The sequence below is a fragment of the Rutidosis leptorrhynchoides genome, chromosome 7 (assembly GCF_046630445.1).
Source record: "Rutidosis leptorrhynchoides isolate AG116_Rl617_1_P2 chromosome 7, CSIRO_AGI_Rlap_v1, whole genome shotgun sequence".
NCBI lineage: Eukaryota > Viridiplantae > Streptophyta > Magnoliopsida > Asterales > Asteraceae > Rutidosis > Rutidosis leptorrhynchoides.
Window position 1 is genome coordinate 338,359,107 of NC_092339.1, and position 72,089 is coordinate 338,431,195.

Genomic DNA, 72,089 nt, shown 5'->3' on the forward strand with positions numbered 1-72,089 from the left:
GCATTTAGACTTATGTTAATTAAAGTTTAATTCATGGTTAAATGGTATATAGATCTAAGTTCAAAAAATAATCATACAAATCTAAGTTAAATTTCAAAAATATAAGTTTGTATATAATCTAGGTATATAGCTCGTTCGACACAATAAGCTCGTTCACCTCGAATAATAAAACGAGTTTCCAAACAATTTAAGTCGAATTCTAGTTTTTAAAGCTCGATTCGATTAATTTTTAATCGATCCGATTCAAGTAGGAAGAGTTGTAACACCTCAAACTTTAAAAGGTATTTAATGAATTATGAATATGAATTGTATTATAAGTGTCTTAACTTACTAGATGTAATGTTATGAAAAGGACTTGGGTTGCAAAGAAATAGGACTCTGTGTGTAAGGAAATTGATGGGCAGGGTAGAATGTGTAAACGTGGCTAAATATAAAAATACCCAAATCAATTTTTTTACCTCCGTTGGTCCTTAAGTTATATACGAAATTGCAATTTGAATTCCTCAAGTTTTTAATTGAATTTTCGAGTCCTTTTAATTGCATAATTTGGCAATCCTAGTCCCTCCGTCTACCTGCCGTCTAAATTGGTTGTTAACCCTTAACATGTGACATGCATGTGAGGGTAAAATCGTCTTTTTACTCTTTTCTTCGACTTTTTTGCTCTGTTGGTCCTTCATTTATACATAAAATTGCAATCCGAGTCCCTCACGTTTTTAGTTCGACTTTTTATCCCTTTCTTTCATATACTTCATCTTCTTCCTTTACAATTAATTCATGAATCCATATATCATTCACATAATTATATTTAGCATCCAAATATCCCTCACTTCAGATGATCAAATCTAAGCAATTGCATCAATTTAAATTTTAAATAAATGCTAAAACAAAAACGCATTTGTTGAAACAGAAAAAAAAAATTAATCATAGTCGAGAAATTGGATCAGAAACCCATTTGTTCACTTCGATGATCAGATCCGGTGAGTGGTTGTGGCTGTTGAACCACCGCCGTCGTTGATGCGCCAGTAGCACCACCACCACCATCAATTGATGAATGGTATTCCTTTTAACAAACCTCCTTATCTTTAATTCATACTCGTCTAGTCATCATTATCATTTAAACCTCTTGTGTAAACCAAATCAAAAAACAAACTCAAACAATAATTATCAACCTTGAACGATGTAATCAAATCATAAATAAAATCATGAAAGCTTGAGATCGAACCAAAATAACAGATCAGCAAAATCCACTCTTTTGCACCAAGTTAACCCCAATTTGGTCCAGTAATGGGTCGTTCCAATTTTGATTTCATCTTGTTTTTAAATTTATATATATAAAGTAGATAAATAAAATTAAAAAAATATGGAGTATATTAAATTAAAGAAAAGTAAATATAATTATATTATAAGAATTTTTATAGTAAATATAATTATAATTATATTATAAAATTATAAATTAAAAATAAATAAATTAAAAGAATTTGTTGCGCCATTAGTCCCTCGTATTATGACTTAAGGGATCACCGTAGCTAAGCATTTTAAAAACGAGGGACCAACAGATCAAAAAAGAGGCAGAAATAAAATAATAAGACGAAAATGTTTATCACGTGTTAATTATGTGACGGCACTTAACGGCTAATTTAGACGGTAGACGGAGGGACGCAGATTGCCAAATTATGCAATTAAAAGGACTCGAAAATCTAATTAAAAACTTGAGGAGACTCTGATTGTAATTTCGTGTAAAACTTAAGGACCAACGGAGCAAAAAGGTCCAAATGTTTTTCTCATTTCCATCCCCAAATGCAGAAAATTAGATAAAGAAGCTTGTGTGTGCGAGAGTTGGTGATTTGGAGAGAAAGATGAAGAAGTCTTGAATCTTTCACATGCAATTATATGTAGGTGCGTAATCACCATTATTAATACTTGTTAGTACCGTTGGAACCCTAAATTATGTTGGGTTTTAATGAGTTTTACAAATATGTGGAATATTATAGTACAAGTCCAAAGCCCGACAATTTGGCCCATATGCAAGTTTGACTTGGTCTTGCATATTAGGGCATATACATACTCAAGTTGCAGCCACTTTGTTCAATAAGAGAGATCAGAGAGATCAAGAAAAAGTGTGAGATATTCCATTCCCGGTTTTGAAAACAGCAGGTCATAACAGAGACGATCCCCGGAGATCTAACCGTTGGATCTTCATCAAATTTGGGCTGTGTCTTCCTGACATCAGTGCCAAGGTTTTCAACCATTGAATTCTCCTAAAGAGGCCTGTAGCTCGTGTTCTTGCTGCTGGAACAGAGGGCAGTTTATTGGGTGAATCATTCATCTTTTGTCTTTAATTTCTTCATATACTTGTTGATTATTGTTGTTCAAGAGTATGATGATGTTGTATACCTCTATTTGATCTAGAAAAGGATTATTGTATTGCTCTCCTTGTTGATGATAGTGGAATTTAAGTGGCTTACGAGTCCCGTGGTTTTTACTCTCGATTTTGAGGGGTTTTCCACGTAAAAGTCTCGTGTGTATTGTGTGTGCTTTGTTATTTCGTATTTGCTGATTTGGGACAGAATTGGGGCTGATTTGTGGTGATTGTGGTATACCTTATTTGTTAGTTTCCTCACGGGTTCATACGGGTCGGGAAATGCTTGTCAAACGGGTTTGTTTCCGCTTTGTAGTTTGCCCGTTGTGACCATTTTCCCATCAAATTGGTATCTAGAGCTAGGTTATTTGATTTGACTTGTGTGAAAGATGGAAGCTAATACAAGTAAGATGATTAGTTTAAATGGTTCAAATTATCATGTTTGGAAAGGCAAGATGGAGGATCTTCTTTATGTAAAAGATTATTATTTGCCTGTTTTTACTGAGGATAAACCTGAGGAAAAATCTGATGCTCAATGGAAAATTTTGCATAGACAAGTATGTGGGTATATTCGGCAGTGGGTTGATGATAATGTAGTGAACCATATTACTAGGGAGACTGATGCTAAAGCCTTATGGAAAAAGCTTGAGCAGTTATATGAACGAAAGACTGGGAATAACAAGTTGTTCTTAATTAAGCAGATGATGGCTTTGAAGTACCATGATGGGACTCCTATTACAGATCACCTAAATGCATATCAGGGTATTATAAATCAGCTTGCAGGTATGGGTATCAAGTTTGAGGATGAGATTCAGGGTCTCTGGTTACTTGGTACATTACCGGACTCTTGGGAGACTTTTAGGACATCTTTGTCCAACTCTACACTGAATGGTACTATTACTATGGAATTGGCTAAGGGTAGTATTTTGAATGAAGAGATGAGAAGAAAGTCACAAGGTTCCTCTTCACAGTCAGATATCTTGGTCACAGAAATGCGGGGGAGAAGTCATAGTAGAGGTCAGGGTAAAAGAGGCAATCATCGTAGCAGCTCACGCAAAGGCAAATTTGCTAATGTTGAGTGTTATAATTGTCATGAAAAGGGGCACACAAAGTGGTATTGTCCAAAGTTGAAGAATGAGAAGAAAAAGGCATATGACAAGAATAAACAAAAGAAAAGTGATGGTGGTGATGATGATAAGGTTGAAGTTAACGCTATCACAGATGAGTTCTTTGTTTGTATTGATTATGATATGATCAATCTTACTCATGATGACACGAGTTGGATTGTTGATAGTGGTGCTACATGTCATGTTGCAATTTGTAGAGATCACTTCTCATCTTACACTCCAGGTGACTATGGATTTGCTAGGATGGGTAATACCGGGTTATCAAAGATCGTTGGTATTGGAGATGTTTGTTTGAAATTTGACACGGGAATGGAGTTAGTTTTGCATAATGTAAAACATGTTCCGGATATGAGACTTAATGTTATTTCAACAAGCATTCTTGATGATGATGGTTATTATAACGGTTTTGGTAATGGTATTTGGAAACTAACACTTGGTTCTATGATAGTGGGAAGAGGCAAGAAAGACTCAAGATTATACATCACGCGTCCGAAGATCATCCAGAACATTGTTAACGCAGTGGACAATGTTGATTCTACTGAGTTGTGGCATAAAAGACTTGGCCACATGAGTGAAAAGGGGATGTCTATCTTGTTTAAGAAGAATGTGTTGTCGGGTGTTAGTGATATTAATTTGAGTAAGTGTTCTCACTGTTTGGCAGGGAAACAGACCAGAGTTGAGTTTAAGAGTCATTCTCCTTTTCGAATGGAGAACATACTTGATCTAGTTTATTCGGATGTTTGTGGTCCTATGAAGACTAGGACACTTGGTGGATGTTCCTACTTTGTTACATTCATCGATGATCATTCCAGGAAGGTGTGGGTTTATACCTTAAAGTCAAAGGATCAAGTATTTGAAAAGTTTAAGGAATTTCATACACTAGTTGAAAGGCAAACGGGGAAGAAACTCAAGTGTATTCGGACTGATAATGGCGGTGAATACATTGGCAGATTTGATGCTTATTGTAAGGAGAATGGTATTCGACATCAAAAGACTCCACCAAAGACACCTCAGTTGAATGGCTTAGCAGAGAGGATGAACAAAACTTTGGTTGAGAGAGTTAGATGTTTGCTTTCACATGCAGGGTTGTCCGATTCCTTTTGGGGTGAGGCTTTAAATACGGCAGTTCATATTATTAATCTAACCCCTTGTGTTCCTTTGCATTTTGATGTTCCTAACAGGGTTTGGAGCGGCAAAGATGTTTCTTACCGTCATTTACGAGTTTTTGGATGTAAAGCTTTTGTTCATGTTCCCAAAGATGAGAGGTCAAAGCTTGATATGAAGACTAAGCCATGTGTATTCCTCGGCTATGGTGAAGATGATTTTGGGTACAGGTTATATGATCCAGTTCAGAAGAAACTTGTACGAAGTCGAGATGTTGTTTTTACAGAAGATCAGATGTTAAAAGATGTTGAGAAGACAGATTCAGTTCCTCAACCTAGTAATGATCTTGTTGATTTGGATCCAGTTACTCCACAACATGTTGGAGATGATGTTCAGAATGATGAACATGGTACTGATGTTGGTGATGCTCCGGAGCAGGTAGAGATTCCAGTACCAGATGTGCCCCCATTTGTCCCACTTAGGCGGTCTACCCGAGACCGTCATCCTTCTGTTAGATATTCTGCTGATGAGTATGTATTAGTTACTGATGGGGGAGAGCCAGAATGTTATTTAGAAGCAATGAAAGATGAGCATAAGAAAGAGTGGGGTGAAGCTATGCAAGATGAGATGAATTCTTTGCATGAGAACAATACTTATGAGCTGGTGAAGTTACCTAAAGGCAAGAGAGCTTTGAGAAACAAATGGGTATTCAAAGTGAAGACTGATGAGCTTACTTCACAACCAAGGTACAAAGCTAGGTTAGTTGTTAAAGGATTTAGCCAGAAAAGAGGTATTGATTTTGATGAGATTTTCTCTCCGGTCGTGAAGATGGGATCTATTCGAGTGGTTCTTGGGTTAGCTGCTAGTCTTGATCTTGAGGTTGAACAGATGGATGTCAATACTGCTTTTCTTCACGGTGATTTGGATAAGGAAATCTACATGATGCAACCTGAAGGTTTTCGGGTTAAAGGTAAAGAAAATTATGTTTGTAGACTTCAGAAAAGTCTATATAGGTTGAAGCAAGCACCGAGACAGTGGTATAAGAAGTTTGAGTCGGTTATAGGAAAGCAAGGCTACCGAAAGACAACTTCAGATCATTGTGTTTTCTTTCAGAGATTTGGTGATGATGATTTCATTATATTGTTGTTATACGTTGATGATATGTTGATTGTTGGTAAAAATATGAAAAGAATTGCGCAGTTGAAGCGAGAATTGAGCAAGTCTTTTGCTATGAAAGACTTAGGACCAGCAAAACAGATTCTTGGCATTCGGATTTCTAGAGATAGAGGTGCTAAGACGTTACATATATCACAAGAGCAATACATTGAAAAGGTGCTAAGTAGATTCAATATGAAGAATGCTAAAGTGGTTAGTTCCCCTCTTACAAACAACTTTAAGCTAACAGAAAGAGATTGTCCTACTTCAAAGGAGGATGTTGAGGAGATGGATAAAGTTCCATATGCTTCAGCGGTTGGTAGCTTGATGTATGCTATGGTGTGTACTAGGCCTGATATAGCTCATGCGGTAGGTGTTGTTAGTCGGTTTATGTCAAATTCGGGTAAGAAGCATTGGGAAGCAGTTAAATGGATCATGAGATACTTACGAGGTACTTCAAAGTTGGGTATCACATTTGGAAATGGAGAACCGATGCTTGTTGGTTATACAGACTCAGATATGGCAGGAAACAAAGATAACATGAAATCCACTTCTGGATATTTGATGACTTTCGCAGGGGGAGCAGTTTCATGGCAATCAAGATTGCAAAAGTGTGTTGCCTTATCTACGACCGAGGCTGAGTATATGGCCGCAACAGAAGCGTGCAAAGAACTTTTGTGGATGAAAAGATTTTTACAAGACCTTGGGTTTAAGCAATCAAGATATGCGGTTCTTTGTGACAATGAGAGTGCGATTCACTTGGCTAGAAACTCTATGTTTCATAAGCGGACAAAACATATTGATGTGCGGTATCATTGGATTAGAGAATGTCTTGAAGATGGGTTGTTTGAACTTGATAAAGTTCATACTGATGATAATGGTTCCGATATGCTCACGAAGGCTTTGGCGAGTGAGAAGCTCAAGATATGTTGCTCGATCGCCGGGATGGCGATCCTTCCTCATAATTGAAAAGGGGGAGATTTGTTGGGTTTTAATGAGTTTTACAAATATGAGGAATATTATAGTACAAGCCCAAAGCCCAAAAATTTGGCCCATATGCAAGTTTGACTTGGTCTTGCATATTAGGGCATATACATACTCAAGTTGCAGCCACTTTGTTCAATAAGAGAGATCAAGAAAAAGTGTGAGATATTCCATTCCCGGTTTTGAAAACAGCAGGTCATAACAGAGACGATCCCCGGAGATCTAACCGTTGGATCTTCATCAAATTTGGGCTGTGTCTTCCTGACATCAGTGCCAAGGTTTTCAACCGTTCAATTCGCCTAAAGAGGCCTGTAGCTTGTGTTCTCGCTGCTGGAACAGAGGGCAGTTTATTGGGTGAATCATTCATCTTTTGTCTTTAATTTCTTCATATACTTGTTGATTATTGTTGTTCAAGAGTATGATGATGTTGTATACCTCTATTTGATCTAGAGAAGGATTATTGTATTGCTCTCCTTGTTGATGATAGTGGAATTTAAGTGGCTTACGAGTCCCGTGATTTTTACTCTCGATTTTGAGGGGTTTTCCAAGTAAAAGTCTCGTGTGTATTGTGTGTGCTTTGTTATTTCGTATTTGCTGATTTGGGACAGAATTGGGGCTGATTTGTGGTGATTGTGGTATACCTTATTTGTTAGTTTCCTCACGGGTTCATACGGGTCGGGAAATACTTGTCAAACGGGTTTGTTTACGCTTTGTAGTTTGCCCGTTGTGACCATTTTCCCATCAAATTATTCACCTTCCATCTTAAATTGAAGATTTTGGAGGTTTTATAAACCCTAGAAGTATGAACTCGTATACTTTTAAATTCGAAATTTGTTGTTTTGATTCTTGTTTATAAATGGGATTAAAGTTGGTAGATGCTTAAAACTCCAAATCTCTTACTTGTGGGCTTGAATTTCTCAAAGGAAAGGGAGCTTACAAGCACTTTGAATGGGTTAGCTAGATGTTGAGTTTTGGCTAATAAAGTAGAGTAAAATGAACCTAAATTCATCTTTTATGATGATTTTTACACAAGGAAAGTTAAGTAAATTATTCGATTACTAATAAAAATCGTAATATTAACTAAACAATAAGAATTTAGAAGAATTTCTAATAATTGGTGAAAATTGTTGGTTCTTATCATTTTGTGACTAGCCAAAAATTGTTATGTGTGTCAAAAGGAATAAATCTGATGTAGGGAGATGATCTTGAAGGATCATGTGTTGTTGTGATGAGCCAAGAAATGTATATGTAATGAATGTATGTTTACATAGGTTAGCTATTGATTGGAAATTTGGCTTGTAGCTTTTGTGTGCTCGGAATCGACTGTTGCTTGGAATTGAGGTGAGTTCAAACTTGTACGATTATATATGTATGTGTATGCTTATGTGATTTATGTTGGCATATTTACCTCTGGGGATTTCCCTTGTGAGTTATGCTTTGCATCTTCGCCCGTAGGGGGTGGCCATGTGATTTCTGTTTGGCGTCTTCGTCTGTAGGGCTGGCCTTATGATTGATGTTTGGTTCTTCGCCCGTAGGGCTGGCCATTGGTTGATGATTTGTTGATGTAGATGATATGCTTATATGTATGTATATGTATTGTACTTGATGTTCTCACTAGGGAATCGCGTATCCGTTGTTGTTAAATATTGTATATTTTCAAATATGGATAAGGGTAAAGGTACTATGGATGACTAGTTGGCATGTTGTTTAAAGACTAAACTAGCAAGAGTAGGAGCTTTTGTGGAATTTAGGGTTCCCGATGAATCATGCTATGATACCATGATGTTTTAGGTCGAGTCAAATAGTGTTGTTTTAAATAATCGTATGTTGAATTGTTGTTTGTTAAACACTAAGTTTCTAATTTGGTTTAAAGGAATTGGTATTTTGTTTGGAAACAAGATGTATGTAACATCGTGTTTAATGAACTTGGTTTCGGGTAAGAACTGACCCGTGTGTGTCGTTTGAGTATAAAAGTAGACCAGAAATAGTTCCTAGCGTGTTTCTGGCCGTACCTAGGATGTACTCGCAGGGTAAAATACTTGAATTGGACCGTACCTAGGATGTACTCACAGGGTAAAATACTTAAAGTTGGGCAGAATGAGGTCCAAAAAAATCTACCTACCGACACGGTTTTAAAAAACGGTCGAGGCGTACGCCTCGAGGCGCGCCTCAATACAATTTTGGAATATATAGTTTTGGAACGTACACCTCAATTCTTGAAAAAAACGTACGCCTCAGATGGTGAGGCGGTTCGATTTTTGGCTGAGGCGGTTCGATTGATGAGGCGTGCGCCTCATGTTTCAAGAAGAAAAGATGAAGAAAGAAGGGAAGAAGGCTGGAGAAGATGAAGAAGCACGTTGATTTTAGGGTTATCATTGTAGGTAATTATCAAGTTGAAGATGAGAAGATGAAGAAGCACGTTGATTTTAGATCTGATCTGGATCTGGAAGATATCAAGTTGATTTATTTATTTATATTTTAATTTTTTTATATATTATCAAATGACAATAACAGTCCCTGGACTTTTACTAAACTTAAATAACAAAAACAAACTTGATGATCACTCTTGAACCTTTAATAAAATGACAATAACAGTCCCTGTTCGCCTCGAACGTACGCCTCGGTTCGCCTAGAGGCGTACGCCTCGCCTCACCTCACAAAGGGAAATCGCCTCGAGGCGTGTTTCCGTTTTTTTAAACCTTGCCCGCCGGGTAAGATGTGTACCCACCGGGTGATTTTTGGGCAGAATGAAGTCAAAAAGGATCTACCTGACGGGTAAGTTGTGTACCTATCGGGTAAAGTTTTTTTTATTTTTAGTTTATTTTAATTTAAATAAGGTTGTTTCATGCGTCCCATTTTATGGGTTGGCAAAAGCGTCAGAACCCTTGTTTTTTCAGTCGGCTGAAAGTGTTGCGGGGGTGCTAAGCTTAGATGCAAGATCTCCCCTAACCTTTCCGTTTTGTTAGTTGATAGTATCCCGCTGTTGGATTCCAAGGTCTCGTATTAGCAAACATGGTCTGTTCGGATATGTGTTGTCTTGGTACTGATTTTGGATAGCTACAACAACATTCGAAGAGTGCTCGATCACAGGAGTTCACTTTGGTATCTCCCTTTTCGGATCTTGTGTCTTTTCATAGATTCGTTTGGCTGGAAATAATTAGCATTTCGGTGACATATGTTTCAAAAGAAAGTGCCTCGGAAGTTGGCGAGGTGTTGGCGGTGGCAAAGTCGTCAACAACCCTAGGTAGTGTAGGCTCTCTCTTCGATTTATTAAATCATCAAATGCGAAACACATTCATGATTCAGTTGAAGATTTGAAGTTGACATGGAGGATTCGATTTGCTCGATTTGCAATGTTTGGGTTTCTGAGGTTACCGATCTAAATTGTTTGAATCAGGTTCTTTTTGAGGCCTTCGGCCGTTAACTTTTGGTTTCCACTAATCTTTTTGTGATGTTTGGTGGCCCAGTGGAAGCGATTATCGGTTAATTTGCCTCTTTTGTTCATGTGTTTGTTAATTTGCCTATTTGTTTGTTTGGTTTGTATTTTGTTCCTGTGGGTTGGTTTTAGAGTTGTTTGTTTTATGTTTTGCTCGGTTTACATTTGTATCCTTATTGTTTATGGGGTCAGTTTTTGGTTTTATTCCTTTGACCGATTAGGCAAAGCTCGGTTTACTTAGCTTTACTGTTATCGAGCAAGACTTGATGTCAAGTTGTATTGTTGTTGGTATTTTCCACGACCTAATACCTAACGATTAAATAATTGTTGTAAATGTGACTTTATTTAAGGATTTTTCTAACATAAATATAATGTGTACCTCATAACTTGTTGTAAATTTAGTGTAATTTTGGGTTTTAATCTACACTTGTAAATGGGTTTGGAGGTACGGAGTGTACACCCATTAAGTGATAGATTACCCGAAACCAAAAGTGGTTTTCCATTATTTACTATCATGACTTGGTCTACCTGAAATTTGACTAAGTGTTTTCAGTACTAAGTTTTCTTAGTAAGCTGAAATTTGGCTAAGTGTTTTGTGCTGGTTGTTCTGCATTGCTGGTCCTTGTGCTGGTTGTTCTGCATTGCTGGTCCTTGTGCTGGTTGTTCTGCATTGCTGGTCCCTGTGCTGGTTGTTCTGCGCAGCTGGTCCCTGTGCTGGTTGTTTTGCGCAGCTGGTCCCTGTGCTGGTTGTTCTGCGCAGCTGGTCCCTGTGCTGGTTGTTCTGCGCAGCTGGTCCTGTTTGCTGGTTCCTCTGCGCTGCTGGTCCTGTATACTGACTTTTGCGCTGCTGGTCCTGTATGCTGACTTTTGCGCTGCTGGTCCTGTTTGCTGATTTTTGCGCTGCTGGTCCTTTTGCAGTGCTGGTTCTTAAGAGACAGCAGTAAGAAAACACTTAACACAATTTTGAGTGATTACGGAAGAATTATTCTTGCACCCACTTTTGCTTTAGTGGTTGAAGGAATAATACTTGTTTATTATAAAGTGATCACTCATTCTTTGATAGTTGTAAAATATAATATTTGTTTATTGTAAAAGTAACAACTTTTACTTTAATGATGGAAGTGATAATATTTGTTTATAGAAATATTCTTCCTGTAACCACTTTTGAATATTATAGAAGATACTTTTATTAATCAATCGGCCAATTGATTTTAATAAAAGACTCTTTCATGATTAAGGGTGTATATAAATATATTAACCAATATGCAAGAGAAAAATACACAAGTTACGAACACCAAAATATTCTTCTGCAAAAGGAATTCTTGTTTCTGCCAAAACAAGAATTTAATCTCTGTCTTATCCCAAAGTGATATTCGTGTAACCCAGGCTATAAGGGACGAATAATTACTTTCGGAAAGTGATACCACGATTCAGTGATTTATCCGGCTATCGATTATTTTACCCTACACGAAAAAATTTAATAAAACCTCCAACAATCGAAAGTAATTACTCGTTATAATCGATGGCGGCTACGATGAAACACATGACGGCGAATTTCTCCAAACTTGATAAGTTTGAGGGAATTGATTTTAGGAGATGGCAAAAGAAGATGCACTTCTTTCTGAGCAGCATGAGTGTGGTGTACGTACTCAGCACACCAATTCCTGAAGATCATGGTGATGATGCCACTATTGAACAAATTCGGAAAAGGTGCAAGTGGGAAAATGACGACTACATCGCTAGAGGTTTAATCCTCAATGGTATGGCTGATTCCCTTTTTGATATTTACCTAAATGTTGAATCTTCTAAAGAACTATGGGACTGTTTAGAAACCAAGTATATGTCTGAGGATGCTTCTAGTAAAAAGTTCCTTGTGAGTAATTTTAATAATTACAAGATGGTCGATTCTAGACCGGTCTTGGAACAATACAATGAGCTCATTCGTATACTTGGTCAATTCACACAACATAAGATGAACATGGATGAGTCTATTCAAGTCTCAAGCATAATTGATAAACTACCTCCATCTTGGAAAGAATTTAAACATTCTTTGAAACATAAGAAGGAGGAGTTAACTCTTGTTGAGTTGGGTAGTCATCTGCGTATTGAGGAATCCCTCAGGTTGCAGGATAATGACAAGCCAAAGAGCAACGAAGTTGCTGGTACGTCTGTTGTCAATATGGTGGAACATAAAAAGTTCACTAGTAATAATGACAAAAAGGGCAAACGTAAACATCAAGGTTATAACAAGGCTAATCCGAACAAGAAGTCTAAATTGACTTGTTGGAAGTGTGGTAAAACTGGACACATGAAAAAGGATTGCAAGGTTATTTTTGGTAATAATAATGCCAAAGGATCTAGCACAAGCGGTTCGAGAAATGGTTTAAACAACCACAACTCGAAAGGTCAGAATATATTTAATAATTCAAACGAGAATTATTATGTTTCATATATATCTGAGGCTTATTTTGTGCAGGATGATGATGTCGCGTGGTGGGTTGACTCGGGAGCCACCACCCATGTATGCAAGGATAGATTTTGGTTCAAGACTTACGAGTCCGTGACTGATGGATCAATTCTTCATATGGGAAATGAGTCAACAGCCTCTGTTCATGGACGTGGAAGTGTGGATTTGTGTTTTAGTTCTGGAAAAACTATTTGTTTGTTTGATGTTTTGCATGTACCACAAATAAGAAAAAATTTGGTTTCCAGTAGTGTGTTAAATTGTTGTGGTTATAAACAAGTGATTGAATCTGATAAGTTTGTTTTGTCAAAACATGGTATGTTTGTTGGTTTTGGTTATTTATGCAATAGAATGTTTAGACTTAACATTAATCACTTGAATGTTAATTTTGCTTTTATATCTACTTCTAGTATAAATAATTCTACACTTTGGCATGCTAGACTAGGACATATACACTTTAAAAGAATGCAAGATATGTCTAAAGATGGATTAATACCGGCTTTTGACATGAACAATGAAAAGTGTAAAACGTGTATGTTAACAAAGATCACTAAGAAACCATTTCAAAATGTACATCGTGATACTGAAATTTTGGAATTAATACATAGTGATTTATGTGATTTGCATGCTACTCCTACTTTAGGGAACAAGAAATATTTTGTGACTTTTATTGATGATGCTTCTAGATTTTGCTATGTTTATTTGTTACATACTAAGGATGAAGCATTAGATAAATTTAAAATATTTAAAACTGAAGTAGAATTACAACAAAAGGCTTTGATTAAAAGACTTAGAACAGATAGGGGAGGTGAATACATTGACCAATCGTATTTCCAATCCGTTGGTATTATCCATGAGACCACAGCTCCTTATACTCCACAACAAAATGGTATATCTGAAAGGAAGAATAGGGTCCTTAAGGAAATGGTTAATTCCATGTTATCCTATTCGGGTTTAAGTGAAGGATTTTGGGGGGAAGCTATGTTAACAGCTTGTTATTTGCTTAATAGAGTTCCTAACAAAAGAAACAAGATTACACCTTATGAACTTTGGAATAAAAGGAAACCTAACTTGAATTATCTTTGGGTATGGGGCTGTAGGGCGGTTGTAAGACTACCTGATCCCAAGAAGAAAAGTTTAGGTGAAAGAGGTATAGATTGCATATTTGTTGGATATGTTGAACATTCCAAGGCATATAGGTTCTATGTAATAGAGCCTAATGAGTTTGTCTCAATCAATTCTGTGATTGATTCAAGGGATGCAATCTTTGATGAAAATCGATTTTCATCTATACCTAGACCAAAGGATATGATTCCAAGTAACAATGGAATCAATAAGGATTGTAATGATGAAGTCTCTGAAAAGACTGTTGATCAGTCACTTGAGCTTCGAAAAAGCAAAAGAAAAAGGAAACCTAAATCATTTGGACCAGATTTTCAACTATACTTAGTTGAAGGTTCTATGGATGATGTTTCTACCCAATATTCGTATTGTTTCAATGTTGATGATGATCCTAAAACATATGATGAAGCAATGAGGTCTCAGGATGTTGCATTTTGAAAAGAGGCAATTAATGATGAGATAGATTCTATCATGGGCAATAACACTTGGGTGTTAGCTGATCTACCTCCTGGTTGCAAACCTTTGGGTTGTAAATGGATTTTCAAAAAGAAGATGAAGGTGGATGGAACTATTGAAAAGTTCAAGGCAAGGTTAGTCATTCAAGGCTTTAGACAAAAGTCTGGAATTGACTATTTTGATACTTATGCTCCCGTGGCACGTATCACTACCATTAGACTGCTGATTGCTTTGGCTACGATTCACAATCTAGTTATTCACCAGATGGATGTGAAGACAGCATTCTTGAATGATGAATTGGATGAGGAGGTTTATATGAACCAACCTCAGGGCTTTGTCATGCCAGGAAATGAAGGCAAGGTGTGCAAACTTGTGAAATCCTTATATGGTTTGAAACAAGCACCTAAGCAATGGCATCAAAAGTTTGATGAAGTGATTTTATCTAGTGGTTTTAAATTAAACCAAGCAGATAAATGTGTATATAGTAAATTTGATGATTCTAGTAAAGGAGTTATAATTTGTCTATATGTTGATGACATGTTAATCTTTGGGACTGACCAAAGTCAGGTTGATTTAACAAAAGAATTTTTGTCATCAAAATTCTCCATGAAAGATATGGGGGAGGCTGACGTTATCCTTGGCATTAGGATCAAACGTGAAAGCAAAGGAATTTCGATTTGTCAATCTCATTATATTGAGAAGGTGTTGAAAAAGTTCAATTGCTTTGAATGTAATCCTGTGAGTACCCCTGTTGATCCAAGTGAGAAGCTTATGCCTAATCAAGGTGAAGCTGTATCACAACTTGAGTATTCTCAGGTGATTGGCTGTTTGATGTACGCCATGACTTGTACAAGGCCGGATATTGCTTTTGCTGTGGGAAAACTGAGTAGATATACTAGTAATCCTAGTACTCATCACTGGCAAGCAATTAGGCGGGTACTGAAGTACTTGAAGAAAACTATGGACTATAGTTTATCTTATAATGGGTTTCCTTCGGTAATAGAAGGATATTCTGATGCGAGTTGGATAACCAATATTGAAGATCATTCTTCAACGAGTGGTTAGGTGTTCTTGCTTGGGGGAGGTGCTATTTCATGGGCTTCTAAGAAGCAGACATGTATTACCAACTCAACGATGGAATCTGAGTTTGTTGCTTTAGCTGCTGCTGGTAAAGAAGCAGAATGGCTTAGAAACTTGATCCATGAGATACCATTATGGCCTAAACCTATAGCACCCATGTCTATCCATTGTGATAGTGCTGCGACATTGGCAAAGGCTTATAGCCAGATGTACAATGGAAAGTCTAGACACTTAGGTGTCAGACATAGCATGATTCGTGAACTCATCATGAATGGGGTGATTTCTATAGTGTTCGTGAGGTCACAACAGAATTTAGCTGATCACTTGATGAAGGGATTGGCAAGAGACTTGGTGAACAAGTCTGCTGTGGGGATGGGTTTAAAGTCCACATAAATTTCTAATTATAAGATACCCAATTCCCTTCTGATGAAAATTAGAAGTTGAATTCAATGTGGAAGACTTATACTTAGAAATTTGGAGTACAAAATTTTGTATCATCCCAAGGTAAGGTATGTACTCGGACATGTTGAAGGTGAGGATGAAGTTTAGCTTCTTAATGGTTTATTTGAAAAAGTGCAATAGCAGGTGCATGACTGAAATGAACTACCTATGTGAATGTGAAGTTTTGCCGCTTCAACAAAGCTTGGACTTTTGCTTTAGATACATTCATGAATGGATATGGACACATGGCTTGTAAAGTGTCAGGATAGCTTTAGAGTATTTGAAAACTTATGTGTATGTTATTTTCAGTTATTCAAATGGGTTGAAGGGTTCAATTCTTAGAACACCCCGATTCTCGAATATTTGGAATGTGTAATGTACTAAGGTGAAAATTCAATCTTCAAGATATTTTCATTTATGCATGAGTTTTGTTTTAATTTGTTTAATTCTCATGAAACGAATTGCACTAAATTGGGGAGGATTGTTGTAAATTTAGTGTAATTTTGGGTTTTAATCTACACTTGTAAATGGGTTTGGAGGTACGGAGTGTACACCCATTAAGTGATAGATTACCCGAACCCAAAAGTGGTTTTCCATTATTTACTATCATGACTTGGTCTACCTGAAATTTGACTAAGTGTTTTCAGTACTAAGTTTTCTTAGTAAGCTGAAATTTGGCTAAGTGTTTTGTGCTGGTTGTTCTGCATTGCTGGTCCTTGTGCTGGTTGTTCTGCATTGCTGGTCCTTGTGCTGGTTGTTCTGCATTGCTGGTCCCTGTGCTGGTTGTTCTGCGCAGCTGGTCCCTGTGCTGGTTGTTTTGCGCAGCTGGTCCCTGTGCTGGTTGTTCTGCGCAGCTGGTCCCTGTGCTGGTTGTTCTGCGCAGCTGGTCCTGTTTGCTGGTTCCTCTGTGCTGCTGGTCCTGTATGCTGACTTTTGCGCTGCTGGTCCTGTATGCTGACTTTTGCGCTGCTGGTCCTGTTTGCTGATTTTTGCGCTGCTGGTCCTTTTGCAGTGCTGGTTCTTAAGAGACAGCAGTAAGAAAACACTTAACACAATTTTGAGTGATTACGGAAGAATTATTCTTGCACCCACTTTTGCTTTAGTGGTTGAAGGAATAATACTTGTTTATTATAAAGTGATCACTCATGCTTTGATAGTTGTAAAATATAATATTTGTTTATTGTAAAAGTAACAACTTTTACTTTAATGATGGAAGTGATAATATTTGTTTATAGAAATATTCTTCCTGTAACCACTTTTGAATATTATAGAAGATACTTTTATTAATCAACCGGCCAATTGATTTTAATAAAAGACTCTTTCATGATTAAGGGTGTATATAAATATATTAACCAATATGCATGAGAAAAATACACAAGTTACGAACACCAAAATATTCTTCTGCAAAAGGAATTCTTGTTTCTGCCAAAACAAGAATTTAATCTCTGTCTTATCCCAAAGTGATATTCGTGTAACCCAGGCTATAAGGGTCGAATAATTACTTTCGAAAAGTGATACCACGATTCAGTGATTTATCCGGCTATCGATTATTTTACCATACACGAAAGAATTTAATAAAACCTCCAATATAACTGACATTTTCAAATCATTATACAAATACTATGTACAATATTTCTTATGCAGATTTGACTACAACCTAAATTGCTATCATTAGAAGGGATCCTTTACATACATACGTTTACCAATTACAGTATTAAGTTGGGCCAAATCAAAGAAAAGATTACTCTGAGCTATAATAATAATATATAATATATATATTAATATTAATTTATTAATATTAATATTAATAAAATAATAAAGTAAAATTAAATAGTCAAATTGGGCCAATATATCGAACTACGATTATACACTTTCCATTTGTATAGCCCTGTTTTCCGATTCTTGCGGACGAAACGACTCCAGATCTCACTATTAAAGGAAGTCATTAAATTCATAATTTCAACCCTAATCTCACATTAACACTTAAAATTATGATGACGCCAAAGGAATAGAGACAATAGAAGGGCTGCAGTCGGCAGAGTTACGGTACAAACTCCATTTTATTTTGAAGGTAATAGTCATCCTAACCTCAATATTTATATTAATCTGTTATCTGTTATTATTAGGCTTTACTAATTATCTCGAGGAATCATCAATATCATCGAATCAGTAAGTTGCGGGTCTTCAAATGTGTGGTTTGTTGGTGAATTTGGACCTAAATTTTTGTACTAATAAACAATATATATTAGGTTTATTTTTTTTTAAATAATTTGATTCGAAAATAAGAAAATAAAGGAAGAAAAAGTTCAATATATAAGAAGTCATGGATGATTATGATTTTACACTTTGGGTCCTTTGGAATTATTTTTTTTTTTTTTTTTTTTTTTTTCAGAGAACAGCAGAGGGTCCTTGGATTATAAATTTAGTCCTTTGGCCCCGCAATGAAAAGAAAAGTTTAGATTGTTTTTATACTTATGAGTTTAATGGGATTTTTTAAAAGCTGTTACAATAGTCGTACTCAATGTATTCCCTATTCATCAAGAGTTGTGTTTTTTCTTGAATAAAAAAGGAATAAAGATAAACTCTAAAATCACAAGATGATCATAATTAAATTACACGATTTAATTGATTGTAGTATTTTAGACAAATTAAGCACAAATGTTAAGTTATTAATACTAATTAAGTACTGTATTTACGAGTTAATTGATTTTGGTGATTATATGGCAATACAGTACTAATTAATTTTTAATTAAATTTAGAAAAAGAACAAAGATATATAAACTAAAATAATAAGATGATCATAATTAAATTACAAGATTTGATTGATTATACAATATTAATAATTTATAATAAATACAGATTTAATCATAAGTTACAGTATTATTATGTACTGTATTATGATTTATTCGATTAAACATTATTTATGATGTAAATAACTTACACCGCATGAACTAATGAAAATGATGTACACAGGAAGTTTTCAGAATTTGTCATTGTTTAAAACTAGTTTGTTCATTCTTTAGCCTAAGTAATGTTGTGCATTTGTTTTAATTCCTATTAAGTATCTCATGATTCTTGGTTTATGCTATTAACTTGCAGCTTAAATAGTGAGAATGAATGCGGAAGTCGATAGACTAAGCAGTTTGCCAGATGATCTCGTTAACAAAATTCTCTCTTTTAGCGATACCAAAGATGCTATCAGAACTAGTGTTTTGTCATCTAGATGGAAGAATACTTGGAAGTCAATCCCGCATCTTGATTTCTCACTTGACCATCTTAATCATTTACCCAAATTCTATGAGTCTGTTAATCATGTTATGTCTTCCCGCAATAGTGAAATAGAATTGGAGTCCATTAAACTTTGTTTTAGGGACGAAGCTAGTCAAGAGTTTGTCAAAAAGATTATGAACTATGCGTTTTCGCACAATGTTTCAAAGATGACTATTAGTTATCGGTACAGGGATATTGAATTCCCTATTTCTCTTTTTATTTCTCAGTCTCTCAAAGATCTCACTTTGATTGGATTAAGTTATCATTACACTAAGATCACGTCAACTTGGGACCTACCAGCTTTAACAACGTTGTGTCTCGATGGTGTCAAGTTCAAATTCGGTGATAATTATAATGAGTTATGTGGTCTTTTTTCTAAGTGCCCAAACTTAAAAAATCTCACCTTAACTAAGTGTGAGATATGTCATGGATGCGGTCCTTTCATTACCATCTCCCATCCTCAACTTTCTACTCTCAATGTAATAAATGGATATCAGTCTTATGCTATTAATGTGGTTGCACCTCACCTTAAGTTTCTCACCGTTGTAAATTGTCAAGGGGGTTTGATTTCTGCACCTGAATTATCCTCATTGACGTATGAAATGCAAGGTCATTTTACGTTTTCCACAGATGGGTTGTTTTCTTTGGAGAAAGTAGACTTTTATATTTGTTATCCAGATAAAGAAGATGCTCCTAAAATCATAGACATGCTTCAACAGTTCCGCAACGTCAAATATCTTACACTTGGATTGGAAATTGTAGAGGTATTAATTAGTTCTTTAATGTTTATACATTTATTTTTTATTAGCACTCTATTTATTTTAAACACACTTCATATTCATATATAGGACTCAACGTCACTCGTTATGATTTATTTAACTATTTATGTGTATACATAATGTTCATTTTGTATAATATTTTTCAGGTTCTTGCATCATCCGTGCAACTAGTCTCTCATCTACCATCTTCATTTGCTAACTTAACGAGTTTCAAGATTTATCCAGCAAACTTAGACCACTTCCCACATCCGTTACACAAGAGTCAACTTTCCCGAATGAAGGAGGAAGAACAAAAGAATTTAAAAATGCCTACAGAAGTCAAAAACTATCTGCTAGATGGTTCTCCAAATGCCATTGTCACGATATTCTCACATCAGGTAGCTTCACCATTGGAACACGTCGTGTTGCTATATTTATCATACTAGTATTTAACATTAGATTTCAACTTAAAATTTTCGTATGCTCTATGGCTATTGATTTGGTATAATACTCCGTATTATACTCCGTATTACACTCCGTATTATAATACATGTTAAGTGATTAAGTTACTTGGCTTTTAGTATAAGTTTAAATTTTGATAATGATATTCATATGGTATTAGTAGCGTCTTCCAAATTTGAGTAATAATTCTAGCCCAATTTATAATAATGAAAATCTTTTAGCAGACATACTTTTAGCACATAATGATAAGTTGAAAATTTAATAGGGATGGTTTGGAATAAAAGTATAATTGATACACGAGATCTGATATTTCAAAAGGCTTAGAACCCGCTTCCTATATATAATTATAATTATAAATATAAATATAATAATTAAATAAAAGATGATGATAAACAAAAGACTTTTATAATGTTCTATGATATCATGTAGGAGATGAAAGCATTGGAGAATGCCACAAAAGCACAACAAATTATGCTCGAGTTGCAGATGCTGCTAGCAAAACAGAAATATAAATGTGATAATAATAGTGCTCCTATAGATCAGAGTAAATCACCAATGGAGCGGAATGAGGCAAATATGGACGATCAACTGGCGACACATTTCGAGAACTGTTGGCAAGATCTGTTTTGGCAGATTGATGAAGGGGGCCAAAAGATTAATGAAATATTTTCAACGTTGCGTCAGATTGAATACTTACTGAAAGGGGAGCTTCCAGCATCAAAGAGGGATAGAATTCAAGCACGTTTTTCTAGCTTGCGTGCAGAGGCCTTCAATGTTATAATATTAATAACGAAAAGCAAGGCTGCATTAGTGCCTGCCTTCGTGAACTTGCTATAGTATCAAGACCATAGTAATAGCAAAATTAAGAATTTCTAATTTCCATATGATGTTGGAATGTTTGTCATCCAAACAATGCCCGGTTTGTCTACTATAGCATATAAGGAGAATTTTTTTTTTTTTTTTTTATATGTGATGTTCATCTACCAGGATTCTTTCCAAAAACATAACTGAAATACATGCTCATAATCGTTATTGTTGGAATGTTTGTCATACTTGATATTTGTAATATACTTTTTTTAGTTTCTGGTGCTCTGAAATGAACTTGGTAACAAAATTTGATTACATTAAACATTCAATATACGGTGCTGGAGTATGTGTTTAGAGACATTTTACTTGCTATGTTTGTAGGTTAATCAGAATGCAAGTCTTGTTGCTAGTATATATATGTATCTTATAATTTTAACATTATTATGTAGTTACCTGTGTATATTTTAAATGCTTTCTCTGCTCATTTGCAACACAAAAATATCCACACAAATAATATAAACCAATAGGAAAGAAGAGAAACAGAAGTAGAGAAAAACAATTAAGTTGTGATTCATTAACTACGTATATTCAATGAGCTTGTTTGTGTAAAAGCGGGAAACTTTCACCATTAACCTGCACAAATTTACAGAGTCGGCACATAACTAACAAAACAAAGCACGAAAAACATCCCAACGACCAAAGGAGAATGAAACTAGGAAACTAAACAACAACAACAACAACAACAACAAAACCCAATACCACATAAGCGGTGTATGGGAGAGGTGAGATGTAGACAATCCTTCCCCTATCCGAGAATAAAGACAAGTCATTTCTCCGCCCAGAGTGAAACACCAAAAGTCATCCCTCTCTCTATTCAACAGATAGAGAGAGAGATTGTTTCAGAGTGGACCTCCGGCCAATAAGTAGGAAAAAAGTTTTAACAAATAAAATAAAATTGAGACGCCATGAAAATGGTAAAATCAAATTTTCATGGGTTTTAAATCCTACCTAAAATTTACTTTAGGCTCTAGAGTTAGTCAAGTCGCCAATAAATCAACGTTTGTTTTCGACTCAATAACAATACAAACCAATACAAAGACAACCGCAATAAAAGGACTCACCAGGAACTAAAGCACCACAACAATAGAATAAACGAGCATAAAAAACGTATGAAGGGCCCGAAGAATCATGCCTCGCAACTTCAACACTAACAGTCTTGCATTCGGAACCCGACTTCATAAGTTTGTCGTGTACTTTGGAGAAACGAACGGATTTGCTCGCGCGATATGAATATATAAAAGTCCATATCCAAATCACCTTCTGCAATACAAATGGAATCATCATCCCCGTCCTTGTCCACCACAACCAGCTTGCCCTTCCTTTTTTTCTTCTTCTTGACCTTGGAAGATTCATCTAAAGTCCGACGTCTTCAAGCCATTGCCATTACCTTCCCCGTTTGACCCCTTGGACTTGAACTTTGACAACGAGTGCCCCTTAAGGTTTTTCTATACACAACACAACACAACACGGACAATCTTTAGCACCAATTCAACCCAAAACGTTGCAAGTCCCCACCTTATCCACATCATTTCCACCACCTAAATTACCTAAAGGGCCTAAACTACCTGCTGAGATGATAACTTGTTCCAATCCATCAGACAAGGACGAAGTCATATCCCCACAAACTGAAACCTTATTACCTAAATATAATAAGGTTAACCCCAATACATCCGAACCAGCAGACACAAAGTTCTCCACCTCACTATCCTCTTCGACCTAAACCAAAACAGAATCACTCGATAAGCCACTCTCTTAAGGTAGGTGAAGAAGAATTGGAATAGAAATAGAGTGGGATGGACTATTTTGCCCTCACATGCTACGCACATTGTCACGACCCGGAAAATTTCGACTAATTTTGAATCAAACTCTCGATACGATATTGTGTTTTTGACACGATAAGCAAAGTCTGTTATGTTGAGTCTCAAAAATTTTGAATTGTTTCATATATTCAATTGATCTTTGACTGCTCTCGACGATTCACGAACCACTATTTGTAAATAGATATGTGTGTATATATATAAATAAATAAAAAATTGGAAGTATAATTTGAAACATTAAATGTTGTTGTTATGAAATATGATATTATGATAATTATTATTTAAAACATATCTTATTATATAAATAAAGTATATTTAGGAGATATTTATTAAATTTTTACACTTTGTATATTTTACTTGGGGTTGAGAACTAGAAAATAATTTAATTATAAATAATCAATTTTATACCATAATGATTAGAATAAATAAATATAATTATCATAAAAATTTGGAATTTATTTGAGTACTTTTTATCCGTCACTGAATTAACGACGGAGTCCGATGTACCGAAACTGTCGGTAGGAAATATCTTATATTACAGCTATAAGTGTTTGTGAACGTTTCTTTTATTAATTATATATATTATTATTTAACTATTTAGCTTGTGATTAGATTAATGTGTTTATAACTTTCCTTACATATATAGATTCATGACATATACATATCATAATATATATACACATATACTTGCATAATGATCAAAACTATCTTCCATCCTCACTCCCTCGTCTGATCACCAACCCTTGCTCCTGCCTGCCACTAGATCACAACCACCCAATCACCATGAACCTCCACCAAGGATCAAACACCACCACCACAATCCACCGCCCACTATATGCTCGAGTTTATTTTCTGTTTTGTTCAATAACTAATCCGCCACCCTCACCAAACCGTATCCTTTTTCATCACCACCCTAATCGATAGCTGAAATGTCCCTTTCTTATTGATTAAAAACGTTACATATTAATTGATTTCGTTGCGAGGTTTTGACTTCTATATGAGACGTTTTTTTTCAAAGACTGCATTCATTTTAAAACAAACCATAACCTTTATTTCATCAATAAAGGTTTAAAAAGCTTTACGTAGATTATCAAATAATGATAATCTAAAATATACTGTTTACACACGACCATTACATAATGGTTTACAATACAAATATGTTACAACAAAATAAGTTTCTTGAATGCAGTTTTTACACAATATCATACAAGCATGGACTCCAAATCTCGTCCTTATTTAAGTATGCGACAGCGGAAGCTCTTAATAATCACCTGAGAATAAACATGCTTAAAACGTCAACAAAAATGTTGGTGAGTTATAGGTTTAACCTATATATATCAAATCATAACAATAGACCACAAGATTTCATATTTCAATACACGTCCCATACATAGAGATAAAAATCATTCATATGGTGAACACCTGGTAATCGACATTAACAATATGCATATATGAGAATATCCCCATCATTCCGGGACACCCTTCGGATATGATATAAATTTTGAAGTACTAAAGCATCCGGTACTTTGGATGGGGTTTGTTAGGCCCAATAGATCTATCTTTAGGATTCGCGTCAATTAGGGTGTCTGTTCCCTAATTCTTAGATTACCAGACTTAATAAAAAGGGGCATATTCGATTTCGATAATTCAACCATAGAATGTAGTTTCACGTACTTGTGTCTATTTTGTAAATTATTTATAAAACCTGCATGTATTCTCATCCCAAAAATATTAGATTTTAAAAGTGGGACTATAACTCACTTTCACGGATTTTTACTTCGTCGGGAAGTAAGACTTGGCCACTGGTTGATTCACGAACCTATAACAATATATACATATATATCAAAGTATGTTCAAAATATATTTACAACACTTTTAATACATTTTGATGTTTTAAGTTTATTAAGTCAGATGTCCTCGTTAGTAACCTACAACTAGTTGTCCACAGTTAGATGTACAGAAATAAATCGATAAATATTATCTTGAATCAATCCACGACCCAGTGTATACATATCTCAGTATTGATCACAACTCAAACTATATATATTTTGGAATCAACCTTAACCCTGTATAGCTAACTCCAATATTCACATATAGAGTGTCTATGGTTGTTCCGAAATATATATAGATGTGTCGACATGATAGGTCAAAACATTGTATACGTGTCTATGGTATGTCAAGATTACATAATATAAAATACAAGTTGATTAAGTTATGGTTGGAATAGATTTGTTACCAATTTTCACGTAGCTAAAATGAGAAAAATTATCCAATCTTGTTTTACCCATAACTTCTTCATTTTAAATCCGTTTTGAGTGAATCAAATTGCTATGGTTTCATATTGAACTCTATTTTATGAATCTAAACAAAAAAAGTATAGGTTTATAGTCGGGAAAATAAGTTACAAGTCGTTTTTGTAAAGGTTGTCATTTCAGTCGAAAGAACGACGTCTAGATGACCATTTTAGAAAACATACTTCCACTTTGAGTTTAACCATGATTTTTGGATATAGTTTCATGTTCATAATAAAAATCATTTTCCCAGAATAACAACTTTTAAATCAAAGTTTATCATAGTTTTTAATTAACTAATCCAAAACAGCCCGCGGTGTTACTACGACGGCGTAAATCCGGTTTTACGGTGTTTTTCGTGTTTCCAGGTTTTAAATCATTAAGGTAGCATATCATATAGATATAGAACATGTGTTTAGTTGATTTTAAAAGTCAAGTTAGAAGGATTAACTTTTATTTGCGAACAAGTTTAGAATTAACTAAACTATGTTCTAGTGATTACAAGTTTAAACCTTCGAATAAGATAACTTTATATGTATGAATCGAATGATGTTATGAACATCATTACTACCTCAAGTTCCTTGGATAAACCTACTGGAAATGAGAAAAATGGATCTAGCTTCAAAGGATCCTTGGATGGCTTGAAAGTTCTTGAAGCAGAATCATGACACGAAAACAAGTTCAAGTAAGATCATCACTTGAAATAAGATTGTTATAGTTATAGAAATTGAACCAAAGTTTTAATATGATTATTACCTTGTATTAGAATGATAATCTACTGTAATAAACAAAGATTTCTTGAGGTTGGATGATCACCTTACAAGATTGGAAGTGAGCTAGCAAACTTGAGAGTATTCTTGATTTTATGTAACTAGAACTTGTAGAATTTATGAAGAACACTTAGAACTTGAAGATAGAACTTGAGAGAGATCAATTAGATGAAGAAAATTGAAGAATGAAAGTGTTTGTAGGTGTTTTTGGTCGTTGGTGTATGGATTAGATATAAAGGATATGTAATTTTATTTTCATGTAAATAAGTCATGAATGATTACTCATATTTTTGTAATTTTATGAGATATTTCATGCTGGTTGCCAAATGATGGTTCCCACATGTGTTAGGTGACTCACATGGGCTGCTAAGAGCTGATCATTGGAGTGTATATACCAATAGTATATACATCTAAAAGCTGTGTATTGTACGAGTACGAATACGGGTGCATACGAGTAGAATTGTTGATGAAACTGAACGAGGATGTAATTGTAAGAATTTTTGTTAAGTAGAAGTATTTTGATAAGTGTATGGAAGTCTTTCAAAAGTGTATAAATATATATTAAAACACTACATGTATATACATTTTAACTGAGTCGTTAAGTCATCGTTAGTCGTTACATGTAAGTGTTGTTTTGAAACCTTTAGGTTAACGATCTTGTTAAATGTTGTTAACCCAATGTTTATAATATCAAATGAGATTTTAAATTATTATATTATCATGATATTATCATGTATGAATATCTCTTAATATGATATATAAACATTAAATGTCTTTATAACGATAATCGTTACATATATGTCTCGTTTAAAAATCATTAAGTTAGTAGTCTTGTTTTTACATATGTAGTTCATTATTAATATACTTAATGATATGTTACTTATCATAATATCATGTTAACTATATATATATATATATATATATATATATATATATATATATATATATATATCCATATATATGTCATCATATAGTTTTTACAAGTTTTAACGTTCGTGAATCACCGGTCAACTTGGGTGGTCAATTGTCTATATGAAACCTATTTCAATTAATCAAGTCTTAACAAGTTTGATTGCTTAACATGTTGGAAACATTTAATCATGTAAATATCAATCTCAATTAATATATATAAACATGGAAAAGTTCGGGTCACTACAATAGCCACCACCGATGATCATCAACCCGTTTGAACCACACCCGCCACTACCATCAACTACCCTCATCATCCAACCCACTTCAACTATCAACAATCGTGAGCCACTTTTCTCTCTCTCTCTCTCTCTCTCTCTCTCTCTCTCTCTCTCTCTCTCTCTTCTTCTTCTTCTTCTTCTTCGTGAACTACCCTAACCACCACCATAGTCACATCGATAACCATCACCATCAAATACAACCGGTTACCACCACCCTCGTCATCTCTCTCTTTTCTATTCGTAATCATTTTTACTACAACAAGATGAACCGACACCTACACCTTGAACCTTTGATCACTTCCACCATAACCAAACCCTACGAAGAAGGTTACCAGTATGTTCAAGCCACCATCGTACACCACTATTCCAACATCACCTAGCTACACCATGGCCATGTTCGTTTCTGTTTCTTTTCGATGAACAAGGCCACCATGAACTAAACCAAAAACCTAAAATCCATTTAGATAAACTATCTGCTGCAACTTTCACATTTCTGTATCCGTTCGGGTAATAACGAGAGAGAACTAAACGTTAGTAATGTGCAACTTTTGTTGCTCCATTATTTATGTTTCTATTCCCAATTATGATGACAGGTGTATGGAAACAAAGATGGCACGTTTCTTTCTTTTGTTCTTTCTGGTCGACAACCAATCAACAAACCAACCCCACATATTGCACACTAGTGGTTGTTTAATACTTAATAAAAAGAAATTGGTTGTTACAAAATAGGGTCACCATGTCCTAATTTTTATTTTTTTATTTTGACAGAGAGTAAGTATTCTTGGTTGGGCCACGATCTTCGAGTTAGTATGTTGGGCCGTATATACTTGTATATTCTTCTGGGCCGATAGTATACACTTAGTGGGCTGGATATAAATCATTGATCATAAGAAATCGTTGCTTATGTATCTGGTAGTTTCAAAACTGAACAAGGATAGTAATGGTACACGAGATTATGATAATTATGATGTGGGACAATAGGGGTTATGATCATAATGAAAATAGAATAGAACGATGATGATGAGATGAATATGATGAAGATGAAGTGGTTGTGTATGACGAGTCACAGACAAGAGATAATAGAATTTAACTACCATTTATATTAGAAAAACAATAAGCAGAATGATGGTCTTGGAGTGTTGTGTTAAACGAGAGGTCTCGGGTTCGAGCTTGGACTAGAGTATATATATATTTTTTTTAAAAGAAGAAGAAGAAGGATATTATCGGGTTAGCGGGACATCGCGGGTTCAAACCCGGACTTGGGCATTTTTTTTAGACGACTTCTTTGAGGTAGTTTTACTTATTACTCATTATTATTATTATTAAGATTATCATTATCAGTGCTATTATTATTAAAACCTATTATCATTACTACAATTTATTTAAAGTTATCCTTAAAACAAAAAGTATTATGATCATTAATAATATCAATATTGTTATTATTAAAAATATTATGAATATAACAAATAATGAAAGTTGTAAAAAATATTATTATTAGTAGAATTATAAGTATATATTAACTATATCAATAAATCATTTTAGAAATATTCATATTTATAACAATCTAGGTATTTTTAATATAACACTAAACAGATATACATATATATTAATATAACTATAAAAATATTAATCATTTTGAATATAAACACAAATTAAAAAGTATATGTTTTAATATATATATATGAATGATATAGGTTCGTGAATTCGAGGCCAACCCTATACTTCTTCAATGACGTCATATGTATTTTTACTACAAAATACAGTATGGTGAGTTTCATTTGCTCCCTTTTTAATTGCTTTTGCAATATATATTTTTGGGCTGAGAATACATGCGCTGCTTTTATAAATGTTTACGAGATAGACATAAGTACTTAAAATATATTCTACGTTGAGTTGTACCACTGGCATATCTCCCTGTAACTTGGTAACTACTATTTACATGTGGTATTGTAAACGCGAATCCTGTTGATAGATCTATCGGGCCTGACAACCCCAACCGGACTGGACGACCAGTATTCAACGTTTGCACAGTACTTCGTTTCGGTGACTACACTTGGTACGGTGTAGTGAGATTTCATAATAAAGGGAATATGCGACGTTGATTAAATGTTAAGTATGGTTACCAAGTGCTCAACCACTTAGAATATTTTTATTAAAATGTTTGTGTATATGAAATCTTGTGGTCTATTAAGATATTGAAATGATTATTATGATAAACCTATGAACTCACCAACCTTTTGGTTGACACTTTTAAGCATGTTTATTCTCAGGTACGAATTAAGTCTTCCGCTGTGCATTTGCTCATTTTAAGGACATTACTGTTAGGATATTAGGACCCAAACAACGCTAGTAATTCTACAAGACTACTAGCCGAGTAGTTATTCTATCAAGATCACTCAAACCCACTTAATGAACGAAAGATAATAAATGCGTAAATGTAAGAACGACACAAGATATAACGTGGTTATATGCAATCGGTATTAATGTTTCAGTTCCCCAGACCAAACCATCCGAAACAACTCCCAGACTTCTTCCCACACGGTTGAGAAGAAATTAAACACCTCGCATGTGCTCGAAGCCGATTTTGAGTAAATCGTCTAAGACTGAAAAAAACTCAAAACAGGGTGATCCAGAGTTTACATTCACATCAAGTCAATCAACCCAAAAACCCTAAGACTCCTACTGTCGTCAACCCAAGACGAATCACTTTCTCTAGGACTTAATGACTATTCCAGCTATAAAACCAACAAGATTAGACCATTCTTGGTAGCTAAAACAAAATGGGCAGGGAATATTCAGAGGATCATGACCAGTATGGTAACTAAACCATGGAAAATACCACTTTCCAATATTGACTTTGTGTCTACAAAACTACGAAACCCTTGTTGGAAATATAGGAGGTTATGTATATTATTTGTGGAAGAGGGGATTGATGATTTAGAAGTTTGATTGATATTGAAATTTTTTCTTTTATTGCTTATTGAATTGCTTTGTTGCTTGATTACAAATGAGGGGTGAAGCCCTCTATTTATACTACTCAATGGAGTAGTCTAGAATACTTCACAATCTACTAGCATCTAGATATTTCTTAGTATTATGATACTTCTAGACCTAGATATTTTGTAAGATCATTCTACACACTCTGTCTACTACATTTTACAAGAAGTTTCTACATAATGGATTATGATCTTGATCCAAAAGACTTGATACTTGCAAGCCCATATCCAAAACACATAGCCCAAAATCAAGTTTATTTTCCAACAGCCCCCCTTAAACTTGATTTCGTTACTCCGAGCATATTCCGTAATCTCTGAAACGTCTCGTGTTTTAGAGGCTTTGTGAAAATATCAGCAACTTGGTCATATGACTTCGCGTACTTTATTTGCACCTCTTTATTTGCAACACACTCCCTGATGTAATGGTATTTCGTATCGATGTGTTTGCTTCGATCATGGAAGACTGTATTCTTTGCTAGAGCAATCGCAGACTTGTTATCCACATATATCTCTGTAGCTTCCTTTTGAAAAAACTTAAGCTCATTTAGTAACTTCCTGAGCCATATTGCATGACAGGTGCACGATGTTGCTGCAACAAACTCAGCTTCACACGTTGACAGAGTCACAATGGGTTGCTTCTTCGAGCTCCATGTGAACGCCTATCCGATCATCAACTCATTCAAATACCTAATTCATAAATTAGAGCAAAATCCAAGCATCAAGTTTACAAATCAAGTGAACACAAGTAATCTAAGCTATAATCATTGCATAAATAAGAACTAAATCAAAGAAATAACAATCATTCATCATTACAACTAGTTAAAGAAGAAAACTACCAAAATGAGATAAGAAACAAAAGGAAATGGAAAGGATGATGGAAATGGAGCTTCAATCTTCATGAATCTTCAACATATAACATGAAATTGGTATTGATCTTGAAGGAATCATGATTGAAACCCTTTTAGGGTTCCAAAACGGCCTAAAGTTGCAGCTCTCTTGGGTCCTCTTATCCCCTTTCATTTATAGTGGGTCAAAACAAAAAAATGTTAGATTCAGCGTCGGTGCTCCGCACCATAAATTTTATAAATTTTAGGACTTAAATCATCAATTTTATAAATTTTTAGTAGCAGACTGTCGTATACTTGTATTGAATTTATTAAAAGTTTCAAGAATTTAAAAGATGAATTATACTCTGTATTAGACTATTAGTGTATTAACAAAAGTTAGTGATTTTATTGAATACAAGAATGAAGATTAAAATAATAAGATGATGCTAACCAAATTACATGAGATGATAATCAAGTAGTAAATTACTAATTAATTTTCAATGTTATTGGACTAAAAAATATATATTAACAACTTTAATCTTATGGAGTATTTAAGTATTTCAAATATAATACGAATATTTTTAAATTCAATATAAACATTCCATGAAAACTGGTTTGAACAAACATTATATTCGATGTAGAGAACTTAAACAATATGAATAACGTAAAAGATAGTTGATGTATGACACCTGGAAGTTTGCAGAACTTATACTGATTCTCAAATGCTGTAGCTTAAATGCAACAACAACATTATATATACTGATTCTCTGGTTAAAACTACTATGTTCGTGCTGTAGCTTAAATGCAACAACATTATACTGGTTCTTGATTTATGTTATTAACTTGCAGCTTAGATAGTGAGAATGACCACAGAAGGCGATAGACTAAGCAGCTGTTAGAAAGGAGACCAAGTGTTGGAACAGTTTTTTTTTTTTTTTTTCTCTCGTTTTGTATAAATGTCTCCATAATCTAACAATTACTTGGAGTCGATCATCGCAATGGGACCAAATGTTGATGACTTCGTCCAGGTGGTTAAAGACGGGTCCTTTCACACATGTTATGATATAGTAATATAAAAACGTTCACTAGACGGATCCACACAAAAAAAAAAAGTTAAAATCATTCAAAAGCTTATCAATACAAAAACAAAAAATTTAAGGACTACGCATGAAAATTTAGATAAACCACATGGATTATCCACGTAATTTTATTTAATAGAAATCAACAAGTTTTACCTAACTTGCTTTATTTAATTAATTAATTAATTATTAATTTTAACTGTTCCATATTAAAAGAAGGTAACAATATCATATCACTAAAAACTTGGAGATTCGGTTGAGTAATTAAACGATATACATATCGAGTTTCCATTCACAATAAATCGTAATTATATAAACAGATTCGTAGTTTATACATTCACTATAATATTCGTAGGTTATATATTTACTATTCGCTATAGTAAAAAAAGATAGTATTCGGAAGAAGAAAAACAGGAAGTGAAGCGTGGGGAAACGTACGACGCTTGTTGATAAATTCGTTGTCGTTGTGAAGGTAATTCTGAACCCAACTTGAATATTATTACGTTATTAGGCTTGTGTAATCATACCGTATTAGTATAATTAATCCAAAACGACGTAAAGCAACCGTTAAACTATATTGTCTATATCAAAAGTTTTGGGACTTAAAAGGTCAATTTTTTGGCAAATAGGTTCCCAAAATTTCTAGTAGCTAGTAGTCTGTCGTTTACTAATATTGAATTTATTAAAAATTAGAACCAATTAGAAGATGAATATATCAGTAAGAGAATACTCTGTATAAAGTTTATCAAAAATTATATTAAAGTAACAAATAATGTTTTAATTCTATATAAACATGCCATTAAAAGTGGTTTGAAAAACATTATTATTGGTGTAGAGAACTTAAACCACATGAACTAACGTAAATGGTGTACTGCAGCTAATAGTTTCCAGAATCTGTCTATGTTTAAATAGTGCTCTGCGCATTGTTTTTTTTTTTTTTTTTTTTTTTTTGTAATGAAAATCATGTATTTGCTTTATGTTATCAACGTGCAGCTTAAGTAGTGAGAATGAATCTACCTGCTGATAGACTAAGCAGCTTGCCTGACGATATCATCAACAAAATTCTGTCTTACATCGAAACCAAAGATGCTATCAAAACTAGTATTTTGTCATCTAGATGGAAGAATACATGGAAGTCAATCCCATATCTCAATTTCGATACTTATGATTTTGATTCATTACCCAAGTTCACTGAGTATGTTACTCATGTTCTGTCTTCCCGCAATAATGAAATAGAATTGTCGTCCGTTAGACTTTGTTTTGGTGGAGAAATTAGCCAAGCGTTTGTCGAATCAATTATGAACTATGCGTTTTCGCACAATGTCCAGAAGATGACTATTATTTGTTCTTACGTAAGAAAGCATATCGAATTCCCTCTTTCACTTTTCATCTCTCAGTCTCTTAAAGATCTCACTTTGTTTGAATGTTCAATATCAACAACAATCAAATCATCTTGGGACCTACCAACTTTAACAACATTGAATTTTGGTCGTGTCAATTTCCGTAACGTAATTCCTTTCCAAGACGGAGAAAGCCCCAGCACCGAAGTTAGCCATGCTAAAGGTGATGTTGAGTCTGGTGGTCTTTTTTCTAAGTGCCCAAACTTGAAAAATCTCACCTTAACTGACTGCAACATATATGTTGATGATTTCACCGTTTGCCATTCTCAACTTTCTAATCACTCGATTAAAAATGGACGTTCGTATTCTGTTGTTAATGTGGTAGCACCTCATTTGAAGGATCTATCTATTGTAAAATTCAAAGGGGATGTTAAGATTTCTGCACCCAAATTATCCTCATTGACGTATGAAAGTGAATACTATACCGAATTGTATTCCGCATATGGTTTCTCTTCTTTGGAGAAAGTGGATTTCTATATTTCTTATCCATATGATGAAGATGTTCCCAAAATTATTCACGTGCTTCATCAGTTTGGAAATGTCAAATATCTTACGCTTGGATTGGAAGTTGTAGAGGTATTCATTTTTTAAGGTTAATACTTGAATCTATTAGCACTTCATTCTATTTTGAACACACTTCAGATAAAGTATATATATATATATATATATATATATATATATATATATATATATATATATATATATATATATATATATATATATATATATATATATATATATAGATTTAATCAAGAGGGAAGCACTTTTTTGGGGGGAAGTGGGGGGAAGTAAATTTTTTTCGTTTTTTCAAAAAAAAAAAATTTCAGGCATCAAGACCACACGAGAATATGAACATTTTAAAAAGACACTTCGTGATATATTATTATTATTTTGGCGGGAAAACGCTAATAAATGATAACTTTCAGTGTACTGAATGTTTTGCTGCTGAGTTTTTTTTTAGGGTTTATAAATTAAGGTTTAGCTATTAGGGGTCAAATATTATGGTTTAGCTATTAGTGTTTAGCTATTAGGGTTTAGAAATTAGGGTTTAGATTGAATTTAACACGAACGGTTTAGAGTTTAGACTATAGGGTTTAGGGTTTTGGGTTTAGGAAATCGGGCTAAATCTTGAAAAAAAAACTACACATATGATATAACATTCAGTAATAACATTACGCATACTGCATGTTATCAGTTTTCGCATTTTCCCGCCAAAATAATAACATTTATCAAAGTGTCTTTTTTAAATATTCATATTTTCGTGTGCTCTTAATGTTGGAAATTTTTTTTTTCGAAAAATACGTAATAAAAAAAAATTACTTCTCCCTTCCTCCCAAAAAAGTGTTTCCCTCTTGATTATATATATATATATATATATATATATATATATATATATATATATATATATATATATATATATATATATATATATATATATATATATATATACACACACACACGGAGTATATATATAATCATGTTCATTTTTGTATAATACTTTTCAGGTTCTTGCATCAAATGTGGAACTAGTCTCACATCAACCTTCTTTTGGTAACTTAATTAGTCTCAAGATTTATCCAAAAAACTTAAACTCGGTGGAGGAAGGACAAGAGAAAATAAACTTTCCTGAAGAAGTGAAAAATTATCTGGTTGATGGTTCTCTAAGTACCACTGTCACGATATTCTCACGTCAGGTAGTTTCACCATGAAGAATAATTTATATCCGAACTATCATTAACTTTTTGCTCTACTCAGATACTATTAATCATAAGCTGTACGATATCATGCAGGAGGCGCAAGCATTGCAGAATGTCGCATTAGCACAAAAACAGTTGGCTAAGTTGCGGTTGCTGCTAGAGCCTTGGGAGATCAATAAAGCTCATTTAGATCAGGTTGATGAAGAGAAACTTGTCAAAGAGAAATTATCACAGATCGAGAAATTTGGTTGGTTTCGTTTGGAGTTGTTGATTGACCATCGGAGAGCTAGGATTAATGAGATTCTTTCTAAGTTTTGTTATATTGAAAAATTATTGGACAATTTTCCAGCATCAAAGAAGGATGGGATTCAAGCATGTTTACCTAGTTTACGTGCAGAGGCCTACGTTGTCATGAAAAAAATGATAGATGAGTTTAAGATTGATTTCGATGAGATGGTGTCTGAAATGATTAACTAGCTATAGCATCACAACCGTCATCATAGCAAATGGTAAGTTTCTGATTTCCGTATGTTTTGCTTTCAGGTTTTAATCATTTTCTTATATGTTACCCCAAAAGCAATTAAACTGAAAATCATTTTATTATCATTATCTTTATGCTCTTAAACTGAATTGAAAATCTGATCAATATTTTTATTGAATACCTTTATTTCAAGGTTGTGTTCTCTTTACCATCCTATTAATTTCCCATATATGCAAATCTTGTTGGTCAACCAGTTTTTGTGATTATGTCTTTTTTGCTGAATGTTGCGACTTTTTTTGTTTTTGTAGTGTGGTCATATCCAACAAAATCACCACCAGATAGCCCATCGAGTGCATTTTTCGTTCAGGGATTTAAGTGATAACACAACCGAATGAACAGGGTGACAATCTCTAGTATAAAACAATGGTGATATAGTTATGATACTTATTCGTATTCTTATTGTGATTATTGTGGTTGTGGCATCTGCATTTGTGTGTGGCCTGATTGATTACTAAACAGAGAGTTTTTATTTTATTTTATTTTATTTTATTTTTTTTTTTGGATTTTAACTATTATTATTTCATGAAATTATTATATTCAGATTAGAAACCTAAATTATGTCACATGTCCGTTTTACAAATCCACAATGGGATTTTTTTAATTCGTTCACTTTTATATGCACCTCACATGATGATAGTTATTTTGGTCGATTAATAGAATGGTGAATAATTTGAATACTATTCAACCTTGCCTGTTTACCACACTTATAATAAATTTATTTTCTTCAACACAAATTAACATCAAGGTAAGAGTACAAGAAGTTCTGTTAGAAGTCGTTAGGTCTAGAATTATTGATGTAATTTGTATTCTCCGGAAAAGATTAATTAAAATGCCCTAGTCGATTAGTTGTAGCCATGAAAAGTGTTCTTGCGTCTGAGAATCCAACGAAAGTCTTGAAAATTACACACCATTTAAAACTCGAAATGGTGTTAATCGGTATTAGACATGGCAAAATGGACCCAAAGTCTTAAAAATGGGTCCATTGGATTTACTTGAAGACCCAAATGGGTCCAAGCATATAACATAACAAATATCTTAAAGACCCAAATGGGTCCAATCACATAATACAAAAATTACTTGAAGACACAAATGGGTTCACTTCAAAAGATTTTTTTTTCGGCGCGCGTTTTGGGGCGCGATTTCGAGGCCCGTTTTCGGCGCGCGATTTCGGAGCCCAATTTCGGAGCCCGTTTTGGGGCGCGTGTTTTCGGCGCGCGATTTCGGGGCGCGTTTTCGGCGCCCGTTTTCCGGCGCGCTATTTTTGTTGCGCGTTTTCGGCGCCCGATTTTGGCGCGCGATTTCGGGGCCCGTTTTCGGCGCTCGTTTTCGGCGCGCGATTTCGGCGCCGATTTCGGGGCCCGTTTTGGGCGCGCGTTTTGGTCGGCCATTTTCGGCGCGTGTTTTCGGCGCACGATTTCGGGGCCCGTTTTCGGCGCGCGATTTCGGGGCCCGTTTTCGGCTCGCGATTTCGGGGCCCGTTTTCGGCCCGCGTGTTCGGAAGAGACACAACAGAAAATACAAACAAGAAAATTTTTACTAGCCCGACCCAACCGACCCGGGTCTTGACCCAACCCGACCCGGGTCTCGACCCAACCCGTTCGACCCAACCCGTCCGACCCATTTTAATTCTGACCCGTTTCGACCCATGACCCATTTCGACCCGAACCCATTTGATCTTTGACCCAACCCGACCCATCTCGACCCGTTTGCCAGGTATAATCGGTATTAATGTTTCAGTTCCCCAGACCAAACCATCCGAAACAACTCCCAGACTTCTTCCCACACGGTTGAGAAGAAATTAAACACCTCGCATGTGCTCGAAGCCGATTTTGAGTAAATCGTCTAAGACTGAAAAAAACTCAAAACAGGGTGATCCAGAGTTTACATTCACATCAAGTCAATCAACCCAAAAACCCTAAGACTCCTACTGTCGTCAACCCAAGACGAATCACTTTCTCTAGGACTTAATGACTATTCCAGCTATAAAACCAACAAGATTAGACCATTCTTGGTAGCTAAAACAAAATGGGCAGGGAATATTCAGAGGATCATGACCAGTATGGTAACTAAACCATGGAAAATACCACTTTCCAATATTGACTTTGTGTCTACAAAACTACGAAACCCTTGTTGGAAATATAGGAGGTTATGTATATTATTTGTGGAAGAGGGGATTGATGATTTAGAAGTTTGATTGATATTGAAATTTTTTCTTTTATTGCTTATTGAATTGCTTTGTTGCTTGATTACAAATGAGGGGTGAAGCCCTCTATTTATACTACTCAATGGAGTAGTCTAGAATACTTCACAATCTACTAGCATCTAGATATTTCTTAGTATTATGATACTTCTAGACCTAGATATTTTGTAAGATCATTCTACACACTCTGTCTACTACATTTTACAAGAAGTTTCTACATAATGGATTATGATCTTGATCCAAAAGACTTGATACTTGCAAGCCCATATCCAAAACACATAGCCCAAAATCAAGTTTATTTTCCAACAGCCCCCCTTAAACTTGATTTCGTTACTCCGAGCATATTCCGTAATCTCTGAAACGTCTCGTGTTTTAGAGGCTTTGTGAAAATATCAGCAACTTGGTCATATGACTTCGCGTACTTTATTTGCACCTCTTTATTTGCAACACACTCCCTGATGTAATGGTATTTCGTATCGATGTGTTTGCTTCGATCATGGAAGACTGTATTCTTTGCTAGAGCAATCGCAGACTTGTTATCCACATATATCTCTGTAGCTTCCTTTTGAAAAAACTTAAGCTCATTTAGTAACTTCCTGAGCCATATTGCATGACAGGTGCACGATGTTGCTGCAACAAACTCAGCTTCACACGTTGACAGAGTCACAATGGGTTGCTTCTTCGAGCTCCATGTGAACGCCTATCCGATCATCAACTCATTCAAATACCTAATTCATAAATTAGAGCAAAATCCAAGCATCAAGTTTACAAATCAAGTGAACACAAGTAATCTAAGCTATAATCATTGCATAAATAAGAACTAAATCAAAGAAATAACAATCATTCATCATTACAACTAGTTAAAGAAGAAAACTACCAAAATGAGATAAGAAACAAAAGGAAATGGAAAGGATGATGGAAATGGAGCTTCAATCTTCATGAATCTTCAACATATAACATGAAATTGGTATTGATCTTGAAGGAATCATGATTGAAACCCTTTTAGGGTTCCAAAACGGCCTAAAGTTGCAGCTCTCTTGGGTCCTCTTATCCCCTTTCATTTATAGTGGGTCAAAACAAAAAAATGTTGATTCAGCGTCGGTGCTCCGCACCATAAATTTTATAAATTTTAGGACTTAAATCATCAATTTTATAAATTTTTAGTAGCAGACTGTCGTATACTTGTATTGAATTTATTAAAAGTTTCAAGAATTTAAAAGATGAATTATACTCTGTATTAGACTATTAGTGTATTAACAAAAGTTAGTGATTTTATTGAATACAAGAATGAAGATTAAAATAATAAGATGATGCTAACCAAATTACATGAGATGATAATCAAGTAGTAAATTACTAATTAATTTTCAATGTTATTGGACTAAAAAATATATATTAACAACTTTAATCTTATGGAGTATTTAAGTATTTCAAATATAATATGAATATTTTTAAATTCAATATAAACATTCCATGAAAACTGGTTTGAACAAACATTATATTCGATGTAGAGAACTTAAACAATATGAATAACGTAAAAGATAGTTGATGTATGACACCTGGAAGTTTGCAGAACTTATATTGATTCTCAAATGCTGTAGCTTAAATGCAACAACAACATTATATATACTGATTCTCTGGTTAAAACTACTATGTTCGTGCTGTAGCTTAAATGCAACAACATTATACTGGTTCTTGATTTATGTTATTAACTTGCAGCTTAGATAGTGAGAATGACCACAGAAGGCGATAGACTAAGCAACTTGTCAGATGATATCATTAACAAAATTCTCTCTTATATCGACACCAAAGATGCTATCAAAACTAGTATTTTGTCATCTAGATGGAAGAATATATGGAAGTCAATCCCACATCTCGGTTTCTTTAATTACAGTTCAGATTCATTACCCAAATTCTGTGAGTATGTTACTGGTGTTCTGTCTTCCCGCAATAATGAAATAGATCTGTCGTCTATTAAACTTGAAATTCATGAAGTTAGCCAAGAGTGTGTTACAAAGATTTTGAACTATGCTTTTTCGCACAATGTCGAAAAGATGACTATTATATATAGGCACACAAATGATGTCGACCTTCCTTTTTCTATTTTTATTTCTCAATCTCTTAGAGATCTCAGTTTGAGAGGGTGTAATTATTACATTAAGATCAAATCATCCTGGGACTTACTAGCTTTAACAACGTTGTGTCTTTCTTCTGTCACGTTCAGTAATAGAAATCCTAATGAGTTTGATAAGTTTGGTGGTCTTTTATGTAAGTGTCCAAACTTAAAGAATCTTACCTTAAGTGACTGCGACATACATTGTTTGAATGGTGCAACCATTTCCCATTCTCAACTTTCTAATCTCACGCTTTTTGGTGGGCGTTGGAATTCTGTCGTTAATGTGGTAGCACCTCTCCTTAAGCATCTCACTGTTGTAGATTGCCAATGGGATCTTACGATTTCTGCACCCGAATTATCCTCATTGGTGTTTAAAAGTCCATATTATAGGAAGTTTTCTGCAGATGGTTTGTTTTCTTTGGAGAAAGTGAATTTCTATATTGACAATCCAAATTGGGATGTTTCTAAAATTATTGACGTGCTTCAACAGTTCGGCAATGCCAAATATCTTACGCTTGGATTGGAAATTATAGAGGTATTCGTTCTTTACTGTGTATACGTGATCTATCATTACTCTATTATGTTATACATGCATTTAGAAAAGGATTCTACCTTACTCATTCTTTTTTGTACGTAGGTGGTTTAAAATTGTATCGTATTTTTTGATGAAATAACATTTTCATTAATAATGATACTTAAATTCATAACATTTTCACTTCAATCATAACATTTTCATTAATACTGATACTTAAACTCATTCTCATGTATTTGAATATTTATGTTTGTATACATCATGTTCATTTTGTGTAAAAATTTTCAGGCTCTTGCATTAAATGTACAGCTACTTTCACATCTACCTTCTCCATTTTCTAAGTTAACGAGTCTCGAAATTTATCCATATAACGTATACTTGGAGGAGGAAGGACAAAAGAAAATAAACATGCCTACGGAAGTCAAAAACTATATGTTAGATGGTTCTCCAAGTGCCACTGTCACGATATGCTCACGTGAGGTATTTTTACAATGAAGACTTATGACTATTGATAACGGAGATTATTATATTGTTCATTATAAACTATGATATCATGCAGGAGATGAAAGAATTGTGGAATGCAAATAGAGCACAACGAATTTTGACCGAGTTGCATATGCTTCTAAAGGAGGAGAAGATTAAATGTGAGACCAATAAAACTCATATTGATCAAACTAAATCACAAACGGAGCGCCACAAGGAGATTATGAATGAACAAGGGGAGACATATATTGATGAAGGGAAATTTGTCAAAGAGGAATTTTCACAGATCCAGAACTATTGGAATGATCTGTTTGAGCAGATGAAACAAGGGGGTGATAAGATTAATGACATTTTTTCATCATTTGATCTGGTTGAGGATATAATGAAAAAGCTTCCAGCATCAAAGAAGGATAAGATTCAAGAACGTTTTTCTAGCGTACGTGCAGAGGCCTGCATTGTTATGAAATTGATAACGAGAAGCAAGATTGAAATAGGGTATGCCTTCATGAACTTGCTATAGCATCACAACCCTCTTCATAGAAAACTTTAAGTTTCTGATTTCCAAATGCTCATAGTTTCTGTGTTTTTTTTTTTTTTTTAACTTTTACCCTGATTGCAACGAACGGAAATTGATTGTGTAAACTGGAATGCTAAAAGTTTTATGTTTCGTGTACTCAAGTATTCTGCTGCTCCTTAGATTAATGGAGTTTAAAATTTTAATATGTCAAAGTATGATCCTTAGATTAATGGTAGTTGTAAGCTACTATGTTGATGATTTCACTGTTTACCTCAACTTTCTAATCTCACGACTAATAATGGATATACGTATTATGTTTTTAATGTGGTAGTACCATACCTGAAGGATATCACTGTTATAATACTTTTTCATATTCTGTTTCACGTTAACCTGTGCCAAATTTACCCGTTTGGACCCTTTACCCAACTTTACCGACCTTCCCATTTTACACCTATAGGTCTCTAGAATGATATCATCCATAGTACATTCAAGAAGCAACCTTGAAGTAGGAGAACTAATCCCTTATTGCTCGTGTGGTATTTGGGAAGATGTAATACTCTTGGGCCTACTCGACCCAACCCAACCCGGCCATTTGATTCATACATGTATTTGCTTGCATGTTTTTTTTTTTCTTAAACACCGTTTCACCCATTGTTAGAATAAGAGATTACACTACAACAAAATAGTTGATTGTACACATTTTTTAAGCCATATATACACGTTTTCATGTGTGTAGAATATCAAAGTTCACGTTTCCATGAGGTGTGTGGAAAATGCCCGTAACAAATTTTAATCAAAGATCTACACACTTGTCAGTGTGAAGGTATTTGATGAATTTCTACAACTTGAAGTGTGAACCTTCCTTGTAAAAAAATTCACGCCCATAATAGTGAACAAGTCACCTCAAATAGACACAGCTAAAAACGTGAACAAATGGAAACAAGTCACTACACACCTAAAAGCGTGAACAAATGACAACAAGTAACTCAAATATACACACTAAAACGCGTGAACAAACAACTACTCCGTATATTTGGAAAATAGATAATAATAATAATAAAATAATATATTACTCCATATCTAGGTGTAAAATCTACGGAGTAATTAATTTTAATTATAATAATTATAATAACTTTAACTAATAATATAATATAAAATAATTCTCGGAGAAACAAACATCTCAAAAAAGTGACTAATGGAAAATATTGTTTCACATCTTATTGACCAATTAAAGTACATAACAACATGAGTAACAAAAAAGAAGATGACTTCATGAGCATCTGAAGATCAGCATCAACAAAATGTGTTAGAGAAGTATTTTCGAACAAATACTACCATATACAAATCTGCAAAGGGCCTTCATAATTGTTACATCATTTCTCTTTGCTGTTATGCATAAGAGCTCACCATATGTAAACGGGTCGGCATTGCCTAATGATGGTTTGATGGGAAAGCCTCAACCATAACCACATTCCTTTTGCGTGCGGATGTAGCTAAGTGTGTCAATGTAGTAACAGTCGTCTCTTGAAATGTACGGGTACATACAGATCCTAGACGAGGTTGTGATTGTTGCTGCAAGTTGGACTGTTATGCTTTTATGTGCTATTGAGAGCAAAATAAACATGATCACATATAATAACCTCCTTCTATTATGAAGAGGTAGATTTATAAAGATTTTTAATGTAAAAAGATAAGTAGATTACCATAAGAGTTCGTCCATTTGAGTCACTTATCAGGAAAGGCAGAATTACCGTGCCAGCAACCGTAAGCAAGTTCATATACATATTTGGATCTCCATCAACATCTTCATCTCTGGTATCCAACAATAATGTGCGCATAAGGAAAATGTGTAATATTATGATTATTATCAAAAGGGAAATGTTACATAAATCATTCATTATGTGCACATTATAAAGGAACCCACGGATGTTCGATTGCATAATTTTTCCATCATAATCTCTGCAATTATACTACAACGGTGACGCTAAGAAACTACAATTTCAATCATTTTTGGTTAATAGTACATTTTTCCTCCCTTATGTCATTATAAAACACGGTTGGATCCATTTATAGCCCACTGCAACTAGTCTGATACTTGATAATTGATACCAGCCTACCAGGTGTGGGAACCTTATAACACACTTTGCAGAGGGCAGTTTCATTTAAGTTCGTGTCTTTGACTATAACATTGAAATAAAAATAAGTAAAGCAAAAAGGAAAAATAACTACTGACCTGACGTGCCGGGTACTTGCAAACGAGCACCAATCTTTACATCTACATCATCAAATTCTTTCTTAAAAAAGCATCAACCTAAGCATGGATCACCATATCCACGGAAGTTGGATGGAGATAAACAAAGCATGGATTATAATTTACACACGAGTTAGTAAATCTTACCCTGTTCATGAGTACTGGAGAGACTTCATCAGATTATTTGTTCATTAGTGTAACTATCGATTTCCTCATGGGCAACTTTATATGCCTTAATGGGCTGTTTTTCACCATTAGTACCTTCTTTGTCCATCATGTTATGGTACAAATTAATCTGCAAAATATAAACCAATAATGAATTACTATGCTGTTCTGCCAGTTAGCTACCAGCATACTGCACCTGCCAAGCTAGGTGCCCTAACAACTATATGATCCAACAAGATAGATCCACTTTTGAAAGCATTGAATAGAAACAAAACATTATCAATCAACAGAAATGACATATTCAAGAATGTGAATATACAGTAAGTTCCCTACAAGATTAAAGCATTCAATTACAAAATTAAAGCTATAGTTTAGGGTCCATAATTAAGTGCATAATCCCTCACGTAAAGCTTTTTACAAAATTGTGATTGATTACATCATCACCACCATATAATCTACACTGATTTCAATAAATCGCAAATTCCAAACGGTTATTGAAACATGATTTAACACATAAAAGTGATCCATTCAATCACAAACTTAAAGTATTCATAGCCTAATATGTTCTCAATGTTTATGACATTGATAGCTTGTAACACATTCTCAATTTATGTATTGACTGAAAAACAAAAGTTAGGGTTTAACATACCCTTAATTCGCCGGAGAAAACTATCATTTTGGGGAGCGCCGATAGTAGTTCACTCAGTGAAAGTATCAAAACTTGATCGGATGCTTGAAGTCGACAATATATTGTCAATTAATGATAATTTTCATGATTAACAATAAGTTTATTTATTTGAACTATAAAAACAACGAACAATTTGATTGACTTAGCTGCCACGCGATGGGAGCTCTGTAGCAGTTCTTCAATCGGATGTTGGATAACGAAAAATTAGGAAACTTAGGGTTTGGTACGAGAGAACATATAGAGTTTCATATTTGCGAAAGTGAAACCCTAGAAATTTGGGGGAGAAGAATGATTGAACTGTTATAAAGTTTTGGATTTGTTATTCACGTGAAAACTGATTGGTTTTTACTTTTTAGATCTTTCCGGTTTGTATTTGTATTGTAAGGACTAAGGAGCACACAATTTACACGGGTACAAGCGTGAGGATTGTGAAAGTATTACTCACACTTTCGAGTGTGATATTATGCAATATTTACTTACATTTAAGATTGTGAAAATTTACAAATACATACTCACACCTATAAAAGTGAAAATTTATAAATCTTACTCACATTTGAAAATGTGAGTTAGATATGGGAAAGCCTTACGTTTCATTACTCACAATTCTAAAAGTGACAATTTTATTCACATTCATAAATATGAACTATTTTTTACCAAAACATGTATTTTCACATTTGTAAATGTGTAAACAATTGAACGTGTTAAAATACAATGCAAATTTAGAATAATATGGAATTAGTAAATGTATATGGGTAAAATATCTAGATATTAATATGTATAAGAAAATATCTAGATATTAGAATATGAGAGAAAAATCTAGAAATTGAAATGTAAAAGAAAAATCTAGATATTTGTAGGTTGTAGAAATATCTAGATATTTATATATCCATAGAAATATCTAGGTTCTAGAATGTTCCATGGAGTAGTATAAATATGGGAGGAGATTTCATTTGTGTTGTGTGAAGTTGTGAGAAGACAATAAGAAGTGAGTTGTGAAGAAGAGAAGAAGAGTGTGAGTTAGCGAAAGTAGAGAAGATAAAGCTTGTAAGTAATATTGTAATTGTAATTTAATATAAGTGTTTTTGTTAAGTTTCCCGATCAAGCCTTAGTTTGTGTTTAAGTTCTTAGTGCACTTTTGTTGTTCTTATTATATGGCCGGCTCTGCCGCCTAAGTAATACATGGTCGGTTATACCGCCTAAAGATATATGGTCGATACTGTCGCCTAAGTACATTGTGCACTAAGGATTTATAAAATTAAAGGCTAACCAACGTCAAAGTGTTGGTGTAGTGAGTCTAGTATAGTCTAGATCCTCTATAGTGGTGTGTTGGGCTCGTCGAAGCTTCCAACAATTGGTATCAGAGCGGGTCGTTCGGGACCATTTCTAGTGGAGGAAATCGGTAAACGTTGGACGTTTACATCGACTTGTTTTCACCAAGGCTCTAAGGGAGATTCTGTCAGAGCACAGTTAGGAACTGTGAAAGCTCATCGGTCAGGGACCAAGCTTATTGGACGTTGGACGTCATGATGGCAGATCTTGCAAGTACGAGTAGTGGTATCAAGAGTCTCAATAACCACAACTATGGTTATTGGCGGACTTCTATAGAATCCTACCTACAAGGACAGGATTTATGGGAAATAGTTGCTGGCAGTGACACAACGCCTCCACCGAAAGAAAATGCCGAAGCCTTGAGAAAATGGAACATCAAGGCCGGGAAGGCTTTATTTATATTGAAGACTACAATCGAGGAGGATCTATTGGAGCACATCCGTGACGAGAAAACACCAAAGGCAGCTTGGGAAACTTTTGAAAAGTTATTTTCAAAGAAGAATGAAGCACGCCTCCAGCTCTTGGAAAATGAGCTCGCAGGTATCTCACAAGGAAGTCTATCTATTTCTCAGTATTTCACCAAGGTGAAATCTATTTGTCGTGAGATATCTCAACTTGCTCCTGAAGAGAAAGTGAGTGATGCAAGGATGAAGAGAATTATCATCCACGGCTTAAGGTCCGAGTATAATGGATTTATAGCCGCTGTGAGAGGATGGCCTACTCAACCATCATTAATAGAGCTGGAGAATCTATTGGCAAATCAAGAGGCATTAGCCAAGCAGATGAATGAAGTAACCGTAAAAGACGGAGAAGATGCACTCTTCACCAATAAAAAGAAAGCAACATCTCGAAGACAAGAGGCGATGAAAGAAAGTAAGACATATGGGTGGAAGGGTCACCCAAAATCAAAAGGCAACGCTTCAGGGGGAGCTCAACAAGGAAGAAGAGATCATCGCCAACAATACGGGGAAAATGATAAGAGAAAGAATGGTGAATGCTTCAATTGTGGCAAGAAGGGTCATTTTGCTCGAGAATGTAGATTCCCCAGAAGGCGAACTTTCGAAGGAAATGTGGCCGCCGCAAGAGATGAGAAGAAAGAGGTCACATTCGAAGCAACCATTAATGAGGAAACATGGGATGCAGAAGTAGGACTCTCCGTCGAAGCTGACATGGATGATCAAGCTCGTGCAGCAACCTTAAAGTCAAAAATAAACTACAAAGATGATTGGATCATTGATTCTGGGTGCTCAAAACATATGACCAATGATGAGACGAAGCTGCAAGAAATGGAGGATTACAAAGGAAAGAGAGTCGTGTTGACAGCTGACAATTCAAGGTTGTCTATTTCTCACATTGGAAAGACAATAATTCCAAATGAAGGCGACTCTCATAAGCTCCAACTCGAGAAGGTGTATCTTGTCCCTGGCCTAAAGAAGAATTTACTGTCAGTACCACAATTGACAGCAGAAGGGAACTATGTGCTCTTTGGACCAGAAGATGTGTCCGTATTCAAGAGAGTAAAGGTGGTTGGCAATCCAGTTATGCATGGAAGAAGAATAGAATCGGTCTATGTATTATCTGCTGAAATAGCTTATGTGGATAAGACTCAAAAAAATGAGACGGCTGATCTGTGGCATGAACGTCTTGGGCATGTGGGATACAATAAGTTAAAGGACGTGATGGTGAAACGCATAGTAAATGGGCTTCCTCAAATTGATATCCGAACAGATACAATATGTGCTGGATGTCAATTTGGCAAAGCTCACCAATTGCCATTCAAGGAGTCAGCGCATCAGTCCAAGACACCACTAGAGCTCATACACTCAGATGTCTTCGGCCCAGTGAAACAAACATCACTTGGAGGTATGAAGTATATGGTGACATTCATTGATGACTTCTCAAGATATGTGTGGGTTTACTTCATGAAGGAGAAGTCGGAGACTTTTCTGAAGTTTAAAGAGTTCAAGAACAAGGTAGAAAGTGAGCTCAATACTAAGATTCGATGCTTAAGCACAGATAATGGAGGAGAATATTTATCAACCGAGTTCAATATCTATCTTAAGAAGCACAAGATCAGAAGGCAATTAACTTGCCCTAATACTCCACAACAGAATGGAGTGGTAGAACGTAAGAATCGTCATCTTGCTGAAACCTGTCGAAGTATGCTTCATGGTAAGAATGTACCAGGAAAATTTTGGGCCGAATGTATGAGGACGGCTTCATACGTCATTAACAGACTCCCACAAACAAAGTTGGGATATATTTCACCATATGAAAGATTATTGGAGATCAAGCCAACCGTCAACCATCTCAAGGTTTTTGGATGTGTATGCTACGTTTTCGTGCCAGATCATCTCCGAAGCAAATTTGATAAGAAGGCAATTCGGTGCATTTTTGTCGGTTATGATGAATCAAGAAAAGGATGGAGATGTTGTGATCCAAATACTGGAAAGTGTCATACTTCAAGAAATGTGGTATTTGATGAAGCGTCTTCATGGTGGTCACCTCAAAAGATAGAGCTTCCAGAATCTCATGGATTAGAAGAAGGTCCAGAAGAAAAAGAAGAACCTAAAGAGCAGATATTGGATCCAATAAAAGAAGGAGAAGGGTCGTACTCTAAGGAAAAGAGTCCATGGAAAACTGGTGTGCATCAATCTGTATCCGAGGAGGTTCGTCCAAGCCAAATGGATGTCGAGGAGCATGTACAAGAATTACGGAGATCAACAAGACCGAGGCAACCTAATCCAAGGTATGCCAATGCTGCTCATGTGGATGAATCAATACCTATTGAGCCTTCTACTTATGAAGAAGCAGCACAAAGTCAAGAGTGGCAGAAAGCAATGGAAGAAGAAATTAATGCACTAAAAGAAAACCAGACATGGAGTTTAGTTCCAAAGCCAAAAGATGTAAAACCAATATCTTGTAAATGGGTTTACAAGGTGAAGACTCGATCAGATGGCTCCATTGAAAGGTATAAAGCTCGACTTGTTGCTAGAGGTTTTTCTCAACAATATGGACTGGATTATGAAGAAACGTTTAGTCCAGTGGCGAAGATCACAACAATTCGAGTTCTACTAGCTTTAGCCGCTAGCAAATCTTGGAAGTTGTGGCAGATGGATGTCAAGAACGCTTTCTTACATGGAGAACTTGACAAAGAAATTTATATGGAGCAACCAAGAGGCTTTGAGAACAAGTTTCATCCTGACCATGTCTGCAAATTAAAGAAAGCACTATACGGCTTGAAGCAGGCTCCAAGAGCTTGGTACGGGAAAATTGGTGAGTTCTTAGTACAAAGTGGTTTCACAGTTGCTCCTTCAGATTCTAGTTTATTTGTGAAACAAGATCAAGGAAAACTAGCCATAGTGCTAGTATATGTGGATGACTTAATCATCACGGGAGATCACTATGAGGAGATCCAAAGAACAAGAGAGAATCTGTCTATCAGATTTCATATGAAGGAGCTTGGAGAACTCAAATATTTTCTTGGACTCGAAATAGAGCAGAAAAGAGAAGGATTATTTCTGGGACAACAGAAATATGCGCGAGATCTTTTACAAAAGTACGGAATGCTTAATTGCAAACCTATCTCAACTCCGATGGATCCGAATACAAAACTACGAGCAGATGAAGGAAAAAGTCTTCAAGATGTTACCATGTATCGAAAGATGGTCGGAAGTCTTATTTATCTCACACTAAGCCGGCCAGACATATCTTATGCAGTTGGAGTGGTAAGTCGATACATGAGCAATCCGAAGAAGCCTCACCTTGATGCTGTACGACGCATCTTAAGGTATGTTAAAGGCACTATTAACTTTGGTATTTTATACAAGAAAACTAAAGAATGTCACGTGACTGGATATTGTGACGCCGATTACGCTGGAGACTATGATACACGACGGTCAACAACTGGATACATGTTTAGTCTTGGATCGGGAGTAATATCATGGTGCATCAAGAGACAACCAACTGTATCCTTATCAAGCACTGAAGCAGAATATCGATCGGCATCATCAGCAACACAAGAAATTACATGGTTGAAACAACTAATGGAAGATCTTCATCAATCAACAGATTATCAAGTAAATCTTCTTTGCGATAACCTATCAGCTATACGACTAGCAGAAAATCCAGTCTTCCATGCAAGAACAAAATATATAGAAGTGCACTATCACTATGTTCGTGAGAAGGTCCTTGAAGGAAAAATCAAGATGGTGCCAACAAAGACATATGAACAGGTTGCAGATATATTCACCAAGAGCCTAAGTAAATCAAAGTTTGAAAAATTCAGAGAAGCACTTGGAATGGTCTGCAAGACATCGTTGGAAGGAAATTTGCATTGAGGGGGAGTGTTAAAATACAATGCAAATTTAGAATAATATGGAATTAGTAAATGTATATGGGTAAAATATCTAGATATTAATATGTATAAGAAAATATCTAGATATTAGAATATGAGAGAAAAATCTAGAAATTGAAATGTAAAAGAAAAATCTAGATATTTGTAGGTTGTAGAAATATCTAGATATTTATATATCCATAGAAATATCTAGGTTCTAGAATGTTCCATGGAGTAGTATAAATATGGGAGGAGATTTCATTTGTGTTGTGTGAAGTTGTGAGAGTGAAATAAGAAGTGAGTTGTGAAGAAGAGAAGAAGAGTGTGAGTTAGCGAAAGTAGAGAAGATAAAGCTTGTAAGTAATATTGTAATTGTAATTTAATATAAGTGTTTTTGTTAAGTTTCCCGATCAAGCCTTAGTTTGTGTTTAAGTTCTTAGTTCACTTTTGTTGCTCTTATTATATGGTCGGCTCTGCCGCCTAAGTAATACATGGTCGGTTATACCGCCTAAAGATATATGGTCGACACTGTCGCCTAAGTACATTGTGCACTAAGGATTTATAAAATTAAAGGCTAACCAACGTCAAAGTGTTGGTGTAGTGAGTCTAGTATAGTCTAGATCCTCTATAGTGGTGTGTTGGGCTCGTCGAAGCTTCCAACAGAACGCACCTGTAATTGTGAGCATTGATGTTTCGCGAGGTGTATATAAAATAGCTATTATTTTTTAGCAGAAAATACTATTAAATACGATACAATTTTACACAAGATATTTATTTATTTATAGAATGGATATACTTAAACCTTGCTACAACACTTATAGGCAGTGTACCTAATCGTACAGTAGTGTAGTTTTTAGTAAGTCCGGTTCGTTCCACAGGGAGATCTTTAAGCAAAGCTCAACGCTATATTAGTTTACTTTTATTAAAATTACAAATATATATATAAGTAATATTATTATTATAAAGGGGGGGTTTTTACCGTTTAATGACCGGTTTGTCGATTTTAAAACTTTAGTCGCAGTTAAAACCTAATGTAAAATATAAAATAAATACAAGACTTTAAATTAAAGCGTAAAGTAAATAACGATAATGAAATTGCGAATAATAAAAATGCGATAAAATAAAATTGCGATAATTAAAAGTACGATAATTAAAAGTGCGATAAAATAAAATAACAATAAATAAAAGTGCGATAATTAGAAGTGCAATTAAATATAAAATAAAGGAAATTAAATATGAAATAAAAGAATTATGCTTATTTAAACTTCCGTAATCATGATGTTTGACGTGTTGATTTTAGTTTTATGCCCTTGGGTTAATTGTCCTTTGTCCTGGATTATTCAATATGTCCGTCTGGTTTTTGTCCATAACAGTCCATCAGTCATAAATATAAATTGCAAGTGTCCTTGTCAAATTATTATTATACCCGAAGATAAATATTCCAACTAATTGGGGATTCGAATTGTAACAAGGTTTTAATACTTTGTTTAATGAATACACCAGGTTATCGACTGCGTGTAAACCAAGGTTTTACTACTTTGTTAACAATTACACCAATTACCCTTGAATGTAATTTCACCCCTGTTTTAATTATTCTAGTGGCTATTAATCCATTCCCGTGTCCGGTTAAATGAACGATTATTCGTACATATAAATACCCCGCCCATCGTGTCCGATCGAGTGTATATGGTAATTTATAGGGACGCCCAATTGTAAATCTTTATATTAACATTAACAAACTTTCATTTAGTTAAACAAATATAAAGCCCATTAATAGCCCATAGCCTAGTTTCCACAAGTGTCGTTCTTTTATCCAAACCCCAATTATGGTACAAAGCCCAATTACCCAATTTTAGTAATTAGCCCAACATCATGATTACTTCGTTTTAAATAAGCATAATAATAACTTAGCTACGAGACATTAATATAAAAAGGTTGAACATAACTTACAATGATTAAAAATAGCGTAGCGTTACACGGACAGAATTTCGACTTACACCCTTACAACATTCGCTAACATACCCTTATTATTAGAATTATAATTAAAATTAAAATATAAATTATAAATATAAATATATATTACTTCGTATGAAGAGAAGAAAAAAATGATGATGATTTTGATCAGAATTCGGGTTGATTTATAGCCAGGAATGATTTTTGGGGCTCCGCGACTCGCGGCCAAATAGCCTTCAAACTCCGCGAGTCGCGGAGAGGTATTTTCAGTTTACACCCTTGGAGTTTCCTGCTGCCGACGGTTTTAAATATATATATATAATATATATATAATTAATATAATTAATTATATATTATATTATATTTATATACATAGTTAACTTGTAATTTTTAGTCCGTTGCGTCGAGCGTTAAGAGTTGACTCTAGTCCCGGTTCCGGATTTTCGAACGTCCTCGCGTACAATTTAATATCTTGTACTTTGCGTTTTGAATCTTGTACTCTTGTGATTTCGAGACGTTTCTTATCAATAATTGGAACCTTTTTGATTGTCTTTTGTTCTTTTGAGCTTTTTGGTCGTTTGCGTCTTCAAATCGTCGAATCTGTCTTTTGTCTTCACCTTTTATTATTTAAACGAATATCACTTGTAAATAGAACAATTGCAACTAAAAGCTTGTCTTTCTTGAGGAATAATGCTATGAAATATATGTTCGTTTTTAGCATTATCAAATATTCCCACACTTGAGCGTTGCTTGTCCTCAAGCAATATTGTCTTGAAATACTAGAATCACTTCTTTATTCTTCACACTTTGTACATCAGTGATTTCTATACGGCGGTATAAACAATGGTAGTAACGATATGGTTTACAGTCCCACATGACTATAAAAATTTAGATCCATTAAGGAAATTGGATCTTTATGAAAACATTTGATCTTTTGAAAATTAAATCTAGTTTTTACCCTAGATAAGTTTTCCGGAATAACCCTTTACCGGTGTTTGCAAAATATTTTTGTGGGTTTGGTGGGTTTCAGATTTGAAAATTTTAGCTCAAAACTTGCGGTTTTGTGTCACCCACTTGCTAACCTTGTATTTGGAAAGCAACACGTCCAGTTTACTTGTTCCGTATATTACCTTTCGGCAAACTACCGTCCGGTTGTAAAGGAAAGCGTTGAACAAGCAACTGTTAAGGCAATGTCCCGTGACATGCTTTTGATTATGGTCTATAACGTGTCGGACGCAATTACTATTCTTGGTAGGAGCAATAGTAAAGCTCACCCTTATAATTTTTCGGTTTGGCACAAAGTCCTGTCTTTGACCATGCTATGCAACCACCGTTCTTACGGTTGACACCCGATTTAGTTCAGGTGACCTAATGAATTCCAGGTGAATTCCTAGGATTTTACGTTCAATGGTAATGAACGCATTGAAAATAGGGTTTTCAGAAAACAAATCGGTTTATAATTTTGATCAAAATATTTTCTCGTTCAAGCTCGAGTTTAGATATCATTGAATTCCATGAGTTTGTAATTCTCAATCTTTAAGGTCAATCTCTAGGATTGAGTAATATCAGTCTTAAAAGCTGATTTTTAATCTTTAAGGAGATTATCCTTTCTGGGGATCTGATTCATTAGTCTTATCCAGCTAATTTGCACGGTGCCTCCCCATTGTACGAGATAAATCCTTCTCATGGTTAGGATAAATCTGACCACTTGGCGACCCTGTTTGATGCTGAGGTCCGTGGATTTCCAGCTGATTTTAGTGATGACTTTTCTAGATTTTTCGTCAACCTACAGCTGGTCTGAACGACAACTTCATGACCTAAATCAAGAAGCGCGTGTCTTTTTCGGAAGACTTTACTTCCTTTTAATGATGGAATTGATTCATCGTGTAGATCCATCTCTTCTTTTCTTTCATCGGGTAAAACAGTTTAGTTTAGTCCAAAGCAAAAGTATTTTCAGTTATTTGTTACAAATATATGTGACATATGTTTAAAATAACTTGGTAAATTTTCCCACACTTGGCTTTTTATTTTTCTTTTTATCGTCCTCTATTCCATTTTAAATGAATTTTAACATTTTAGTTTGTTTCTCAATTTATGTCCTTTCCGAGGTAACAATAATTTCGGTGTTAAAACCTAGTTTTATCGTTCATAAATATGTATAAACATGATTTGAATTCATTTAATTGAAAATTTTGAAAAATTTTACTAGAATTGGGTAGTCAGTATATAAGACTAGGGCTGTTCTTTTTTTTATCAGAGAGCACTAGATTCTAATACAACTACTGCTTTACTAGTATTTTTAATGGTAACCAAGTGTTTAATAAAAAATTTTAAAATCCGAAAGAATTTAACCCCTTCCCACACTTAAGATCTTGCAATGCCCTCATTTGCAAGAAATCAGTAACAATTTAAATTATTGAGGGTGATTTGTGTGAAAATGATTAAATTTTTACCAAAGTTTCCAAATATATTGGCGTTTGTTTGCTGAATGATAAATGGTGCACGTCATTTGTTCATTCCGTCTTGTTGTTATTTCACATATATTTTGCATCATTGTCGTCAAAATTAGTTGCTTTTGCTGAACTTAATGCCAGTCTTTGAAAATGCGTTGTTTTACCCTGTTGTGTACATAAGATAAACTGCAAACATATATACATATTTTTGAAGTTTGGTTTATTACCCCACATTCAAAAATTATTAAAATCTAAGAATAAAAGTTAGATAATTATAAAAATGATTACAATATTAACACAAGTATTAAACATATCAATAAATACAAATTACAAAATAAAAATAAAAATAAATAAACTAAGGATGATATTGGTACCAATAGGGATTCCACGCATAACCATAAGTGCTATAGAATGCCTCGGCAGGGTCATACGTAGGATATGGTGGCTGCATCTCTATCGACCAAGGAGGGAAGACGGGTTTCGGTGTAGGAATATAGTTTCTACCTATGTGTTGGCAATGCGCTATGATCTGGTTCTGATGAACTTGCCAATCTTCAAATGCTCTCTGTCTAGCATTTTCGTATTCCTGAGAAGCTATAAACCTTTGCATTTCTTACATCTGGTTCCCCCCTCCTACATTACCTTGTTCTTGGTTTCTCTCTACCTGTGGATGTCTACCATTGTATCGTACTGCGGCGTTATTTCGCCGCTTCAACACTTTCGCACCATGGTATACATTTAAACCTATAGTGTCGCGGGGTTCCGGCTCTTCTACTAATAATCCCCCCCGACTTATATCCACACCGAGATATTCACCAATCAAAGTAATAAAAATACCACCTCCTATTATGCTATGTGGACGCATCCCTCGAACCATAGCTGATAAATAATAACCCACACAATATGGTATACTTACAGCGCTGTGTGGGTCTCGAATACACATATGGTAAAACAAATCTTGTTCATTTACCTTTTCTTTGTTTTTACCCCTTTGTGTAATCGAGTTAGCTAAAAACCTATGTATTACTCTTAATTCGGCTCTATCTATATCCAAATAAGAGTAGTTTCCCCCTTTAAAACGGTGATGGCTTGTCATTTGACTCCACACACCGTGTGTATCAAAATTTTCATCTATTTTCCTACCGTTTAGTATCAATCCTCTACAATCGGCAGACGCTAACTCCTCAGGCGTATATATACGTAAAGCCTGAGCCATGTCTAGTAAAGACATGTGGCGCATCGAACCGCCTAACAAAAATCTAACAAAAGAACGATCGGTTAAACTAGCTACCCGATCATTCAACTCTATACTACATAACAACTCTTCACACCATACTTTATATACAGGTCTGCGTATGGTGAATAAACATATCCAGTCATTAAAATAAGAATTACCATACCTCTGTACCAGTAATTCCCTAATTGGCCCGGCCAATTCTACAGCTTCCAAGGGTCCCCATTCTATGACCCTTGGTACCTCAACAACCTTAGAGTGAAGAGTATGCAAACCCCGTTGATATTTTGGATAATCTATCCAAAGTCTGTCAAATCGCAGGTTCGGGTGCAACTGTTCCAAGTGCATATCTGAAAAGGTCATGACTGGATGAGGTACATCCTGCTTGTAGTAGTTATCTACCTCCTGTTGTTCTAAGTTCTCAGCAGGAGCATGGCGGGCTTGGGATGAAGATTCACCCCTTTCATTCTGCAAAACATATCAAACACAAATTTTGTGCATCCAAATATGCATTAGTGTCAGCAAAATCATCAATCAAAATAATTACAATGACATTATCAATTTATATCAAACTTAAGCTCATTTTCACATTTTTATCAAATCTACACTTTTTCAAATAAGCATATACGAAAATTTTTTTGCCAAGTTCATAAGCATTCAACTCAAATAACATGTCAAAATAATCATTACTAGCAAATAAACAAGTCTCAAATGGCATTATCTTTCAAAAATCAAGTTCATGAATTTTGGACTTGAAAAAGTCCACTTTAATTCTCAAAATCATGTTTAGGCTCAAAGTTTGGATCTTTTAACTACCTAGACATGTTACACTACTCAATTTAGCAATAATTCATGACAAAAATCGGCCATAACCTGTTTATATCAAAAAGCCCCAAATTGCTCAAGAACACAAACCCTAGATTCTAAAAATTTTGAAGTTTTTGGCTTCAAATCATGTTAACAAGCATCAATCTAGGTTATACATGCATAATATACTAACAATTTAACACTAATTACACTAAAAATTAACAAAATTCAAATTATGAAAATATGCTCAAGAACACACTAAAATTCGGATTTAAAGGTGATTTGGGGTGTAATTGTACCTGTTTTCTTGAGTAGTTCCTAGATATCATCCTTCTCAACATGATTGTAGTGAAAAATTTGAAGATTAACGGTGAAAAATCGAGTTTTTGGGATGATTTTCGTGGGTTTTCTCGAGCTCTTTTTCGCAGTTTTTTTTCTGTGTTTTTGTGTTTTGTGTGTACAGATCGTGCAGCTGGTTATATTTTTTTTCTGTAATTTTGTCCCTCCGCGAGTCGCGGAGGTTTTCACTGAAAACTCCGCGAGTCGCGGAGTTATTTTTTTTTTTTTTTTTTTTTTTTTTTTTTTTTTTATAATCTTTAACTTATAAAACAATTAAGAAATTAATTTTAAAATTTTGTTTCCCTTGTTATTTAGGACGAGGTTGTTTCGGATCGATGTCCTAGTCCGTCCTTCGACAAAATTTTAAAATTTGTCTTTTTGTAGCGATTGTTTTAAAAGCTAAGATTTTTGGGTTTTTTAATGTTTTTGGCATACTTTAAATCAACAAGATTAAAAATAATGATAATAAAAGTTCTCGTCCCTCCCTCGGGTAAAGCAATTTCGGTTCAGAGACCTAGTCTTCAACTTACGACGAATTTTAAAAATCATATTTTTAACTTAATTAGATAAAGTAAATTTTTGTTTTTAAATTCACACAACATAAATATAAAATTCAAAATTAAAAATTAAAAAATTCACACCAAACTTAAAATTTGAAATGCATAAAATTAAAAATTAATATTTTAAAAATTAAAAATTCACACCAAACTTAATTTAAAAATTCATATTTTAAATTCACACCAAACTTATATTAATTTTTCATATATTTACAATTTTAAATATATTGTTTTTACAAAATTTACAATATCAATTTAAGGTTTAAATATTAATTTAAAAAAAAAAAAAAAAAAACATGGTAAAAATAAATTTAAAAATCTTTTTGTCTTTTTATCCCACTTTAATCAATCAAATATTATCAAAAATATGCGCCCCTCTTTTCGGTAAAGTAATTTCGGTTCCAAGACCTAATTTAACTCATGACGAATTTTTGAAATATTTTGGGTTGATTGATTAAAGATATTTATACCTTAAGAATAAACGTTAAATTTCGCAGTGATGTAATAAATTTTTGAAGGATATCAATAATTTCGGTCGCCAAACCTAATTTTATTTAATACCAATTTAATACTTTTTAGCGAACAAATTAGCGTTTATTATCAAAAGGTTAAAAATAAAAATAAAAATAAAAACTGTACAGACATACCTGTGAAATAGATTTCTTAGTTATATGATCTATTATATTCATAAGATAGTCGGTTTAATTGGTCTTCCATGGCTGCATAAGCGTAACCTCGAGCATTTATTGTCTTTTCTTCTAAACATATGAACGGTCCGTCTCTGCATAAAGTAACAAATTCGGTATTTGAATAGGTTTGATTATTTGAACATTTACCTCCATGTGACCATTTTCCGCATTTGTGACATTTTTCTAGGTGTCGTGCTCTTCTTTTCGCTGCGGATTTTGATTTTCCTTTACCAAATTGTAACTTATTATCTTCGCATCTGGATCCTTTTCTAACTCCGTCCATTCTTTCTCTGATTACTGATACTAATTCACTCGGTAGTATGTCATTATTACGTTTAGTGATCAAAGCGTGTAGCATTAGACCATGGTTTAGTTCACAGGCAGTCTTCATTTTGTAAAAACCTAAAAAAAATAAAAATTCAGAATGGGGGGAGAAGACTAGTTCTTTAGGGTCTGCTAGGGAAAGACCATACGTGTTCCATTTTCGAGAACTATACGAAAACAGACAATCTAACTCTAACAGAAATTCATATTATCCTTTAAAGACTTGATTCTCCCCACACTTAGTTAGCTGTGGTGTCGAAATTGTGATTAACTTCGTTGTCGACTTCCATCGGACCATGTATGTAATGTTTAACTCTGTGACCATTAACTTTAAATTCAATCCCATTTGAATTTATTAATTCTATCGTTCCGTATGGGAAAACTCTTTTGACTATGAATGGTCCAGACCATCTTGATTTCAATTTTCCAGGAAATAGCTTGAATCGTGAATTGAAAAGAAGAACTCTGTCTCCTTCTTTGAATTCTTTTGAACTTCTGATTCTTTTATCATGCCATTTCTTCGTTCTTTCTTTATAGATTAACGAATTTTCGTATGCTTCATGTCTTAATTCTTCTAATTCGTTTAGTTGACTTAATCGTAGACGTCCGGCTTCATGTAAATCAAGATTACATGTCTTCAAAGCCCAAAATGCTTTGTGTTCAATTTCTACTGGAAGATGACAAGCTTTTCCATACACAAGTCTAAAAGGTGTGGTTCCAATTGGAGTTTTGTAGGCTGTTCTAAAAGCCCAGAGTGCATCCTCCAATTTAATGGACCATTCCTTCGGATTTGATCCTACGGTTTTCTCTAGAATACGTTTTAAAGCTCGGTTTGTATTTTCAACTTGTCCACTTGTTTGTGGATGATATGCGGTGGAGATTTTATGAGTTACTCCATATCTTTTAAGAACTTTCTCAAGTTGATTATTACAAAAATGAGTTCCCCGATCACTTATTAAAGCTTTCGGTGTTCCAAACCTTGCAAAAAGACGTTTTAAAAAGTTGACTACAACTCGTGCATCGTTAGTTGGGAGAGCTTGTGCTTCCGCCCATTTAGATACATAGTCAATGGCTACGAGTATATATAGATTATTATGAGATTTTGGAAATGGACCCATAAAGTCAATACCCCAAATGTCAAATACTTCACATACTTGGATGACATTTTGTGGCATTTCATCACGTTGATTTATTTTTCCGGCCCTTTGACATGCATCACAGGATTTGCAAAGAAGGTGTGCGTCTTTGTAAATTGTAGGCCAATAGAATCCAGCTTCATAAACTTTTCTTGCTGTTAGTTGAGGCCCATAATGCCCTCCTGTTGGTCCTGTGTGACAATGGTTTAAAATTTTACTAGCTTCATTTCCAAATACACATCGGCGTATTATTCCATCGGGACAACTTTTAAACAGATGTGGATCTTCCCAGAAATAGTGTTTTATATCACTGAAGAATTTCTTTCGTCTTTGGTACGATAATCCTTTTTCAAGGAATCCACAAACTAAGTAGTTTGCATAGTCTGCAAACCATGGGATTTCTTTATAATCTATCTTCAATAGATATTCATCAGGAAAGTTGTCTTGTATGGCTGATTCATTCAGAACTTCTAATTCGGGATTTTCAAGACGAGAAAGATGATCAGCGGCGAGATTTTCTGCTCCTTTTTTATCTCGGATTTCAATATCAAACTCTTGTAAGAGTAAGATCCAACGGATTAATCTTGGTTTAGCATCTTGTTTTGAAAATAGGTATCTAAGAGCAGAATGGTCGGTATAGACCACCGTTTTTGCTAGAACGAGATATGATCGAAATTTGTCAAAAGCAAAGACAATAGCAAGGAGTTCTTTTTCAGTAGTTGTATAGTTCGTTTGTGCTCCTTGTAATGTCTTACTAGCATAATATATAGGTTGAAATCGTTTTTCAATCCTTTGTCCTAAAACGGCTCCCATTGCAAAATCACTTGCATCGCACATTAGTTCAAATGGTAGATTCCAATTTGGTGTTATCATGATCGGCGCATTAGTGAGTTTTTCTTTAAGAATATTAAAAGATTTGATACATTCATCTGAAAAGATGAATGGTGCATCCTTTTCTAGGAGTTTATTCATAGGAGTGGCAATTTTAGAAAAATCTTTTATAAAACGTCGGTAAAAACCGGCATGCCCTAGAAAACTCCTAACTCCTCTAACATTGGTGGGATGTGGAAGTTTAGCAATTACATCTACTTTAGCTCTATCCACTTCAATTCCTTCTTTTGAAATTTTATGTCCAAGAACGATGCCTTCTTTAACCATGAAATGGCATTTCTCCCAATTAAGTACTAGATTTGATTTTTCGCATCTAATTAGCATTCGTTCCAGATTAACTAGACATGATTTAAATGTATCACCGAAGACTGAAAAGTCATCCATGAATACTTCCATGCATTCTTCTATCATGTCATGAAAAATCGCCATCATACACCTTTGAAAGGTTGCAGGGGCGTTACAAAGTCCAAATGGCATGCGTTTGTAAGCAAAAGTACCATAAGGGCACGTGAATGTGGTTTTCTCTTGGTCTTCGGGTGCTATTGGAATTTGAAAATATCCGGAAAATCCATCTAGAAAACAATAGTAACTATTTCCGGCTAATCTTTCCAACATTTGATCTATGAAAGGTAAGGGAAAGTGATCTTTTCTGGTGGCGTCATTTAATTTTCTATAATCAATACATACACGCCATCCTGTTACAGTCCTAGTAGGAATAAGCTCATTTTTCTCATTTGTGATGACAGTCATGCCACCCTTCTTAGGCACGCATTGAACTGGGCTTACCCATGGACTATCAGAGATTGGATATATCAAACCTGCATCTAGCAGTTTAATAATCTCTTTCTTAACTACATCTTGCATATTAGGATTTAGTCTTCGTTGGCGTTGCACATACGTTTTATGACCTTCTTCCATAAGGATTTTATGTGTGCAATACGAAGGACTTATTCCTTTAATATCATGAATCTTCCATGCAATGGCTTGTTTATGAGCTTTCAACACAGAAATGAGTTGTGATTTCTCATTTTCAGTAAGAGAAGACGATATTATTACAGGTAATTCAGATTCACCATGTAAATAAGCGTATTCCAAATGGTTTGGAAGTGGCTTTAACTCTAATTTCGGAGGTTCTTCTATCGATGATTTATATCGATATCTGTCTTCTTCTTTTAGCATTTGAATTTCTTCTGTTGTTGGTTCATATCCATTAGCTATAAGTGTAGCTAACATTTCAGCTTCATCAATTGGTTCATTTCCTTCTCCTAAAGAACATTCTCCTGTTCCTTGTAATTCTGGAAATTCTTTTAATAATTCTGCATGTGCATCTATAGTTTTAATATAATAACATGTATCATCTGCAGATTGTGGTTGTTGCATTGCTCTATCAACTGAAAAGGTAACACTCTCATCCTCTATACTTAGGGTCAGTTTCTTACCGAACACGTCTATCATTGCTTTAGCCGTGTTTAAGAATGGTCTTCCTAATATGAGAGGAACTTGAGAATCTTCTTCCATGTCCAAAACAACAAAGTCTACTGGAAATACTAAAGTACCAACTTTAACTAGCATGTTCTCCATTATCCCTCTAGGATATTTTATTGATCTATCGGCTAGTTGTATGCTTATTCTAGTTGGTTTTAATTTTCCAAGGTCTAGTTTAGCGTATAGTGAATACGGCATTAGATTTATACTAGCACCTAAATCTGCTAATGCTTCTATTGAACTAAGACTACCCAGAAAACATGGAATTGTGAAACTTCCTGGATCAGATAGTTTTTCTGGTATCTTATTCAATAGCACTGCTGAACAATTAGCATTCATAGTAACAGCCGAGAGTTCTTCCATTTTCTTTCTATTCGTGATTAGATCTTTCAAGAATTTAGCATATCTTGGCATTCCTGAAATCACATCAATGAAAGGAAGATTTACATTTATCTGTTTAAACATATCCAAGAATTTGGATTGCTCGGCTTCAAGTTTTTCCTTCTTCATTTTACTCGGGTAAGGAAGTGGTGGTTGGTATGGTTTAACATAAGGTTTATCCTTAACTGTGTTATCTTCATTAACCTTTTCAACTACCGGTTCTTTTTCCTTATCTTGATCAGGTTGTGGTTCTTGTGGAGTAGGAATAGTTTCATCAGAAGTTACAGGTATTTCAGGTGGTTTAAGTGTTGTACCACTTCTTGTGGTAATAGCTTTAGCTGTTTCATTCCGGGGGTTAGCGTTTGTATCGCTAGGTAAACTTCCCGGTTTTCTTTCACCTATTAACCTTGCTAGGTTACTTACTTCTTGTTCCAGATTTTGAATAGAAGCTTGTTGATTTCTAAATGCTTGAGCATTTTGTTCATTGGTTTGTTTTTGAGATGTGAAAAACTGCGTTTGAGTTTCAACTAGCTTCGTCATCATATCTTCTAAATTCGGCTTTTTATCATCGGTTTGTTGTGGTGGTTTGTTTTGAAAATTCGGTCTTTGCTGATTGTAAGTATTATTGGATACTTGTTGATTGCTAGGACCTTGTTGGTTGTTGTATGGAATATTTCGGTTATAATTCTGGTTTTGATTGTAAATCGGTCTTGGCGGTTGATAATTATTCTGATAATTATTTCCAGGCCTTTGGTTTATGTATGAAATATTCTCTCTTTGTTCCATTGTTAATTCAATACTGAGACAATCTTTTGTCAAATGTGGTCCTCCACACTGCTCACAACTAATTCGTATTGAGTGAATATCCTTAGTCATCTTTTCCATTCGTCTCTCCACAGCATCTATCTTTGCGGAAATGGAATCTAAGTCATGGCTAGAATCGGCTCTAGCTGCTTTAGATGATCTAATGATATCTTTTTCTTGGTGCCACTCATGTGAGTGGGAAGCAGTATTATCAATAATTTTGTAAGCATCAGTTTCGGTTTTTTTCATAATAGAACCACCAGCTGCTATATCTATGTCTTTCCTTGTAGTGATGTCGCATCCTCGGTAGAATATTTGTACTATTTGACAAGTGTCTAAACCATGTTGCGGACATCCTCTTAATAACTTTCCATATCTTGTCCACGCCTCATATAGAGTTTCATTTGGCTTTTGTGTGAACGTAACAATTTCTGCTTGAAGTCTTACGGCTTTAGATGCAGGAAAAAATTGTTTAAGAAATTTATCAATTAAAACGTCCCATGTATCGATCGCTCCTTCAGGTAACGATTCCAACCAATCTTTGGCTTCTCCCTTTAAAGTCCAGGGAAATAACATGAGATATATCTGTTCATCCTCCACTTCTCGGATTTTAAATAGTGTGCAGATCCTATTAAAGGTACGTAGATGTTCATTTGGATCTTCCTTCGGCGCACCACTAAATTGGCATTGATTAGTCACCATGTGTAGAATTTGTCCTTTGATTTCATAATCTGGCGCATTAATGTCAGGATGAGTAATTGCGTGACCTTGGCCAGTGCGTTTAGCTCTCATTCGGTCTTCCATACTTAAAGGTTCCAGATTCTCCATAATTGAATTTGTTGAATTGTTATCACTGAATGATTCTGATTTAATAGTTCGTTCCTCAACAATCTCTGTTTGAATGATTGGTGGTTCCGGAGGAAAGTTTAATGGTTCAGGATCTATGAACCGTTCCTGAATATTTTCTGGATTCTCAATTGTGAGGTTTGTTTCAAAAAATGGATTATCGGAAATTTGAACTGAAGTACTTGGTCGACTGGATGACGATTCTAAAGAAAAATCAACGGCGGTTATATTTGTTAAACGATGTCTTGATCGAGTTACAGGTGGTGAACGTACAAAAGGTGATGAACGTCTTGCTCGGTGCATTCACAGAATATCCTATTAGTTTTTAAAAGGAAAGAAAAATTATAATAAGTTATCCAATCAATAGACTTTTCTGATTTTGCCCACGTTTCGAATAGCCAAAAGATGCAGCAGAGGGGCAGGATTCGTTTGGTCTCAATATAATTGAGGACTGTTTGGCTCCAATAACCCGGTCCACGTACAAATCCAACTATTACTACGAACCAGAAAATTTTGATGTCTATCAATTTAACCACTTAAAATAAATTTTCGTAATTTTAAGACATTTAGATAAGAAGTAGAATAAAATTCTAAGTCCTAAAAACTAGAATGGCGAGAAATAAGAAAGACAAAGAGTTCGTCGCAAAATGTCGAAAAAAAAAAAAAATGGTTGAAAAATAAAAGGTGACGGAAAAATAAAAGAAACTTATCAAAACTTAAAAATATTTAACTAATTTAACCTTATTACTACAACTATCTTAAAATTATAATCGCAAATTGAAATTACTAATTGGAATGATAATTGATACATAGTAAAAGGTCTAAAAATATTAAAGCTTACAAGGAAAAAAACTAAATCCCAAATGGAAATAACTTAAAAAGAAACTAAAACTTAAAAAGGCGTCGCAAAATTCTAAAGCACCTAAATCTTAGTCTAAAGAAAAAGCACTTAAGGAATTCTACGGCAAAGCCTAAAAATCTAGGAGTAAAAATAACTATAGCTAAAACTAAGTTTAAAATTAAATATGAGCTAAAAAATACAAATATTACGCTACAACGATTAAAAAGGTACAAAATATAAAAATATACAAAAAGTTGTAAAAAGTACAATTTTTATAAAAAATATTATTTTTATATTATTATTTAATAAAAACTACTAATTTTACAATTTTATAAAACTAATTAAACAAAATACATAAATATAAAGTAAAAAGTAAAAATAAAACTAAAATTAATAATAATAATAATAATAATTAAGTTAAATAATAATAATAATAAATAAAACCCCGTAATCAATGCAACTTTAGGGTTTTGTCCGTGTGTCAGAAGACCTCCGCGAGTCGCGGCAAAAAGAGAAGAAATCCCCGCGAGTCGCGGGGTTCAGAAAAACAGTTGACAGGTTTCACTTTTTACGCGTTTTTCTTTATTTTTTTTTTTTATTTTCTTTTTTCTGTTTTTAGTTTAAATAAACGATTTTTAATAAAATTTATATTTTTATAAATTAAAATAAAGATAAAGAAACTTATAAAACTTAAATATTTAACAAAATCCTAAAAATACTTATATTTTTGTTTTTTCTTTTTATATTTTTGAATAATTAAAACGTAATTTTTACAAAAACGACTTTTAATAAAAGTAGATAAAAATCTTTTTTTTTTTTTTTTTTTATATATTAGCGTTGCGCTTCCGGCTTTTAAGATAGTTCCCCGGCAGCGGCGCCAAAAATACTTGATGTTTCGCGAGGTGTATATAAAATAGCTATTATTTTTTAGCAGAAAATACTATTAAATACGATACAATTTTACACAAGATATTTATTTATTTATAGAATGGATATACTTAAACCTTGCTACAACACTTATAGGCAGTGTACCTAATCGTACAGTAGTGTAGTTTTTAGTAAGTCCGGTTCGTTCCACAGGGAGATCTTTAAGCAAAGCTCAACGCTATATTAGTTTACTTTTATTAAAATTACAAATATATATATAAGTAATATTATTATTATAAAGGGGGGGTTTTTACCGTTTAATGACCGGTTTGTCGATTTTAAAACTTTAGTCGCAGTTAAAACCTAATGTAAAATATAAAATAAATACAAGACTTTAAATTAAAGCGTAAAGTAAATAACGATAATGAAATTGCGAATAATAAAAATGCGATAAAATAAAATTGCGATAATTAAAAGTACGATAATTAAAAGTGCGATAAAATAAAATAACAATAAATAAAAGTGCGATAATTAGAAGTGCAATTAAATATAAAATAAAGGAAATTAAATATGAAATAAAAGAATTATGCTTATTTAAACTTCCGTAATCATGATGTTTGACGTGTTGATTTTAGTTTTATGCCCTTGGGTTAATTGTCCTTTGTCCTGGATTATTCAATATGTCCGTCTGGTTTTTGTCCATAACAGTCCATCAGTCATAAATATAAATTGCAAGTGTCCTTGTCAAATTATTATTATACCCGAAGATAAATATTCCAACTAATTGGGGATTCGAATTGTAACAAGGTTTTAATACTTTGTTTAATGAATACACCAGGTTATCGACTGCGTGTAAACCAAGGTTTTACTACTTTGTTAACAATTACACCAATTACCCTTGAATGTAATTTCACCCCTGTTTTAATTATTCTAGTGGCTATTAATCCATTCCCGTGTCCGGTTAAATGAACGATTATTCGTACATATAAATACCCCGCCCATCGTGTCCGATCGAGTGTATATGGTAATTTATAGGGACGCCCAATTGTAAATCTTTATATTAACATTAACAAACTTTCATTTAGTTAAACAAATATAAAGCCCATTAATAGCCCATAGCCTAGTTTCCACAAGTGTCGTTCTTTTATCCAAACCCCAATTATGGTACAAAGCCCAATTACCCAATTTTAGTAATTAGCCCAACATCATGATTACTTCGTTTTAAATAAGCATAATAATAACTTAGCTACGAGACATTAATATAAAAAGGTTGAACATAACTTACAATGATTAAAAATAGCGTAGCGTTACACGGACAGAATTTCGACTTACACCCTTACAACATTCGCTAACATACCCTTATTATTAGAATTATAATTAAAATTAAAATATAAATTATAAATATAAATATATATTACTTCGTATGAAGAGAAGAAAAAAATGATGATGATTTTGATCAGAATTCGGGTTGATTTATAGCCAGGAATGATTTTTGGGGCTCCGCGACTCGCGGCCAAATAGCCTTCAAACTCCGCGAGTCGCGGAGAGGTATTTTCAGTTTACACCCTTGGAGTTTCCTGCTGCCGACGGTTTTAAATATATATATATAATATATATATAATTAATATAATTAATTATATATTATATTATATTTATATACATAGTTAACTTGTAATTTTTAGTCCGTTGCGTCGAGCGTTAAGAGTTGACTCTAGTCCCGGTTCCGGATTTTCGAACGTCCTCGCGTACAATTTAATATCTTGTACTTTGCGTTTTGAATCTTGTACTCTTGTGATTTCGAGACGTTTCTTATCAATAATTGGAACCTTTTTGATTGTCTTTTGTTCTTTTGAGCTTTTTGGTCGTTTGCGTCTTCAAATCGTCGAATCTGTCTTTTGTCTTCACCTTTTATTATTTAAACGAATATCACTTGTAAATAGAACAATTGCAACTAAAAGCTTGTCTTTCTTGAGGAATAATGCTATGAAATATATGTTCGTTTTTAGCATTATCAAGCATTCATAATTATACTTTCACGCTTTCATGAATTGTGACCAAAAATGCGTGAGGAATTGATTAATTTGTTGTAGTGTTATGTACATTTTATGATGTGAATAATGTTCGTTGTTCCTCGTAACAAGGGGAGTATACTATTGTAACGACCCGGAAATTTCCGACCAAATTTAAACTCTAATCTCTATATGGTTCCGACACGATAAGCAAAAACCCTAAAGTTGACCCGCACTTTTTCGATCGTTCTATACTTATAAGATTAATATTTACATAAATTAAACCTTACCAACATGATAAGTAATCCAAATTGTTGAGACTTATGTTTTCGAAAAGAGTTTTACACAACGTTTGACCGTCTAGTTTGACCGATGATATCACGAACTATACAATATATGATAATTATACGTTTGTGTATATATATGTATATATACATATTTAACATGATCTAAGAATGTTTTAATATCTCATTTTGTATTAATAACAATAAGTTATAAGTATATTTTGAAACTACTAACTTAAGTTTTCAAAACGATAACCATACGTAACGTTATTTGACTTAAATACTTATGACCTATAATGTTTATACATATATCGTATAAGTAATGTATTTAATCACTTTTAAAGACTTAAATACATAAAACAATATAAGTATATTTACAAAAGATAGCTATATTTGAATCCTCGTTCCGTTTTCTCAAAGATTTCTATACGTATACCTAGGGTATATGTACCCGTATCATACGCAGCTTCTAGATGTATTTACTATTGGTATATACCAATAAAAATCTGCTCCTTAGCAGCCTTAAATGATTAAGAAACATGTGGAACCAACCATTTGTCAAGTAGCATGAATTATTTAGCAAGAAAACAAAGTTAGGTATTTTTTTTCCTTTATAACCTAAAAACGTTTTTATGCATGCACACCATTTCTTCACCCCATTTTCTCATACTTACACTTCCATTTCTCTCTCAAAATACTCTTAACTTCATACTTGATCATCTCTAAGCATTTTCCCCATCATTTAGCTTAAAAAACAACACTTAAACCTCATAAGAAAACCTTACAAAAACACTTCAAGAAATCCTTCCAAGAACACAAACTTACTTCCAATCTTTCATCCAATTCCATCACCCTTTTGGTTCTAGCTTTTTACTCCTCTTTTACAGCAACCTTGTCCAAGGAACTTGAGGTAGTAACTATGTTCATAACTTTATTCGATTCATATATATATAGCTATCATATTTTATGGTATACAATTTTAACAACAAGAACATAGTTTGAAAGTTTTCAAACTTGTTTGCAAACTAAATAGATCCTTCTAACTTAACTTTTAAAATACTTCAAGACCTGTAATATAACTTAAGTATATGCTAATTTAACAAGGTATAACTTGGTTTTTCAAAGAACACCTTAAAAACTGTTTTTACGACGTCGGAGTGCAACCGGGGGCTGTTTTGGGTTGGATAATTAAAAACCATCTTAAACTTTGAATTGGAAGTTTATTCTCTGGAAAAATGATTTTTACTATAAATATGTTAACACATAAAAATTTCATGATTTAATTCAAGGTATAAGTATTTTTAGAAAAATGGTCATTAAATGATATTTTTTGTAACAAAAATGTTTAACTTCATAAGTTTCACTAAAGTTTCACCTATGCCGTGTGATTTTGAATACAAACTAAGGTATTTACAGTTCATAGTCTTAAAGAGGGACTCGATCCAAGGAGATGGCAAGTTGAATCAACGAAAACGAAGTTGTAACGAAGAAACTATGACCGAAACAAAATCGGATATCCAAGACTAGTTTAGCCACGAAAATAATTGGGAAAAATTAAATAAATCACATCTTTTTAAGATAACATGATATTTTATATATATGTACTTATAATTCAATTTTATATGGTTTAGGATTACCCGTAAACAACACGAGAAGATTAATCATAAGATCCCATGATTGTACGCAACACGTCATTTGACAACACCGGTACTTTATGTGCGCAACACGTCATTTGACAACACCGGTACCGTGGGTCAAGATTAATCTCGACCAATACATATACGATGGGGGTTTTATTATTTCGTTGGGGGTTTATTAAACATCTAAAAATGAACCATTAAAATTGAATTACTAACATCGAACTGCTAACTACGGACTAAGGAATTATTAAAAGTATTAAAAGTATAACAAGTATATATATGTGACGTTTGTTTAAAAAGAAAAGGTATTGATATATTATATATGGATAGGTTCGTGATATCAACCGGAGACCAAGTCAAAATATATATATCTTCAAGACGAAAGTGAGTATATAGTCCCTTTTAAACTCTAAATATTTTTGGGCTGAGAATACATGCGCTGTTTTTATAAATGATTTACGTTATGGACACAAGTAACTGAAAAATATATTCTACGTTGATTTGTACCACTGGCATACTTCCCTGTAGCTTGGTAACTAATATTTACAGCGGTATTGTAAACGCGAATCCTGTTGATAGATCTATCGGGCCTGACAACCCCAACCGGACTGGACGACCAGTATTCAACAGTTGCACAGTACTTCGTTTTGTGACTACACTTGGTACGGTGTAGTAAGATTTCATATTAAAGGGAATATGCGACGTGATTGAATGTTAAGTATGGTTACCAAGTGCTCAACTACTTAGAATATTTTTATGAAAATGTTTATATATGAAATCTTGTGGTCTATATATATATATATATCGCTGCCGGCATTAAACCTATATCTCACCAACTTTATGTTGACATTTTAAAGCATGTTATTCTCAGGTATGAATTAAGTCTTCCGCTGTGCATTAGCTCGTACTAAGGATACTACTTGAGGCTATTAAGGACTTATATCATAAGGCGTTGCATTCGAGTCATTGAAGTTCATAGAGACTATTATTAAGTAAATGGCGGTTTATGTCATTTGAATATTATGAAATGTCAGCCGATTATGTCAATTCTGGATGTAACTATAGATTGCCTTTTAAGAATAAATGCAACGTTTGTAAGATGTATCATATAGAGGGCAAGTACCTCGCAATGTTATCAACTATTGTAATTCGTTTGTAATCAATATGGACAACGTCCGGATGATTAGTTTCGGATCCTTTCAGTTGGTATCAGAGCGTTGGTCTTAGCGAACCAGGCTTTGCATTAGTGTGTCTAACTAGTAGTTGTTAGGATACATTAAGTGAGTCTGGACTTTGACCGTGTCTGCCTGTCAAAAGTTTTGCTTATCAATCCTAGTCGGAAATCATCTGCTTATCATCCTTAGGGAACTGCCTGCTTATCATTCTTAAGTCTAGACACGTCTTACTGCATTTAGTGCATCGATAGTGTATAGACAAAATTCATATCTTAGCGTATCTGTTACTATAGACATTGCCTGACGTATTTCAAAGATTCTCCGTAATTCATGGGATTTTGATATTATATATACATATGTAAATTATGTATTGAAGAGTACCAAACCCAACTCCTATAATCTATTCCAAACCAAAAATTCATTTCTCCGACTATACAAGATGGATTCTTCATCCAGTTCGAATTCCTCCGACTTCGATAGCTACGCCGATATGGATTTCCATTCGAGCTCCTAGAACAGCGTCACCGGAATGGATCAACCAATTTCCCATCATCTATTTTGGATGAATTAGGGATGGGTTCGTAATATACTAAATCTCTGGAGACAAGAAGAAGGTGATCCATTCCATCCACCAAATTGTCCTCTTAACGATGAACCTGAAGCACTTACCGGCGAACCTATTCGAAACACCATTTTCTCGCTCATTTCTAGAGTATCTCGTCATGATTACATACTATCCCATATTTCGAATCTTGTTCATTCGCCCGTTCCAACTGTCAATCATCCCGGTATAATAGAAGAAGTCAACGAGCTTCGCGCTCTGGTAGTGGCTTTAGAAAATACGGTGCGAAGGTTACAAACACCAGCAGCAGCACCAGCAGCATAATCTGTATCACTATCAACAACGCCGACAGTACTTTTGTCACCCCCAAAATCTCAACATCACAAACTGTATCTCGGATATCAACATCACATACCTCAAAAACCTCATCGGAACTTCGAGTATGATCTTCGTTCTATATATCATTCTACATCGATTATCTTCGCTTTACGTATCGTTTTACCTC

General features: G+C 34.4%; 3 protein-coding genes and 1 long non-coding RNA gene across 4 annotated transcripts; 3 read left to right on the plus strand and 1 right to left on the minus strand.

The window, feature by feature from the left end:
* Nucleotides 1-18,841: 18,841 nt before the first annotated feature.
* Nucleotides 18,842-19,948, plus strand: LOC139860329 (F-box/LRR-repeat protein At3g26922-like). Its single transcript, XM_071849097.1, has 2 exons — nucleotides 18,842-19,782; nucleotides 19,924-19,948. The coding sequence occupies exons 1-2, from the start codon at nucleotides 18,842-18,844 to the stop codon at nucleotides 19,946-19,948; spliced, it is 966 nt and encodes a 321-aa protein (XP_071705198.1).
* A 90-nt stretch (nucleotides 19,949-20,038) lies between these two features.
* On the plus strand, nucleotides 20,039-21,157 carry LOC139858708 (uncharacterized). Its single transcript, XM_071847544.1, has 2 exons — nucleotides 20,039-20,154; nucleotides 20,648-21,157. Exons 1-2 carry the CDS (start codon nucleotides 20,053-20,055, stop codon nucleotides 21,053-21,055), a joined length of 510 nt encoding a protein of 169 aa, XP_071703645.1. The 5' UTR covers nucleotides 20,039-20,052; the 3' UTR covers nucleotides 21,056-21,157.
* An 18,466-nt stretch (nucleotides 21,158-39,623) lies between these two features.
* Nucleotides 39,624-41,541, plus strand: LOC139860330 (putative F-box/FBD/LRR-repeat protein At4g13965). The gene is made up of 3 exons (XM_071849098.1): nucleotides 39,624-40,541; nucleotides 40,827-41,018; nucleotides 41,098-41,541. The coding sequence occupies exons 1-3, from the start codon at nucleotides 39,624-39,626 to the stop codon at nucleotides 41,539-41,541; spliced, it is 1,554 nt and encodes a 517-aa protein (XP_071705199.1).
* A 1,225-nt stretch (nucleotides 41,542-42,766) lies between these two features.
* LOC139856802 (uncharacterized) lies at nucleotides 42,767-44,971 on the minus strand. The gene is made up of 5 exons (XR_011762189.1): nucleotides 44,604-44,971; nucleotides 43,937-44,084; nucleotides 43,772-43,813; nucleotides 43,242-43,350; nucleotides 42,767-43,140 (listed from the first exon to the last, which is right to left on the minus strand). It is a non-coding gene; the product is annotated as an uncharacterized lncRNA (long non-coding RNA).
* Between the last annotated feature and the right edge of the window lie 27,118 nt (nucleotides 44,972-72,089).

What these genes read in the sequence shown, in the direction of transcription:
- LOC139858708 (XM_071847544.1), top strand. Translation starts at nt 20,053, where the DNA reads ATGAAGGAGGAAGAACAAAAGAATTTAAAAATGCCTACAGAAGTCAAA. An exon ending in TCACGATATTCTCACATCAG is followed by an intron (nt 20,155 to 20,647) that starts GTAGCTTCACCA and finishes GATATCATGTAG; the next exon opens with GAGATGAAAGCATTGGAGAA.
- LOC139860329 (XM_071849097.1), top strand. Translation starts at nt 18,842, where the DNA reads ATGAATGCGGAAGTCGATAGACTAAGCAGTTTGCCAGATGATCTCGTT. An exon ending in GTATTAATTAGTTCTTTAAT is followed by an intron (nt 19,783 to 19,923) that starts GTTTATACATTT and finishes AATATTTTTCAG; the next exon opens with GTTCTTGCATCATCCGTGCA.
- LOC139860330 (XM_071849098.1), top strand. Translation starts at nt 39,624, where the DNA reads ATGACCACAGAAGGCGATAGACTAAGCAACTTGTCAGATGATATCATT. An exon ending in TTGGATTGGAAATTATAGAG is followed by an intron (nt 40,542 to 40,826) that starts GTATTCGTTCTT and finishes AAAAATTTTCAG; the next exon opens with GCTCTTGCATTAAATGTACA. An exon ending in TCACGATATGCTCACGTGAG is followed by an intron (nt 41,019 to 41,097) that starts GTATTTTTACAA and finishes GATATCATGCAG; the next exon opens with GAGATGAAAGAATTGTGGAA.